The following is a 51,994-nucleotide window of genomic DNA, read 5'->3' as shown; positions in this document are numbered from 1 at the left end:
CCATGGGATCCATGGGATGGGATGGCAAAGCAAGGCAAGCAGTATGCACAGCGAAGAGACAGTTCTAAGCATTTCAAGCACATGCAGTTTGACTGTAGTCCACTAATATGCAACCCATTTCTGACTGCTAATGAGACTGAATATTCTCTTTCAGTATTTTTATAATTATTAGCCCTACAGGAATTTTGTTTGGAAGTCATTGACAAGCTCCTGTCATAAGCAGAGATAACTTGATGTTCAATGGCAGAGTTTGGCTGACAGTTTCACTGCACTCCTGAGCCAAACAATAAACTGCATTTAAAGCCAAATGACTCTCTGGTTGTACATCCATATATGTTTTACAGTACAGCTGTAGACAATAGTGAAAACTTCAACAGGAAATTAGATTTACAGGTTTCAGCTTTTAGAGTTTGGGCAAATTAATTTGATTATTTAGTGCTCATCAGTCACTGATGCATTTTCCATTAAACATTCCCAGGGACTTATCCAAAGCGAGACACACAATGTGAGATTCAATGTCCCACTGTCACCCTAATTTTCATTTTATTCAGCTTGAAACCTATTTCTAGAAAATCACCAGACATTGACTTATGGTTTTCATGAGCTCTAATGCCATGAAAATACACTTATTCATTAGCCTAAGCATACAATGCAATGACAGAAAAGGCACAAACAACAACATGAATTTCATCCCAGCAGAACTACATGCTGTGAGCATTTTTCTTGGTAGTATTCACCCACCAGATGAAGTTGAAAGTCTAAAGAACTGCTTCCATCTCAGCATTTTGGAGTGTATTTCCAATTAATTAATTAATTAATTAATTTCTTATTATTTCAGCCCTAATGAGCTGTGGGGTGCAACCCAGTGGCATCTTCAAGGCACTCTGACTGTCCAGCTTTACTTCCTGCAAAGGCATTTTTTTTCCTCTTCAGGTTATTAGCTTGGATGGGAATGTAAAGGGAAAAATCTGTATAGAAGAGGATTGAAAGTAAAAATCAGACGTACCTAAAATCCAGCCTCATGCAATCCAAAGTGTCAATGACAGCATGCATGTGGCAGCAGTAGATATTCTGTCTTGCACTTTTACTTTGTAATAATCAACACACAAACCTGTACCAGCTCAATGGAGCAGTGAAAACTTAAAAGTGGAATTTGTCCTTTAGCTAGGGTGCCATCTGATTAGGCTCTTTAAAAGCTGGCTAGTCCCAGAAGTCTGCTTCCAAAAATCCTGCAGGCAGCACTTATACAAAATCCACACTGAAATTACATTTCATTTCCAAATCCACACAAACTGGGGCTTCTTTTCCTAAAGTCAGAGCCAGTGCACAGATCAGATTAAGAAACAATAAAGAGAACAAAGTCATTCAACAAAGGCACTAATAATCCACAGCACACAGGAAGGAATGTCATGTAGAGCTTATGCACTCAGAAAATAATTTTCTAGCTTTAAAAGTGAATGACATCTGTTCACCAAGCATATTCAAACAAGAAAACCCCACAAATAATGTAAAACCCCACTGGTGAACTGCTCCCCTAATCAAAGTGACTAAATGTTACCTGATTTCTCATACAACCACTGCCAGAAATCTTTGAGAAGCAGCTCCAGAATTAAGTATTTACATTTAAAAAAAAATACAGTCATTTTGTCTGGAAATGGATTCTCCATGCACCCTGAAAGATTTGTGGCCTTTTGAATGCAGCCTTAGGAGACCATTGACAAAATTCCCCCTTATTCAGGGGGAAAAAAGAAAACAAGGGCCCTGGGAAAAATATGGCAAAGATAGGGGGAAAAAAAGCCAAACCTTGGTAAACTTTGAAACTCTCTACAAGTGTAACTACTCCTTGCTAGAAAAGCTACACAGCAGGACAGATGTTGACTGCACACTTGTTGGACAAAGCAAAGCTTTTCTGTTTTATAGAGGAGCTAAATGCTTGCATCCTTTCTCAGGTAGCAATGTAACAGTGCTGATTTGGTGCTCCTTATGCTGCTAATTCAGTCCTGTAACCTGGTCCTCTACCAACTCTGCCTTCCACAATCACACTGTGTTGTTTTTAATGCAGCAGGCAGAAAGAAGACAGGCATGTAGCCAGAAGAAGAGATCTGATGGTTCAAATTTTTAAATTAAGCAGCACATGCTGTTTTTAAAGCTGAAAGGGAGAACAGGGAAATTTAAGAATGGTGGGAAAGAAGAGAGAAAGAAAATTACTGCCCTTCTGTTGGTGTTCTTGGGAATATTTCAGTTGTTCTACATGTCTAATGTGCAATCCAAGGTGTGGACTAAAGGAAAAGTTATTCTCACTCCATCAGTGAGATTGCATCATTGCCTTGAAAACAGCCCAGAATTCCTTCCCAGGAAACTTGCACTGGGATTCATTAATTCCCTCCGAAATTCAGATTATGATGAAGTTTTTATATGAGTTAAACTAGCAAGTACATAATTTCTCATCTTTGAGAGCACAGGAGAGCTGTAAAGTGGGGATTTGTATGGAAAATTCAGCTGTGGTGAGGTTGTGCATATCAGCTATCCCCTCGGAGACTGAAAACAAATGAAGATTGGCAGGCAGTGAAGACAAAGCAGAGCAAATTCACACCTTGTGAACCTCAGCATCACAGAGCTGCCTATGGAAACCACTGTAGGGGAAGTTTGATTTCAACAGAATAATGCCTGGATGAAAGAAGTGACACCCATATCCTTGGAGCTGTGGCAGGTGCACTCCCACACTCACTCTGCCTTTCCCTGTTGGATTACTTTTACTTGTTGTATTACTACTATTTGTTTTTGCTGAGGGTTTTTGGTTTTTTCAGGGCTGAGCCCCTTAGGGCACTCCCTCACAAGGGGTCTCTCTTATTTCAGTTCTGTTTCAGAAAGGATGCCCTAAAAGGTTCATTAGCTTCTTGTTTCTCATGTTTATTAATAAATATATAATCAAAAGGCTTGGCAGGTTTGCTTCAGACTTTCTGCACAAATTTACCCACCACAGCTTTGGTTTGAGTTGGCTTGAATAGCACAAAATGGACTTGAACTACGCAGTTTCTTTATTTTTATTCTTACCTAATTAACAATAGACATGTAAATTATTTTTCTTAATGTCCCAATGACTCAACACCTGTGTGCTGCACTGCAGCATTCTCTATCCAATCACTTACTATTACTCAAAAACTTCTAGAAGAAGAAAAAAGAAGAGAGACAACACCCTAAATCTTCTATCTTGTCTTCTGTTTTCCAAACCAGTTTAAACTCTAAATTTTTCACTCAGTCACTTAAGAAAACTCTCTAATCTACACACTTACACTTTTAGCTTTTCTATTTAACTTTAAGAGCTGTTTCCATGATGTTATATGAAATTCAGTGCTGGATGTCAGAGGCAGTACCAGAGACAAGGGCACACTTTGTGCCTCAGGCTCCAGCACTCCCCATCCTGGGCCAGCAGTGGTCCCTGTGTCCCTGGCCAGCTGTCCACACACTTTGCAGCCCTTCAGAGGCCATGGGAGCCTCCAGGATCTGCAGAATGAGGTGCAGCACCCTGTTACTGATGGGCTAAAAACTCCTCTGTGTTTTTGTAGCCCTGTGGGTACACAGAGCTTTTCAGACAGCAGCTGAGACATTTGTCCACTGCTCCAGTGTCATATACTGGGGTTTTATTTCCTCCTCTTTACATGACCTGTGCCAGGGTCAGCCAAAGCACAGCAGCTTCTTTCTTTGATTATTGATAAGGGTTAGGATTTATATTTAATGTACATCTCTGTAGGTGTGCAAGACATTTAACACAAACATACAAGGACAGGGCTCTGAAGAGTTTATACAGCCCAAACCAGCACAGCTAGTGAAGACACACATGGTTAAAGGTTTATTGATGTAAGCTCCACGTGTATCTTCCCAGGAGGACAAAATGTAGGGGGCTCTCTGGGGCATTTTTCTGAAGGCAAAGTGTCATTTCTAGGAGTAACACTTCAGTATTTTGTTAGAGCAATCTGCTGTTTCAGAGCCTGGCTCATAGGAGTATCCAAGTGTGGTGGGGTGATTGGCTTCAAAAATAGTTTGTGAAAGGTTTACTTGTGACCACCACTCAGGAAATTAACATTGTTGGGTTAAGGGCAGAAGGTGACCCTTTGCTCTTGCTTCAGAACAATGATTGCTTATCCAGCTTTGCCTACAGGACTTAGTAACCATCTGCAAGCTTGTGGGACTACTTTCCCCAGCTTTCTCATCCCTTTATTCTCCCAGGAGCAGTCCCAAAGGTTGGGCAAAGGAAACAACAGGATTTGCCCCAAAGCCCAGAGAAATAGTGCTCTTGTAGTTAAAGCAGAAAAAAAAATCCCAAACAAGCAAAAAAAGAAAACAAGAAGTTGTATTCTTCTGTTGTTACTTCTCTGCTGCTGGCACCTCATTTAGGGTTACAGCCACATCCCAGAGCCTGCCTGTGGCTCACAGCAGATATCCACAGCCACTCTTTACTATATTCTTTTCCTTTCACCCTCTGTGGTTAAAGGCTAGAACCAGAGGCAGCTTCACACTGTTCATCACCACACTATTCTCATGCACCTTGACATGGAAAAACCTTCTGTGAACTTTAAAACAGGTTTCTGCTGAGCTGGTTTTCTAACATTTACTTGTCAATCTTATTGTCTGTGCTGTGCCATGGCATCTGAACCTAAACCTGCATGAAGGAATCATTCTCTTCATGCTTAACCATGTGAATGAGTTATAAATGGCAATATTTTGTCTAGTTGTTAAGTAAGTCAGTTAGAGTTGTGCTGCCTGCTTTTCCACAGGCACTGTGCTCCCTGCTTTTGCTCATGTTCAGCATCCATAGGAGGAGTGTGACTCCAGCTGGCTGTGAGAGCTGAGTGGTGGACACTGGCACAAACCCATCGAGGAGATCCTCAGGACCCTGGCAGAGGTGTGTAAAACCACAGCTTAACAGTGAGCAGAAGAATCAACACAGGAATACTGAGAACTACCTTGGCATACCTGACACCCACTGCACAAGCAATGCTCAGCATCGAAGACCTCTAAAATTACTGAAGAAAATGACTATGAGCCAGTTAGCCAAGGGATCCCAGATCAGACAATACAGCACAGAAATATTTTAAGCCAACATGAAGCAATAACTAACCAAGAGCACAGTTATATCTGAAGAATATATCTGGCAGGATGGGACTTATGGACTTGCTGCAAAATACACAGTGATGCTTCAGCAAAACCCTTCCTGACTCCTGCAGCCTTTAACTCAGCAATATCTGTTGTAAAGGCTGCAAAAACAGATACCTTGAGTAGAAGCGAATCTGTGAAACAGCCTTGCAGGTAGGGAAAAAGGGCACTGATTAATAAACTGGCATAAACAAGCAAACTTTTTATTCCACTAACTTTACAGGTTGGCTTAAAGCCCCCAACATTTTGCAAATAATGATTGCTCCTGGGGGACTATCTCTGTCTGGTTAGTTTATTTGTTTGCATGTACATTTGGTAACTAAGGTCAAAAGTTTTATAGCAGCAACTGTCTCTGAACTATTACTTGGCTTTGATTTGTCAGCTATGGCACTGAGACTTTTATGCAATATTGTTAATAATAGAAATGCACTTTGTTTTAGTTTTGACTAATTATAGATTTGCTTGATGCAGTATTTCATGTGCATGGGTAAAAGGTGATAAAAGGTTACAGCCTTATAAAATCTCAAAATTAAATTCTGTCTTTAATTACAAAGATATCACTGGTCATGCAGAGGATTCAGTGATGTCAGAATTCATTACAATTATGGTTTAGCTATGAGATTAGGCAAAATACTTAATCATAGTGACACAAACATACTCTACAACTTTAGAAATGACTGCCTGGGCCTAGGTTGAATAAGTACTGCAGTAGCACAGTAGAATTCACACAAATATAGCTGTTTCCAAGCTGCAAAATTCACTAAATTTGATCAGCACAAGCACTGAGCAACCCAACATCCACCCCTGTACTTACAAATTCAACATCACTCTTATTCCACCCAGTTTCAAGGCCCTTGTAGGGCACTTGGTACAACTTGCACAAAAGAATTCTCTTTATGTAAATTTTAAGGGAACATCCAATAATGAAATTTAAGCCTCCTTTGATTTTCTGAAGCAAGAGTTTGTGAGTCAATACAATTCCTTCAAATGATCATTTGCTTCAGTTATAGTTTTGCATATGTCTGTCATATGTCTGCTCCCATTTATATAATGACCCATCTTTTACAAATCCTAAATGGAAGCAGCAAAAGTGACAATTTGGTGTTTGTAGCAAATGTTCACCAGTAACTAAGAAGTAACACCTGCAGAAAGTGGAAGTCTCATGAGGAGAACCACAGCTAAACTCCCTCTTCAAGGGACTTGCAGCTAGTATTGCAGACTTACTGATGAGTAGCTTTATTTAAAATATCCACTTATAAGCTGAAAGAAAAATGTTCTCTAACACTGCAGAAAACTGACATTTTCACCTTTAATATAAACTGCAAAAAGAGGCAATGCCACAAGCATCTACAACAAAGGACCTCTCTGGGCATGATGCCATCATCATCACCATGGCTTTCCATTATCCTTGAACACTTCCAAGAATTATGATGTTCAGGTTCCATCTTGAACTCCCAATCATTAGAATGTAAAAATTTGTCCTTTTCCATTTTTTTTTCAAACTGCATTTTGGCAGAGGAGCACTGGTGGGTGGGGAGCTTTTGGAAAGATGAATTTTTATTTTTTTTTTTAATTTGGTCTTTTCAAGCTGTTCTAAATCCAGCAGTGGGGAATATGCCCTGAGGAGCAATGCTGTTGCACGTCTCTCAGGGGAGGGGTATTGACAATTAGATATTGTCGGTTTCTTATTCAGTGCAAGAGGAAAACAAGCATTTGTGTTTCAGGCTAATTCATGGAAGGGCTTTGGCCCAGCAGCAATGCTGAGTTCAGGGTGATGCTGTGGGGCCAGGAGGCAGGGAAGCTGTCCTTCAAACTCCCCAAGGGTGGTCTGCAGCTCTCTTGCAACACACAGGCCTTTTGTATGTGGCCTGAGCAGATCTGGGCGTTGTGGCTGTCCTCCACAGAACCAGCTGATTTTCAGGCTGGTGACTGTGGGGTCTCCTCCTGCAGCTCTGGGATGGGGGGGATGTCTGGACACTCAGGATCTGTCAGCCTGAACCAGCCTGCCCCTCCACAGCAAGTCTAGCAGCTGTGTATTCAGGCCCCTGGCTATTTCTCCAAGCCTTCCTATAACTCCACATGACAAGAACCCTCTGCAAGAGCTGGCCCAAGAGTGCAGTATTTCCAGACTTGAGATGAACTTCAAGCAGATGCAGTGCACAGCCCACTCATGGTGTTAGGGTTGGACACAGAGGGGGATAACAGGTTCCTGCTCCACCCAGGGGCCAAAGGGATGGACAGACTGACTCGAGGAGATGCACTCCAGCAGCAATACCAGCAGTTAAATCTGAAAGAGGAGAAGAGTGATAGGAGTGATAGTGAAGAGCAGGGTTGAGGCAGCCTAAACACCAATTTACAATGCTACTCCAGGTTAGAATTTTTCTGAAAGCCAGCACATTACCTGCCTTCTTCACCACAGGATCCCAGAAACCCCAAACACAGTCTGCCAGGAGGAGAGTGCTCTAGAAACAATGACCTTCCCTTCACTTTTGGATGTCAACTCACAAATCATGTTTCTTCTTCTTTCTCCATTTATACCTGTCTGCACCAAAAGCTCCCAGAAGAAATCTATAGGTAATGATAAAAGGAGTGAAAGTGTTTTCCAGAGGATGACATAGAACAGGAGCTGCTGCTGTGAGAAACTCAGCACAGTTACACACTGTGAGATCTCAGAGCTGCCTGGACATGAGGGCAGCACAGTGGCTGTTTTTAATTTAAAAATTAAATTAATTAATTTCACCTAATGCAATGCTCAAGGGTAACTGGAAAGAACAGCCTTTGGATCAGGCCTTTATCCCTTAGTTTCCACACCTGATTGCTTGTTAAACCCCAATGCTCAGCCCAAGCCTAAAATATGTCAGAGGTCAAGAGTTAATAACAAAACAGGAGTTTGAAATTCAAGACAGAAATTTTGAAAAACTTTATTTCTAATTATTTTAAAGAATAACTTTAAATTTTAAAGCATAAATGGATATTTCTGTAACTTTGTGCTGATTTGGACTGGATTATGGGGAGCTCCTAATGCATGCTATATTCAGCAAGGTACCTTCACTCATCCATCTAAAAAAAGATTCAAAAGATGCAGAAATTGAAATGTTGGAAGATGATTCTTTCAGCCCTGAGAAAAGCTGACCATCTTCACAGCTGCTACTGTTTTACTGGGTTCAGCAGATTTGCTCACTTCCATTTGTAAGACTGATTTATTTGAGTACCCTTTCATAGCACATTAAATTTATCCTCTATGCAGCAAATATGATACAATTGATGCAACCACCTAACTAGAATATGTAAAAGACTAAGATATGACTTGAAGCTGTATCTGTATTTCCTCTTGTACTTCTTGGAAACTAATGCAGTTACAAAGCTATTTTGATCAGACACTATCAGTAACTCCTTTATATAAAGAGAAGTTACTGTCAGGCTCTTATCACCTCCATCAGAAGAGAGTTCCTGGAAACAGGACAGTTCATAGATAGAGATAACACACCATGGAATCTTCTGCACCTGCTGCCCTCCTGGTCATGTGGAAGTTATGGTGATAGGAGATGGTAATTTCTGTCCCTGTACAGATCAACACTCATCCCACAGAGCAGCAGTGGTAGCTGTGGTGGTTTCCATCTGCTCAAACAGCATGAAACCATTTAAGGACCCTCTTTGCTTTCCATGGAGCATGTTTTTTCACTCAAATAACATAAACCCTGCAAGGAGAAGGTAACCTGCCTCTGGGAGTGTATTTCTAGCATGCAAAACAAGCAGTATCTACAGCTCATAGATCTTGTTCTGAGGACAAAAGTTTTAAGCTGAGATCAGGAGCTAATTAGTGGCAATCACTCCTAATTCAAATTACAGACAACCTTTTACTGTATTATGTTCTTACTGGGAACCAGTGAGATAGACTAGGCATGTTTTATTTACAATATCCAAAGAGGAGCAGTTTTAGTCCTGAGATAAATGTATCTTTTATGCCAATCTCTCCCTCTAGCCCACAGATGGCATAAGTCTTTTTCAGCAGCTACTTCCTCACCAAATTTCACCTGAAGAAATCAGTTCTTTTAGCATATCACTGTCCAGGATGGCAGCTGGCACAGAAAAAGTGCCATAAGGGAGATGAAGATGTGGCTCACCATCAGCTGCCTCTGATTCCCCCACTTTACTTGCGCTGCAATGAACTCAGCACCCCCTGCCTTGAGGAACTTGCAGATCAAGCCCAGGGATATGAGGCCTCCTGTGAGATCAGCTTTCAACCAAAAGTTAGGTGGTGAACAGGAGACATGAACCAAGCAGAGACAGTTTTGTATTTATATTGCTGCTTCTTAGTCACTGTTAGCACCCAACACGGTGCTCAGAACAGGGCTGATTTAAAAATTAATTCTAGGAATGTAGGGAAATTGTGCCATGATTTCCTTAAATCTGGGCAAAGATAAATCAGTCCCTGGATTCTACATCTGCTCAGCTCCAAGGGCTGCCACCCTGCTGTTTTAATGAAGTGGAAAGTTAGGGCGCTCCTTCTGCTCTAGCATTTATTTTCTGCATCCTTGCTTTATTTTTAACAGCTTTAAAACAGAAAAAACATGTTATCTCATGACTGCCTAAAGCAAAAAGTACATTGTGGTTTTGGGCTTGGACATTTGAACATGTAACTTCCCAGCAACAAGTACTGTTCTCTCTGTAGGGCACTTCTGGTAAATCATCTCTGCTGGTGAGGAGTAAGGAAAACTGTCACCTAGTGAGAAAAAGAGCTCTTAGAGCCCTCCCAGCTGAGAAAACACAGAAAAATTCAAATTGCAATTATTAAAGAAGAAATAATGCTGTACAGAAAGCAGCAGGCCTTACTGATTAACACCAACACTGGGCCTTGTGTAATTGGGATACAGCCTGACCTGCTAGAGGCTCCTGTGCCTCCCCAGCCAAACCATCTCAATTTTCTGCACTTTGATTTCCCAGCCCGTGAAAATGAGAGTGCTGGGGTTAATTTTTAAGCATTTCAGCAACTGAGATACTGTACCTCGAATTCCTTAAACTGTAACATCACTTTCACTGCTATGAAAAGTTGACTAAAACAACTTTTCCAAATCCCTCTCTATGTATTGTACTTACTGTTTGCAAATCTGACTGTGGTTTGACTTTTGGCATCTGAAATTTGGGCTGCTGTGGTTGTTTGACTTCAGTCAGGAATTGCTAATGAACACAGATCTTCTGTAGGTTTGAATGGATTACATAATCAATGTAATCCATCAGAGCAGCCTTAAACACTGCTCTATAACTTATTTGTGCAGGTCCTGTTTAGAGTGGCTACTCCCTTGAGAATATTTTTAAGAGCCTGTAAAAGTTAACAAGTGCCTTTTTCTGGTGCAGAATTCATTCAGACCTCTTAAGAGAAAATTCTGAATCTGGATTGATGAAGAATATGCATGTAAAATGTGGAAACAAAAATAAAACACTTTTAAGAAGAGCAGTACTTTCCATCCTTGTGAAACACAACATATAGCCACGCTCAGGCCTTGGTTTGTTCATTATTGCCAGTTTAGTCAGAAGCTGGCAGGTCCAGTTTTGTTACCAAAAACAACCAGGACCTGGCAAATTATTTTGGTGACAAAACCATTTTCTCCAAGATTTTTTCCTGCCAATAGCTCGGGTTCTCTTAACAATATTTGATCTAAATTACATTAAAGATAGAAACTCCTCAGATAAGCCTGGTTTTTCTCTCAGTTTTGCTGTGTTTCCTCAGTCTGCTGCTGCACCCAGCCAGGCAGTGAGCTGCAAAACAGCCACAAAGGGCTCCAGAGCTGAGCCCAGTGCTCACAGGCAGCCAGGAGAGATGGCAAACGGGGGAAAAGGAGATTATTACAGCCACATACAGAGAGGAAAAGTGGCCAGGACTCAATCTAGCTCACTCTAGTGAAGTTAGCCCAGAAATACCAGACATCACAACACTATCTCACCCATACTTTAACAAGAAAAATTTCAATGTGTCCAACAATCACAATACTGAGACAGCCTCTGTAGGAATGTACTCTCACTGTGCATAGGAAGAATGATTCATAAAATTCTGAGAGCTGATAGAGATATTGTAAAACCACTTTACCATGATAATAAAGAATCTTTCTACTGCTGAAGTAAATCACTGATTATTCCTGCAGTCTCCTCAAGAAAGGCTAAAGGGTATTCACATGGTTTGAATCCCAAATTTTTAGCTTAAAAAATCTGGTCCTCTAGTAAATGAAAGAGGATCCATGCTGTTAGCAACACAGAAATGCTACGAGGAGGCAAGCAGGAGAGCAGGCTCATCTTGTGCAAATGAATGATGCTGAGAAGTCCAAAGTCTTGCAAAGTTGTTATGTCTAAAGGACCCATTATGTTAATTCAGCTGAGTTCACTGGAACTCAGTCATTTTTCATCACCACCTATCCTCTTCTCCCACATGGGACCTTGGACCTGTACCCTAAAGGCAGGTTGCTCTTCAATATCAGAAGTTTAGGATAAGCACCTGTAATGTGGATCTCACTGAAACAGGGCACAGCCTGTCCTGTGGTAAAGCATTCCACATATAGGGACTGATTACTTTAGTTCTAAAATCACACAGGTGAGGAGCTTCAATCACTGAAAACATATTTCCTTACCATTATTTCCAACTATTCTATAATTGAGCAGTTTTCTTGCTGCACCAGCTGTGGTGCCAGCTTATCTTTCAGCACAATTTCCTACTCTGCCCTACATCACTGCATCCAGAGTCGTGATTTTTCCCTACTGTAATTGATGTCATCCTACCAATGTCTAAGATGCTGATTTCAAATGTAGTGTCAGAGCTATAGCAACAATTTTGCAGTAAAATGTGAAAATTAAGAAACTGCAAAGAGCTCCTTTAAAGTGTTATATGAAAAAGTGGATCCTGCTTTTAATTATTTCCATTATTTGCATACTTCTGTTACTGAAATCAGAAGAAGGTCCTCCAGTAGAATCTGGTCAACTAAAGGACTCATATGATTTCTGAAGGGATCATGGATTGCCTCTGAGCTACACACACCCCCACAGGAGTTCTCGTGTCCATGGGAGGAGAAGGAAAAAAAGGAGAACTGAAAATGGCTGACTGTAAAGATGGCTGTGCACTACACTTCCTTATTCATACCAAAATAAAATAGAAAACATCATTTTCAAATTTAAATGGCGCAACCCCTGGCACTGGGAGCACCAGCAGAAGTGCACACAAGTGCATGCCCTTCATTCATGCCCATCCTGTGCTCTAGCCAGGCATCACACACATGTTCAAAAGGGTTCATCCAAACCCTCACCCTGCATGCACAGCCTCCCCCAGCAGGCACAGGCAAGTGGGTGCTCTGTGCACAGCCAGTCTGAGGCTTCCCATCATCCTGTTTACATTTAATTACTCTCTCTGCCATATTTCCACTTCCTGGCCTTGTTAGAATGAAGGCTAATAGCAAAATATACCCACATGGGGAAAAATCCAGCATTTTCCAGGGATTTAGAATGGCTCCAGTGTTGATGCTCAGCTTTTAACACCTGACCTAAGCCTGATTTTTGGGCTTGAGTGGCTTGCTCATTGCAAGGAGAGAGCAAACAGAAGAGGAGTCAGTCTTTCTCCACTTCCAAGGACCCAGCAATCTTAGCAATGGCTCACTCAGGCACAACTTACAGGTCTAAAATTCGAAATCCAAAAATAAAATAACATAAGAACAGCACTGATTAAGGAATACATAAACGAAACTGGTTTTAAAGACAGACAAGTGGGTAACAGTGAATTTGGAAATGATAAGGTTTTCACAGAGGAAATCCTGCAGAAACTGCAGTGGAGGGGGAAGGCACTGGTACCCCCTGCCTTCAAGAGGTAGAACAACATTTGTTTTAGGGCAGAAGGAATTTGAAGGGTGATGTGCACTGTTCCCAGCTTTGACAAGGACATCACTGTGGTCCCTAAAGCAAAAACTACAGAGGACTGAATTCTGTGCAAACCCTGAACCTTTGCACATTTTTTCCTGTAAGGTAAAACCTACTGACTTCATTGGAACTGCTACACCATGAATCTAAACACAGAGAAGAAAAATACTGTGTCCAGAATTTTAGTACCTGCATTTTCAATACAGATTTATGCTCTCACTCTTTTGAATGCAAATGAATACAAGGAGGACTTTGAAAGAGCATGAGTTTGCTTTTTTGTTCCACATAGCCAAAGTTTCCTTCTTGCAGAATTTGAGCAATTAATATCACCAGCCAAAGCCTCCATGGGAGGGAAGGGTCAACATGAAAGATCTAATTTCCTGAAAAACAATGTTTTCCCTCTGTAAAATTCTGGAAGAAAAGTTCTGTGGAGAAAATCTAAGCCATGCCACAAATCCTGCAGAGGAAGGATAGCCCAAAGATAAGTTTGCCTTCTTTCCAAGACATACCCCTGAGCAGGATTTCTTACACATGCACCCCAGAGAACTGAGCTACCAACAGAGGTGTAACTTTTACCACATCTCTCAGCCCTGTCCTGCAGCTGAAGGGTTTTTTCATGACATTTTACATTTATAGGAGAGAGCAACAGGCAGTAAAAAATAACACATGCACTGAAGCACAGAATAAAAGAAAATATAAAAGAGTAAAAGATGTTTCAAGCTGTGGGAAAATCAGAATTGAATTCTTTGTGTCTTCCTGAGAAGGAAAAATTTACTTAAAATCCACCTGTTAAGGACACTTAAGACCACATGGGCTTTCTCTTCCTGACCTTACTTAACCTCAACTTCTTCATTATCTTGCTCAACTCTAAAATTGCCTATTGTAATAAGGAGCAAAACAAACTCCTCTTCAGAGCTAAAGTCATGCAGAGGGAAATTATAGCTTCATTCCTTTGGAAAAACACTAGCAGATTGTTATCTTGACACTGATTGTGAACAGCACCATGAACACTGAGGACAGGACTGAACAGTTTCCTCTACAACCTTATGGTAAGCCACACAATCTACACAGCCCTGCATCTAAGGAGTCTTTAAAAAGGGACAAATGAGCTTGGCTAGAGCAAGGTCAGGGCTGAGGCACAGAACCACGTTAGAGCTGGAAAGAAAAAGCAGCAACCACTCACAAAGACACATTGGTCTTATTAAAATGAGTTCAAAGCTGATCCAGTGAATGTATTTAAAGTGACTTAAAATTCACCCAACATAATTTACTGTGGCAACCAACTAGATCCAGGTTCACTGGTATGGGCTGTTTTGTGTGAATGGTATCTAGGCTGGGAAAGAGAGAGGAGAAGGGTGTTAGATCCATGCAAGCAGGACTTTTGAGTTTGACTTGAAGGTTTCATGCACTCAAAGAGGTTTGTTTCCCTTCTCAGCCTGCTTCCTCTGACTCACCTACCAGAACATCTTTGTGCACAGCTCAGGGTGGGCAAAGGGGGTCTCTGATTTGGGAGCACAAGATCTTGTCCCACACAGCCAAGTGCAGATACATTATACTCTTGTGGATGAGGTGGGGAAAGGAAATTTACCCAATACTCTGCATTAGCCTCAGATTATAACCTTTCATTCAGCCTTCTTAAGCTGTCTGGGAAGGGCATTGAGGGCTGCACTGCATTTGGACAGTGCCAAAGGCAGCAGATGGAGAGGAGCAGAGTATGTGGGGGTGATGTGGGCTGCTGGCAGGAGACCTGGAAATGCTGACACAAATTGCAGGACATGGAAAGAGGGGTCCTACCTCCTTTCCTGTGTCCTGGAAGTGCAGGATGGGGAAGATGGGCTCTGTATGGTGGGTGCTGTGTGTCCTGAGCCCTCAGTGAAGGGTATAAGGGCATGAATTACTCAGCTGCTGAGTGGTCTGAGCAGCATCAGACGAGAGGGCAAGAAGACATCACAACTGAGAGATGTGAAATCTTGGACCTGTATCCAGCAGGGTGGTGTACTCTTGGGTGTTGGAAGGAAAGCAAACCAAATTTAGTTTGCCACCAGCCTCTGGCTCTGTGGTTTAATCTGGTGCTTAGAGAGAGCTCAGTGTCTCTCCCTGACAGAGCTGGATAACCTTGGCTGAACAGGGCTGCACAATGCACAGCAGCTGTGTGTTTGAGGCAGCTGTGTGTGTGAGGAAGCAGTGAGATCCCAACTTGTTCTGTTTGTCCTCTCTTTCCCCTTTGCCCCAGAAATTGAGCCACTTTTGGCACACTGGCTTTACCAAGTTAGCAGCTAGCAGTGTTCTCCCCAGTCTTGTCTGCTGCCACAGGGAATTTGCTTCTGAAAGCAGTCCAAAGCCCTTTGGGAGGTGCTCAGAGCATGCAGAGCCTCTGCAGCATCATCAAACCATGTGCTACAGAGCAGGTGGGTCAAGCTCTTGCTGTGCTCCTCTCACACCACTGTCAGACCCAGCTATCCCCATTAACAAAGCAGCAATGCTGTGCAGAACTAAACCTGCTTGTCAAAAGAAATTAAAATTATCCCTCCCCCACAGTACAGAAAGAAAGCAGTGCTAGGCCCTGCTTTGTCTAAAAATGAGCTGAAGTTGATGTAAGCATCATAAAAGCAGCCATAGCTGGCTTGTACCACCCTTCTCCAGGAGCTCTGGCCTCCTCTAAAGGGCATCTGGAAAAGGCAGCTGGCAGAGCTGAGTGAATCACCTCTCTCTGGCTCCCACTGTAAGGCTCTGGGAACCTATCCCTTTTATTCCACACCTCCTTGCAAATCTCCTCTTAAGGATTAAGCTCTTTCCCAACCATTGGAAAATCCAGTTCCAGATGCCTGACCTACATGCACAGGCCCAGTCAATAGGGAGTGGAGGGGGACATCACATTTATTTCTCAATTGATTGAAAGACCAAATGAAATTTGAATCAGACAAATCCCTTTGTTTCCTCACACTCCACTCCCTTTGCTTTGGGGAGCTCCAACATGTTGGGAGGGGAGGTGATGTTTGGCAACAGCAAAGAGGAGTGTGCAGGAGAAGAAATAGGGAAGTCCACCCCCCAAAAATTGCTGTAAAATCTGACACTCAAAGATAGGCTGGTGAAACTGGGAGGAAGTGCCAGGAAGGCTCTATTTGCGAGTGAAGGAGCAGAAAAGCTGGTTAGTGCTGGCAGATGTCTCCTGCTGCGTTATCTCTTCCTGCTGAGCTGCCCAATGGCAGGATGGTTTGGTCAGCCAGGGCCTGACCACTTCCATAGGCTGTCCCCTCAGAAGAACTCACTGGTTTTCTGCCTGGATATTTTACCCTGTCACAGAGCAAGCAGCTCCTGCACCCCCTGCAAGGCCACAGCAAGGGCACAGAGCCTGGGTTTTGACAGGCCACAATGGCCACAACAAGGGCACAGAGCTTGGGTTTTGACAGGCCACAATGGCCACTGCTGCCTGGTCATGGCTAGAGCAGCCCCCAAGACATGATAATCTCCAATATTGCTCTAATCAGTGCCTGAAGCTGTGCTCAGATCAGGGAGCTCTAATGAACTGACTGCAGGATCCAGGAGCTCAGATCCCAGCCTTTGCAGTTCAACTTGAGGCCGACACTCTCCTGGCCTAACATTGTAATGAGCTTTTGGCCAGTGTCAATCAGGACTGTTAGTGGTGCATGTTAAATAGAAAAGATATGAGGACAAAAGTATGTGAATTTCTCTGTTTTGACTACTGTTCAGGCAAATTTTGGCTGCCTGTTTGCTTTTCTATGGTATGAAGGCCCTGCCTCAGTGAGGAACCTGTAGAACCGGGGCCATGCATGAATCAAACCCATGCAATGCAGAAAAATACAGTATGCATTTCTTTCATAAAGGTAACAGTAAATAATCTACTAAGTTAATGGTTCACTGATGCAACTCAGCTTAAGAGGTGATAAAAACCAGGGAGGTTTTATCTATGACCCTTGGCTTAGGTCTGAGATAACAGCTTTAACTGAAGAGCAAAGGTTAACTGTAACAGAAAATGTCTGCATTACTACAGTTTACAAGTCACATTCTGGTGGGGTTTTTTGTCAAAATGATGACAATTTCTTTAATTATGGCAACACAGCAATAAGAAGTTGATTGCAGGGAGCTATTTGTCAGTGTTTCTCCAGAGGATCATGGAAGAAGGCAGGAGTTGGTAGAAAGAAAAGCTTTGGGAAAGGGGGGAACATCACACTTGCTCAAAAGCTATGAAGAGAACCAATAGTCAGGAGAAATCTCATTGATGGGAGTAGCATGCCTTTGGACAGATCTAAACATGGTAAAATTTGTGTTTTAAAAGGTGTGCTAAGGCACAGCTTCCACTGTGGGCTTGGTATCATCCTACCAGGCAGAGCATAAGCAAAGAAGAAAAAAAAATCAGGTAAATACTAGGAGTTCTTCAAACAAATGTGGGCTCTAGGGTAGCACAAAAATGTAAAGGAGAGCAGAACTGGCTCAGCCCAGTGGCCAGCCTTCCAAAATGCTGCCGGGGGAAAATACATACATTTCCCAGTTGGAAATCTAACAAACAGAACATAAGTCTGGAGGGAGCTGGCATGGCTTTGTTTGACTGACAGCTGGTGATACCTTGGTGCATGCTGAGGGGATGGGAACTGCCTCCTGGCAGCTGCAAACAGCGAGTCCCTGATCCTGACTGCCATTAGAATGTACCACTGATGAACCAGTCAGCTTGCACAAAAATAGAGTGAAAATGAATTGACAGTAAGGGCAGCATGAGAGACTGTCAAGCACCAAAAAATAAAAAAATAAATTTAAAGCAGTCAGTCTGCACTGAGAGGAATTTTCATGTGGTTTTTCTGGCATTGTCTTTTGGAAAACACTGGGGGTTTACTACCCTTTCAGCTTCTGGAATTCTCACAAAATGTCTAAACCAGGTCTTTATTTATAATAGGAATTTTGACAGTATTTTTTGCATTCTTTTAAACTCATTCAATTCTTGACCCCAATTATATTGAATAATGTGGTTAAGACTGACATAAATATAATTCTATTATAAATCAGTACATGTTTGCCCTATTTCTTCTCCATGTGCATGTTCTGCAGCTGTCCAAATCCATCCCCACACTCCCTGGAACCTGCAGCATGGTCTCTCTGCCACAGCTGGTGAGGGCAGAGGTAATGGGCTGCAGGCATCTCTCCCTCTGTGCCCAGCCACCAAGTCAATGTGTGCTCCAGCTACACTGTGATGCTCAAAAGGCTGAAAGAAGATCCTGTTCCTGTGAGGGGAATCCAATCCCCCATCAGGGATATGATGGTTGTCTGTGTCAGTTTGATAAAGATTCAGCAGCTGGCTGGCTGAGTCCTTGAGGTACAATTCAGTCTTTGCTTAACTTGAGCAAACATCTTATTGCATCTCTGTGCAGAGAAGAAATGATTCCAGGGATGCAGCTATAGCTGAGTATTCCAGGCTTTCCACAGAGGGAAAATCATTAAAAAGACAGGAATTGTCATCAGATATCAGTGATACCACATTTGATTAGCATAGGACATAGAATCTTTACTGATATTATCTGCTGATGAATGCTGATCTGAACTGTCGTGCTGCTCTGGTACATTAGGTGTCAACACCAGGACAGCTCGGGGAATTAGGAGCTCAACAGAACACTTTCATAATTCCATCCTCCCCACCAAACAAAAGACTTGTCAGAAAGATTTTGCAATGAATTATACAAATAGCAAGGGCAGCAAACTGATGGAGAAAAATGGGACTCAGCCACCTTTACAAAACTGATTTCTCACCGTGTTCCTTGTAATTCTTTTTTCATCTTCACCTCCTACTACCATTTTATCAAAAAAACCCAAACCCTTGAGCTGTCCCAGAACAAGAGGACTAGCTCAACTTCAAACATTTTCAGGCTATACCAGAACCCAAAAGAACAAAACTGCCCCCAAGAAAACCCATTCTTAGGGTGTTCCCACCCCAGTTTCTGGTTTACTGGATGTCACCTAAGATAAGCATTGATAAGCTTAATGGAACACCAGGATCCAGCATCTACCTGCACTTAACATGCCAGTTCAGGATCTGCTCCTTCAGAAGTGTATTCATGTTTAAACTCCTGCTCAAGTCAGAAACACAGCACAATGTCCTGAGAAGAGAATCTTTGACATCTTGTATAAGAGTTTTTAAAATACAAATGAATTTTCAAATGATACTGAAACACCACCAAGAGTCTAAACAGTCATTAGCAAACATCAATCAAGTCAAAAAGAAGAGAGCTTGGCCTTCTGCCTACCATGAGATCTAAAACTCAAATTTCACTGTTTGTACCAATTTCTCAGATGTCCACAGAGTGTTTGCCTCTATGTGAGATATACAGTAAGTTGCTGGTGAATCTATGTGATTAGGAGTCACATCAGGACTGAATTCAATGTTTTTATTGTTTTAATTTTAATACAATCAAGAAATTCTCTGTTTGATCCAACAAAACTTACTCTAACAACATGTTTGACAGATTTCACTGCCTGGAGACAAAGAAGTCCCTAATCATCAAAGTCCCAGCTGCTTTTGGTCTGGATTCCCCATGCTGGGGTGCCTGCTCTGGGCACAGGTAAGCCCTGGATCCATGCAGCAGACTCGTAGGAGCTGCCTTCATCTTCCTCAAACTATTCAAGAAAATAAGGAACCTCAGTGCTTGCTGCAGAGAAGTTTCCTCACAGAGCTTGGTCATCTTCTCATAAGTCCATTGGCTTCAGTCCCCCTTCCAATAACAGCTCAGAGGTAAAAATTCACCCAGAAGGACAGTGTGGAAGGGAAACAAGTCTCATTCCCTTCTGTAATTGAGGGACTTACCTACAACCCCACTGATGCTGGAGGAAGGGCTTTCTCAGCTTTTTTGGGAGCCACTGTTCAACTTTGCATTGAATCATGAAAGAGTGGCTGAGCCAGAAAGAGGGGACAGCAGAGGGAAAGAGACTTTCTCAGACTGGAGCTAAAAATGCTAAAAAAAGGTGAGGTGACCTTCAGAATACATCAACTCCTGTTTCAGCTGCATCCACAACTTTAGGACTTTAGCTAAGGTTCAATAATTATGAAGTGCACTTCTAAAAAGTGTCCACTTACCCTGACCTATGGCTGTGTGGTAATTATGGCTCCTTTCTGCATATTCCCTGTTCATTGATGTTGAATTTAGAGATTTAATCAGCTGCAGATTCTGATTCATTAACACAGAAGAGGAGCTATTCCATGAATAGTAGCACTGAGACCAACTGGACTTTGAGTTATACTGCCAGACTCTATACTTTCTCTCATCAAAAGGTTAACTGGGAGTAAAATACTAGATGATTATTTTTATCCACTTAGGGTTTATTTCAAAATACTTCCATGCTTTCAGAACACTGAGTTTAGAAAGTTCATCCATTAGGGCGCAGTACATTGGCATGAAGTGAAAGTTTGCAGCTACACATGATCCCGGAAATTCTGCAATACATGCTGAAGTGCTGTATCATAGTTTTGCAATGTGATTCACATTCTAAAAAATAACTGACAGAAACTAAGAAGAAGTTCTCCTACAACATGCCAAAGAATTAGGAGAATTTATATTAAGTTTGCAGACAGCTGCTTCCCAGCCTTTGGTTATTATCCTGGGCTTCAGCAGCAGAGGAAAGAGGGTGGAGTGAGAAATCCATCTTTGACACTTTGTAGTAAGCCACGCTGGTGAAGATCTTATCATCAGTGTGAAATCCACCTCCTGGTACCTTGGGAAGCCTGCATGCACTATGGGGAAGGATCTAGTTTCACACATTGTACTGAAGGGTTACCTGCACTAACACTGAGCCAGCACTGACCCTAGATCAGTTCATTAGGGCATGGTGTTAATAATGCCAGGGTTTGTGGGTTTGATCCCTCTATGGTTCATTCGCTTAGGAGTTGGACTCAGTGATCCTTGCAGGTCCAGTTCGACTCAGAAAGTTCTGTGACTCAGTGAAAAAACCCAAACCAACATCATGGAGCTTCAAGGTGCACTAAATGAGTGTTGCTGCTGCAGGGAGTAGGTCTGATCATCATGTAATCTCTTACCCTGTGCAAACCCCAATCCCTGTGTGACCGCACAAGGAGCTAGAGCTGGGAGCCCATCCCCATAAAAATCACCCCAATACAGCAGCTACCCTGTGCTCTCCATCAGCACTGGGGCAGCAGAGCTGGTTAGACACCTTTCTCAGGAGGAACACACACCTGGATTAGCAGGGTGATGCTGCAGGCTAGGAAACTCTGCTGTCACGCTCACCTCATGAGACATGAGCTGCCAGCGGGGATGACGGCACAGGCGCTGAGTGGATCTCCACACAGCACATATCTGATGTGCAAGGGTTCAAATGGAAAATTAGGTTGCTCTTATGTGCCATTGTGAAACTCTCTCCAGTGTTTCATAAACAAACATTTGCATCTTGGACACCTATTCACATTTCTTCAGACACCCATGTTGAGCAAAGTGGATACATATGTTTTCTTTGTAAAGTTTCCAAACACAGTTGCCTCAACTGTTGTTTCAGCGACACTGGGAATCTAAGCTAGGTAAAAGACCTCAAGACAGGGCCCTTTGGGTAAAAGAATATTTCAAATTATTCATCCAAAAGACCTAGTATAATGTAATTTAATGTTTTGCAATGGCAGACATTTCATATGTATCAATACTCCTGTGCTGATGGTACAAGCCCATCACTCATGCACAAACTCATCCAAACAGGAGCCTGCAAAGGGCTCAGCTCCCCCCAGCACCTGCCATGCAAGCATCACTGGAACCACCAGACTTCCTGGCTTCCAGGGGTGGCTCCAGCTCACCTGGAGTGTGTTTCAGACAGAGTTTCTGTGGTGCCCTTCACTAGGAATAGGTGAGACCCTGTACAGTTCTCATGTCAAGGGCCACAGAATTGTCTTGTACACAACACTTTTATTTCATTCCTCAATTTTTACCCATGGACTCTGTGAGGGGGGACCAGAGAAACAGCTGTATAATTCTAGGTCATTGCTATCCATACACAGATTGTGATTTAGGTTACCAGAGGAACATGCAGCTGGGACTTAGCTCAAGCAATGGCAAACTGGTGCATAAATCCATGGTGGATTTATGAGGAGGTTGCTCAGGGCAAACCTCAGTTGCTCAGTTGGAACACAAACCTTGGATCAGGTAGAGGGTGTAAATCTTACTTCAGTGTGCTTAAAGAGACTCACTTGGGAAAATTTACCCCCAAGATTATCTCTTGCAAGATAGACCTTGCAAGAGCAAATTAAACATGCAAGCAGAAACAGTACACTGGGCTTTTTCCCTACTTCCCTGGAATAATTCTATAGATGTGGCACCAGATACTCTTTTCTGGGTGCAGCAGGGTGATTGTGGATCCACTGCTTTGAGGCTGGCAGTTAGCTATGGCCTTGCACCCACCTACCAGCAAGATTTGCTCTGCTGTCTTTTTGTTGAAATGTGACTACCCTTCCTCCATACCCTTCCTTCTCCTGTGCTGATGCTGACCACAAGGAAAACCACAATGATAAAGCTATTTTCTCTTATTAGTCCATTTTTGTAAACAGTGCTGAATGCGTGAGCAGAGCTCCTTGGTGGGGGTAAAGGAATGGAAATCTCCACTCCAACTTGAAGCCTCATTGAATTAATTTATGTTTCTTTAACTTGAAAGGGGAATTTACCTAGGTAAAGCTTCATCCAGAAAAAGCTTTGCAAAATTAAAGGGAATTTAGGAAAAAAATAATGTAAAATTGGCTCCTAATTGTTCCTATACTTACACTGTTCTTATTTATCCTACTTTACTAGAGCATTTTTTGTTTGTTTTGTTCTCCTTTTATTTACTTCATTGAGTTATTAACACTCCAATAAAATATTAAAATATATCAAATGTATCTAAAAAGTAGGCCTGACTCATTAAACTGAGTAAATCTAACATATTTTCCAAATTATACTCATACAGTCTAATTTTAAACCCTTTTAATGCAATTTAAAAATGTTTCATATTTTGACAGAATCAAGAGCAGCTAGCAGTGACAGAAAGGAGAAAACTATTTTGAGAAATACACTGTAAATAGCAAGCAGCTAAATATCTGCTATAATAAAACTAAATGGATTTTAAATAACTCAGCTAAACCATTTATGCATTTTTAAGTAAAAATAATTAGCCATTTTACAAAACAAACACCTTAAATACAAGGTATTTTGAGAGGCTCTTGAGTAGAAAAGCTTTCTACTTCTGTGGCCTGTGGAAGCAGCATGCACAAAAGAAATTTTTCCCTCTAAAACCACATACTAACAAATGTGTTTTCTTCACACATTGCTCTTCAAAAATTATTAGCTGTCCTAAACAGAGATTTAAAAATATACATATATATATAAAAGAAAGAATACAGCAATCCTTTACCTCTTACTGTCAGAGGCAATATTCTGGACTGATTATCAGATGAACTAACTAAATTACTAAATGGAAAAATAGAGATGTTTTTAGAGATGTCTCTAATGGAAGCAATAAGAAGTAATCCTCATAAAATACTGGGGTTTTTGTCCTGAAAAGGGTGTATCAAGAACAAGTATGATCTCCCTATTTGGTCTTTCAAAGAAAAGTATAGTAACTGTGTCAAAATCAAAGAGGCTGAAGGGCAAGGTATGTTCAAGTGAAGATAAGAAAGTTAATCTGGAAATCTGGAAACTGCTTAAACGTGTCTGGGATGTAGACAAATGTCCTGGGTGGGCTCCATCTCCCACCAAGTACCTGTGTTTCTCCCCTCTGCATGATGCAAGTTTGGTCATGGGAAACCCTCCCTGCAGGGTGTCTGATGTGAAATACCCAGCTGGGGACATTGGTGTCCTCTTGCCACAGATGTGGTCACAGCAGCCTCTTCCTCAATTCCTGCTGCTAAAACACTCGGTCTGGTGTTTTAGAAGTCTTCGGGGTTTGGGGCACAAAAACCACTTGCTCTTCAGATGGGTATAGAAGATAGCTGTGAAAAAAGAGAAAGCTTTTGTGAAAGAAGAAAAGGTTTTTCTGGATATTAGTGAGTCAGTGTAGCTACAGCCAGAGGGAATTTCTGTGAAAGACAGCTGACACATACGAGGCAAACAAACCTGAAGCACATAAACACCTTTTGGCCCACAGCAGCAGGGCTTGTGGGGTCTGTGATGTGACACTGGGGACTGAAGTAGGGAGAGGCAGGACCTTACAAGGGTCTGCACAGTGCAGTGGCCATGCTCCTTGCTGTCACCTTGGAGGTGAGGAGCAGCAAGTCACAGATCTGCAGAGCCACATGGGCTGCTGGATCTAGGTCACTGCAGTGGGTGACACAGGTCTGCTGCAGGATGGACACCCACAGCACTGTGTTCACCACACCTCTCTGGTCTGAGTTAAGAATTAATCAGGAACAGATAGTCAATGTGGAAAACTGAGATGAGAGGAGGTATTTCTGTTAAAATCAGCAGCAAAACTGGCAGCAACTAAGAGTGTGATTCCTAGTGATGCTGTGCTAGAGCACCACCTTGCTAAAAAGCCACCGTCAGTAATAACAGTTATTTTGGGTAGCTGCTCATCAGGATCAATGAGAACCCCAGTCCTACAAGGAGATCTGCAATGACTTGGCTGCCACTGAAGCCAGTGAGAGGAACAGTCTCTTTGCAAGAGAGGCTTAGAGAGTTTAAATGTACAGAGCAGTCAGCTCTCCCTGCCTCCTTTCCACAAGAAGGTGTGATCAGAAAATCACCTAGCTGTAAAACCTCGCTGGGGTAGGTTTCAGCAATCAATCTGCTGGACATCTGCAAGAAAGTCACAACCTCATGCTCACCATAAGTCTTGTCTCTTTATTAATATCCCAGCATCTCATCAGGAAGGTGCACTCTGCTTCTGATGGAGGGGCTGAGCAGAACCCCATGTGCTCAGGGGTGCAGTGATCCCCACAGTGCTGAGGAGGAGGTGTGGAACCTCAGCACGAGGTGTCCCACCACAAACCCCTCAGGCTGGCTGCTGCTGGCTGGCTGTCCCTCTTCAGGTGGCTTCAGGTGACACCTCCCATAGCAGAAATGATCAACAGATAAAAGATGCACAAGCACAGTCTCAATTTTAGCAGCATAAAACCAAACTCGTAGCAGGAGATGGTTTTAGTTGCTCAAATTTGCGGTAATTCCAACATGTAACTCCAAAATTACCGTGGTGTGCGCAATAAAAGTTTAGGAAACAACAAATCAAAGGGTTAAAGAGATACAGCATTACAATTGACAAGATACCAGTATTGTGTGGTGTGGGTTTTTTTCTTCATGATTCTGCCAAAACCAACCTATAACCACAGCACTCAATTTTTCAAGTGCATGTGCCCGAGGCAAGGCAAATTTTTGCACCTACCCACATGGGCTTTTTCCAGGCATGTATGTGGCTGTTGTGAGTGTTATTATCCTTCATTAAAAGTGATAGATCTTCAAGATAAATTACAATTCCCCAGCTGAGTCTGATCTATTACGTAAGTAGTCACTCTGCTTCTATAGTTCAGCTTTATAAACATAAAGTTATATGTTCTTTCTCAATGTCTCTCATCACATTATAATTTCTCTTTACCTGGAATCCCTTATAGTTTTCCAGAAACCAAAACAGTTTGTCTTGCTAAATACTAGCCAAGCAACAAAAATACATGCATTAAACTGTGGAGTGTTAGTTCAACAAAATCTAACTTAGTTCCAGACCAGATAGTTTTTCCTTAGAAAATAATAGGCATAATTACACACTCATGCAAGTTTGTTTTTCAGTAAAGGCAAAGTAGAATTTTCCTTCATTGAGAAAAAGTCTTGTTGTGACAAAGTTGTCTGAAGTGATGATAGGTATTCAGCTGAATATACCAAAACATCAGAATGAACCACAATTGTTTTTTTTTAGAGAATAAACCATATTGTCAGACATTAAACAATCAGATTTTCACAGAAGTGGTAGTATTTGTTCAATGAGCTCAATTTTGCTTTCCTTCCTAGCTAACCTCTCAGTCAGCTCCCTCCTTTATTTGTTGGCTGGACTGAAAGCTTCAAGCAAAGCTACTTAAATGGCCCTTTAAGTGTGTCCCAACATGCTGCAGATATTCTAAATGCCTATGAATGAAACCAGTGCAGTGAAAGATGACAAGCAGGAAGACACAAGAAATGATATCTTAAGATTATTAATAGAAAATCTGCCCTGGTTCTTTCTATATTTATCCACACGTGGAATGCTCTGGTGGCAAGCTCTGGTCCATGAAGGTTTGGCATTTGGTTGATGCCCACATGCAGCAGACACACAGGCAACTGCTGCACACCCATCCACAGAGCCCAAAGGACACTCAGTGGTGTCTCTGCCTCCAAATGTTCATGTCCAAAGCCATGGCAAAGTCTTCTCCTCTGAGTTTGCCACGTAGGGAATTGGGGCTGGCCTGAAAAGAGATATTCCAGTTCAGGCAAAATAATTCCAGTGCTTGAAATTTGTCCCCAACACAATACAAAATAAAACTAAAACCTCTCAAATATGCTGGGAGACCAAGCCCTGAATCCTCAACTCAATAGTCAGCAGGTTCAAGTCCCTGCTTTGAACCAGGAAAACACTGCTTTGAATCTGGATCTCCCACATCTCAGATGAGTGTCCTAATCACTAAGCTTGGGTGGAGCTCTTCCTCTTGCTTTACCCCACCCTGGACCTGATGACACTTTTACAGGAACAGATATATTTGTATGACGAGGGAAAAAAAAATGCCCAAAATTCAGGAGCAACCATCACATGGAAAAGTCACTTCTAGATATTTAGAATCTGCCAGAATCTGGGTTTATTCTCTCACTGAAGAACCCCACTAGCAAATACAAGACAGGCCTATTCTGTATTAGGGGAGAAGTATTTGTCAAGTGAAAGAGGGAAAAATACCCACGGCAAATTTCACAGTGCTCTGCAGGACTTAGCAGCCAGTGCAGCAGGACAAAGAGATGATGCCAAAGGCTCCAACAGAATCTAGATCCTCTCAGCACTGTTCCTGTCATGGAAAAGACACTGTAGGACCGAGAAGATATGTCTGGAGGCTGCCTTGATCATCCCTGAGTCGCTGAGAGCAGGACAAAGGGTAAACTGTGTCTCATCCTTTCAGGCCAGCCCTCTGGTAGAACCAGCTGGGCACTGGAGGGTGGGCTGAGAGCTTTTCAGATGAGGATGCCAAGCATTTCAGCTGGTGAGTTAACCCAGAACCCTCATGCCCCAGGCAACAGCTAAATCCTATTATTTTCAGGGCAGAGGTTGAGCCTGCTGAGTATGGTCCCACTCCTATTTTGTTGTACCGTGGAAGCTCAATGAGAATATTGCTGTGAAAACAGCATCAGTTCCAACAAAGCTGCTTGCTTTTCTCTTCATCAAGTGTGAAACATGACTAAGTTGTACCAGTACTGGGAGGTGGGGGGAGGAATTACTAAACTGTCTGAAAAAGTCTGAAAAGCTGCCACAGATTTCACTGGGAACTATCCTCAGTGAAGTTCCCACTGAACACAGGGCTCAGTGACACAGACTGCTCTGTGGCCCTACTCTGCTCATCATTTTCCTCATGGGTCTCTTAGCTCTTCCACAGATTTGGTTTTTTTTCTGTATTTCTCTCTGTTAAATTTGAGTATTAAAGTTTTTTAAGTGCTCCTGAACTCTGAAGCCAAAACCATTATTAACTAATTGTGAGTTAGTTAATATCACCTCCAAATCTCTTCCTGAGTGCTAGTAACTAGCTCAGAACCAATGAAGCTGATGTTTCCTGTGTATATCACTACACACTGAGGTCACAAAGGCTCTGCTTGTGTACTGGAGTGCAGAATGTATCACATGAAGATATTTCATGTATTTCAAGGTCTCTGTGTTGGGTTTGTTAATCTCAAACATCCACTCAAGTCTTCTCTCAGCTTCTAGGGTTCCTCCCAGAGGGCTGTTCAATCCTTACATTAGATTGTCCTATGTACTTTATATAAAAGTCTGGGGAGTCTAGATTAATATTCAAGCTGTGGGAACAAGCAATAGGTCTCTTCTTAGGTGTTTAAGTGAAGCATCCATCCGTTTCCCAAAAGATGTTTAAGTGTTAGTCCATCTGCATTTCACAGTCTTGAGAGAACTCTCAGCCCAATCCATATTTGACACACATTTGTATATCTAATATTGAGGTAAGACCATTTCCAAATAGCTGGTTTTTCTTACTGTAGTACTAAATCTTTCCTATTCAATTACTTCACTGAAGACAAGTGTGTTTAATTTTTAAAAAAATTGTTGCAAATTGTAACACTGGGAATAAACATGACAGGGATTTTACAGTGTGCAACCTTCAATTTTACCTACCTCTAACCAAAATATTTAAATGTGAGGGTACAGTTAGATTCACTGTACCAAAACCTCTCTCAGCTGCATTCCCAATACAGAGCATTGTCCTTTACCCTACATTTAACACAGGTGATGGAAAAGGATTCTAGTCAGTTCTATTCCCCAGAACAGAAGGTGTCCTGACACAATAATCTCTTTATCATACTACCAGATTATTTTCTTGCTTAATATGATAGACACAATAAAATGCTGGGGGCTTTGAGTTTCTTTCCAAAGTTCACAAGGTATGTTGGCTTGTACACACATGTTTTAATGAGAAGAGCTAAAACACTGAAAAAATATGCAGCAGCATTGAAAGTGATCCAGGATGAGCAATACAATATTCAGTTTTACTAATTAGTGCAGAACATACTTACTAAATTACCAATATCATTAACACATTGCATGCAACTTTGCATAATAGACTGTAAACTAACCACATTGTAATTCCTGAGAACAGATAAGCACAGTTGGCAGATAAGGCTCCCAAAGAAAATTCCCTTAGTCAGAACAGGATTCAACTCTTCTATTTTCCCTCCATGTAATTTTTTTTAAGCAGATGAACTACAGGACATAAATATTTAATGTGTTGAGTTCTTTCTTTTTTCCCAAAAAAATCGGAGAATCTCATATGAATCTGTGCAAAGCTGAGTGAATTTATTGGATAAAACATGAAAATTCATGTCACTTGGTCACTAATCATCATTGTATATGCAAAACTCCACATCACACAGATAACAGAGGATAAAAGCCTGACAAACTTCCAGTTACTTACCTTCTCTATCACATTATTTATTTCAACTACATTTGACAAGAAAGGGCATATAACCAAAACAAAGAGAATAAGAGAAAGCATTATATATTTTTAAAATTCAGCAATGTAAGAACTCTTTGGCTAACACCAAAACAAAGCCTCCACGTGGGTTAGCCTCCTCTGTGGTGGCTGCATTGTCAAATTTTACAGAATCCCAGAATGGTCATGGTTGGAAGGGACCTCTGGAGATCACCTTGTCCAACCCCCAAATTTGACCCAGTAACTCTTAATCTGTAAGTGGCCAATGATCTCCCATGAGCTTCCACCCTCCATCACATCTTCAGCATCCATGGGGGCCCCTCCCCTCCCAAACCATACAGATGGACTTTGGATTTCACAGTTACCTGTGTCCTGTCTTACAGAATGTTGGGCTGGGAGGTTCTGGGGCTCCTTTCCAGACAGCTGGTCCAGCTGCAGGGAGCTGTCACCCTGGCAAAAGCACTGCAGGACTAATGTCCCTGAATGATTTAGTCTCACTGTAAGGTACACAAGTTCCAGTGCACATTACAGGCAAATCTGGGCAAACACAGGCACACACTTCAGCAAAATTTGGTTTAAACCACTCTGATACCTAAATCAAGTCTTAGAGGGACACCAAAATTACAAACCCCACTGAGATCCATGTTGGCAGTGCAGCTTTGATTACTCTGACTAGAAAGTGCCTTGTGGGAAGTACCCCTCCTCCCTGAATTTGGCAAACATGCTCTATCTAGAAGATCTTTCAAACCAGTGTATACAACCTGAGGCAAAGCTGGGAGTCACACACTATCCCAGCTGCCAGAAATCAATTGTCCAAAAACATTTTTGGTTTCTTTCTACCTCCTTTCTCTCTCTCTCATCTCACACCCTTTGCTCAGGACAGCACTTTGTGATTTGCCTGCAGCAAGGTATATTCCTGACCTGTCTAAGTCATGGAGACTCTTGGTGCCCTTTTCCAAATCCTCTGGCCCATAATTAGCTGGTGTTTAAATACAGTCAGTTGGAGCAGAGGATGTTGTCTGTAAACAATGTGGAGTGAGACACTCAAGCCAAACAATTTGACACCCTGCCAGCCTAGCAGGCATCTGAAAAGAGTTTTCAATTCCACATCAGCTTTTTTTTTCCAAGAAAAAAAGAGAACTTGCACTCTATTTAAAAGCTGTTACAATTCTATAAGGTTACAATTTCTGTTCTGAAAAGGAGCATGCTTCACCTAAACTTTTTATACTTTATAAAATATGTGCTGAAATAAATTAGGAGCTTCCATTTCTACCCATCAACTTTTTCTTTTGAAGGGCTTGATACATTTTAGCCTACAGAAATAGACTCAAACCTCCCCTTTAACCCAGTGAAATATGCTTCTAAGTCAGTGTGTAACTTTTAGTATTTAATATCATGCCACACTCTCCTTGCTTTTCATCCTGGACCACGTGCTTTCCTCTCTGTAAATGATGCCTGTAAAAGTTTGATTCATTTGCCAAATTTAAGAACTACCCAAGGGTGTTTTTTATTTGTACTAATAATTTGCAAATATACATGTTGTTAAAAAGCAAACGTATCTCAATTTTATTTCCACCTCTGCAAGGTCTCAAGGCTGTGCCAAGCTAAGTAAAACTACCGGGTTCCTGAGGATGTTTCTGTCAGGCAATTACACATGTACTTTCAAATTTTTTCAGAATTCACAAACATTTGGCAAAACTTCTCTAATTATGTCTTCCCTTTTCATCAATTCTTGCAGTCAAGTTGATTAAACACCCTAAAACACATCCTCCTATTTTAAATAAAATAATTACATTTAAACAAAAAACCTCCAGATATCATCTCTGTAACACTACTCCGATCTCCTCATGTGTTGTATCCACAGGAGATTTCTTTATAGACCAACATGCATGAGAATTTTCTGCTGGTTGTCCTTGCTAGACAGACATTACCTGAATTTCAGAAGGCACTTCACCATAAATCTGAGATGCTAAATCTTGCTAAGGAGGCAGGTGTGTAAATGTGGGCTTAGCACTGCAATGCTGTGTTTGTTTACTCACATCCAGACAGTTCAGTGCACAAGCAGAGAACCATGTGAGCTTTTTTCCCTCTGCTAGACATATCCATTGCATTCTATAAAAACAGCACCTGTAACCTGCAGGCAACTATGCAATGAGATAGAAGCAATACCTGTCAAAACAGACAGAACATTCAGCATCCTCAAATACTCCTATTGAAATAAGAAGGGCTGTGAGAAGGTGAGATTGGCTTGTCTTCAAGAGTACAGTTAATCCAGGTAACACACAACCACGTGTATTTCACAGCCACTGCAGAGTTCACTTGCAGCATTTTCTTACATGGGTTTTATGAACTTTGAAAGAGATCCAGGTACTCCATTCAACTTAGCAGCTCAGAAATTTTATGATCTCAGTGAAGCCCACACCAAATAAAAAGTAGCTGGGATTCTCAACAGGTTCTCTTAATCTTTCATATTCTACCATTTTTAGCTTTTTCCCTGAACCTCCCAAATACTTTTTCACAACTGATTCTGTCTGTGTCAGGCAACCCCATCTCCCACCTTTAAAATAAACACACTTCACATACTCTATAGATTATTGTCTTTGCATAGACAATCCCAAGTCTTCTTCTACACCAAAAATTCAATTTTTCAGGAACAATGAAGTAAGGTAAATTGCTTGGTGTTCACATGTCTAACACATGAAATGGTAATGCCAGAGAATCTAGAATCTGTACACTTCATCCTTTGAGCTTTTGGCTGCAGAGTAAGTCACCAAAGCAGACCTACCACAGACAAATATGGTCTACAAGTATTTGATGACCTCCAGAATGAGTCTAGAAATGCCATCCAAGGACAGGTCAGAAATTTTCCCTAAAAATTGGAAGGAAATTGGGAAAAACACATGTGCTTTAAACAGCGTGCTCACATGAGGAAAACTGCTAGTAATGCTATCATTGGTTAGTGCCAGCATGAAGAATGCCATCATTCTGGCCACCAGGTCACAGAAATTAGATGAACTGTGGCTGTTGGTGTGGAAAAAAAGTGTGTACTAAGTCGCTGTCAGAAGACAGGGTAGGCTCAGATATTCTTCATAAAATGTAACAGGCTGCCCAGTGAGGTTGTGGAATCTCCATCCTTGGAGATATTCAAAAGATGTCTGGACATACACCTGGGAAAGCTGTTCTAGATGACCCTGCTTGAGCAGAGTGTTTGTACAAGATGCCCTTCACAGCTCCCTTCCTTCTGCAACAATTCTGTGATTCTGGAATGACACAGTTCCTTTCCAGAGACGTGAATATCCACTGCTGCACACTGACACTACTTCAAAGCAAAAGCCAGCAAATTAGAGGGACAGAGAGGGAATCTGCAGTGCAGACTTTTTCACATTTTAGAAGCAGCACTTTGGAAGTCACCCTGCCTCTCCCTCCTCAGTTCCCTTTAGCCATCAGTCAGTGCTATCCTTGTTGAGTGGAGTTGCCTGTCTGGCATTTTCTTGAGTTGCCACCAACGTAGGCACCCTCTGCCAAACCAGACTCAGTGGGGAAGAGAGCTTCTTATGACACAGCAGCTCATCTTCCTGCTTCCCTGGCAGGACAGCGTGGGCAGCAGAGCAGATACACAGATTAATCTCTGAAACCAAAGACCTACCTTGCACCTTCCTTGTGAGGGAACTTTAAGCTGGTAGATTCCAGCCAGATTATTCTAAACTGTAATATTAGAATCTTACAAGGAAGCCGTAGGTAAAGTAAGTCTAAGATCTGTGGGGGGGTTGTTTGCTTGCTTGTTTCTGTTTTGGTTTATTTTTTAAATACAGATAAAACTGACAGGTTTGATGAAATGCTTTGGGAGAAACAGAATGGAGAGCTTGACCTTCCTAGACATAGCTCAGGTGTAACTCTCTGGGCAAGGTTTTATGCTGTTTTTTCCCTCTATTCTTCTCCTTGTCATAGATATAAAGACCTGAAGAACATCCTGTGCATCATTCCCCAAATCATGGATACAACAGCATCAGTACAGCAACTCATCCTCAGCCCTGCTTCATCCACCTCAGAGCTCCCACGTTTTTCAGGACATCAGTCATGCTGATGACACATTCATGCAAATATGAAACCTTGTCCTTTCAATGACTCAAGTTCTTTACTAAAAGTAAAAAATCATTGGCCTGAGACTACACAGAGTTATTTCTATGGATGGGGTCAACACTGCTTTAAGATTGTGTTTCTGTGACTGGAGCTTGTCTCCACAGAAATGCTCTCCTAGCTCCAAGGTACAATTGCTGTAGTTAAAACTCTGTAGTTATATTAGAATTACTTCTTCCTCCCTGTAATCACTCTTATTCCAAAATAAGCATGGGCTTTTATGTTTTATTTTAACTACTTCCAACTACTGCATGAGATAAATAAACAGACAAGCAAACAAACAAAAAATCAGATTACAGAGTAACAGTGCCCAGACACAAGGCAAAATCCACAATGCTCCCTTGGTTTCTTCTCACAATTAATTCAAGCTGAACGTGGCTCTTTCAGACAAGCCCCTTGCTGCTCTTGAATCACACAGCTTTTCCATCCCCAGCTGCTGGAGACAAATCCATGTGGAAGTCAAGGCCCTGCCATGCACATACCATGGGGCGTTGTTCTTGCTTCGAAGGTCCCCTTGGCAGCCCTCCTCACATCAAAAAAATGTACTCCAAAGCTGCCCTGTCAGAGAGGAAGCATTTTCTGTGAAGAACAAACATATGCCAGCTCTCCAGACAGAGCTGCTGTGGCTCTGGGGCTGATGAGCACGGCCTGCTCAGTGACCAACACCTTGTGAAGCAACAGCACAGCAGTGCTCAACTTCCACCAGGTGCTGTCTTCAGGCCACAACACTGAGGTGCCTTAGCCTCTCATGGTGACAGGTTTGCAGTGCTGAGGCAATTGCAGGGATACAAGAGCTCGTGGATGAAATCTCCAAGTGTGTTTCCACGTTATTGTGGCTGTCCACAGCGAGGGAAGCTGCAGCTCTCTCTCAGTCAAGCTCTCATGGACAGCTCTGAGTCAGCTTCACCCAGCTGGCCCCAAAGCCATTTTAGAAACCCTTTCCCAAAAACACTCTTCCTGCCACCCCTGGGGAGGGTGAAGGGTCACAGCCACTGTAGGAAAGCAGGAGCAGCTGCAAACAAACCCAAGTGGAGTGTCTGAGCCACAGGTTCCCCTCAAACACCACACCAGAATGTCCAAAAGGTGCCTCAGAATGCTGTACCCCAACCTGGGAGGGGTTGGGAAGCGCAGAAGTGTGTGCTCAGCTCCCTGGAGGGAAGGTAAGCCTGCTATCACTCATCAAGAGGTTCCAAACCAATTAAGAAGAGACACTCACAGGCTACACTGTATTTTCCTTCTTAAAAAGAAAAAATTCTTAAAGGAAATTGCTGGGTCCCGGTATTAATGAACTCCTACCTCTTTTCTGGAATCCCATGCAGAAGGTTATACTGAAAACTAACTAAATAAAAAAATCCCCCCACAGATCTTTTGTGAACTTTTTCCACTGGCAAGAGCCCATTCCACAGTCCATGGTGACAAAAAAACTCCAAAATTATCAGATCTGAGTAAAACTTCTCAAGCAAAAACATTTTCCCAGCACAAACCATTGTTCTACTGAAACCAAACCATTTCTCTAGCAGTATACTTTATTTGTTAACATTTAGCTATGGCAATTCTCACAGCAAATTTTTCCTTGCATTAATTTTAAAATTTCACTCCAAATAAATTTCTCTTATATAAAAATTTTTCAGGTTTTTTTTTCCTTTTTTCAACAGGAAGAACACCAAGGAACCCTCAACTTTCTAATAATTGTTAAAAGTATCAGTTTCTCGTTAGAACTTGTTATAGGAAAAACACAAGGAAAAAGACAACACTGTGACTGTTTTGGGTTTATGTTACAGGTTTATATGCTATTAAAATGTTTAGGTCTTATTATGCACTTTAAAAATGCTAGTGCTTAATGTGCTCCGATTAGGGCTTAACAAGCCCTTTAAAAATGTTACAATGTTAAACCACCAAATCACATTGTCTCTACGGAATAAGAGGCTTAAAAAATCTTCTGTTCTTCACAACCTAGCCCTTACATTAATAAAAACAAAATCCAGTCATAATAAGTTTACATCATATATCAGAATGTTTTGACATCCTTAATGACTGGGAGTTAAGAAGTTGGCTTAACTCTGTGTGCTAGTGTGTGCTTGTTTGAGTGTAGGAGTGAAGGTTAGTGGTTTTCTGAAAGCCTTAAATAACAGAGATAATGGAGATGAACATTGTGCATTTTTGCCATAACTGGTGTCTGGAATCCTGTTGCCTAATTTAAAGGGCCAGTTATGTGACTGCAAAGAGTGGAGAAAATATCCATTGAGCCTCATAGCTGTGCTGTAGTGGGCAGTGATAGCCACAAACCTGGGCCAGGCTTTGCTACCTCGCTCAAACCAGTCACTGGGACATGCAATGGCACTGGTGGTTCTGCATTTCCAGTGTCCCACAGTTCTGACAGTGAGGCTCCAACCATCAATAAACAGGTTTTGTTACTCTTCATCACTTGGAGAAAAAGCTCCACAGCAAAGGGTGTCTGTAGCAAACTGCAGCGTAACGTGACAATTAACTGTGTAATAATGCTGTCTCCATGGAACAGATGTAAGTGATAAAATGCTTACAAATTGTGACATTCTAACTGGAGGAGGAATTGTTCTGGTTTGTACCACAAAGGACACCTAAGCTGGCAATCAGCAAACATCCCCTACCTATAGCTGTACACGAAAAGTTACAGCAGTAAACACGAGAGGCTGCTTTCTTTATTCTGCTCTTCTAATTTAAATATGTGTTACTCTGGGATTTGCATGATCACTCAGGCAAAATTCACTTCAATATATGTCCAGCTTTCTTGAAAACCATAAATATGGGAGACATCCAATTGCAGCTAAACAAACCCACATGACTTATTTAACTAATTACAGAGTGTAAAGAGTGAATTCTAAAGTAAAAACTGTGCCAGATAGTTCTCAAGGTTGAAATACACTTGCACACCCTATTCATTAATTCCAAATAAATAAGTCAAAAAAAATGCTCAAGCTTCATGGATAATAGAAAAAAGTGGTCTGCTTAGCTCAATAAACTGTTTACTGCAATTACATCCACTAAGTTTTAAAGGGCCAATTTTCATGGCTACACTTTTCAAGAGGACTATTACAGCATTACTGAGTATTTTCCAGTGACATGGGATGTGTTTTCGAACTGACTACTGTCACAAGTTGGATCATTTCAAGATGTGGACAGCGCTGATGGCTCTCCTTTTTATTTTCCCACCATAGATAGCTCAAGTTTATATAATTAATGGAATTTATGCACATATCTGTGCCAATATACTAATGTACACTGCTATATTCAAGTCCCCAGTTGAGAAACTTGCTTACTTTTACCAACTTTCTTGAGTGTTTACTTATTCCTCATTTACTGGATCAAAATTTTTTGCTAGATAACATGAGATGGAGAATTTATCTTGTCTTTGGTTTTACTTGTTTACTAACATCAGCCTATTGTGAAACAAACATGACAAATGTTCAAAGGCTTAAAAAATTCTTTCCCCTTCCCTGGGACTGTCATGTTCTGTTCAATTTAAATATGTGGTAAATTGATTTTTTTTTTCCATATTAATTTTCCCATGTTCCTTTGTATTAAAAATAACACAGAAAAATGTTTCCATCTGCTCTGCACTCAGTTGCTTATGCCTTCAGAGATGTTGGGCTCTGTGCAGAGAGCAGAGTGTTTTAGGGATACTCTTCTCAGTCCAACTTTTCTCTAACCTCAAGCACCCAAAATCACAAAGTTATAAAACTCATCAAGGAATCCAGACACACACACACACAAAAAAAAACCAACCAAAAAACCCAATGCTTTTATTTTTCTTTTCATTTTCTTTCTAGTGTCTGGACTTTTCTATTAAATGAATTGTAGATTTTCAAAGATGTCTGTTTAACAATTACAGCTTAAAACTCGTGTGTGAGAGACAGGAAACAGGAGAAGGAGAAGGAGAGCAATAAGAGAAAGAGAAGAGAGAGGAAGCGTGGGATTGCTGAGTGGGCAGGTATTCCCTGGGGTACCAGGGCCAGGAGAAGACACCCAGCAGTGTCCCCAGGCACCTGAGCACCAAGGTCAGCCTCCTGCCCTGCCATGGTTTGGGGACATGTGGGACATGGGGACATTTGGGCTGTGGGAGCTGCAGGAGCTCAGGCACAATGATTCCCCAGGACAGCCCACAGGCAGATGTTCTGCACAATTGCCTGCACATTCCCCCTCTCTGACCCATAAAACACCCAGGCTTGTCTCCTTTCTTTTGTGCTCCTCTCTAACTCATTAATTTGTTTGGACAGATAGGAATTGTTCTTGTCCTGTGTCAGCCCAGCCTGTGTGCTGCAGCAGACAGAGGTGGCAGCTCTGCAAGCAGGAGTTTGTGAAGGGTCCCAGTGGCGGGGACTGCTCCTTTAGCTCCATCAGCTGCTCCCCAGATCCTGCCCTGGAAGGGACTGCTGTGACTGCTCCTCTCTCCATCACAATTCACCCCCTGCCTGGGACACCAACCCAGGCAGCAGCAGCCTGCCAGCACAGGAGCTCACAAACACACCTGCCTGCAGTGCTGAGGAGTGGCTGCTGCTTTCCCACCCTGCACAGACAGCAACATTTGCTGCACTGGGGAAACTGAAATTAGATCCTCTTAATATTCCTTAATAGGCGAAAGGCAGAAGAGTGGGCGAAGAGAGCAAACAATGTTCAACAGTGCTTAAATTATAGTAAAATACATTAACAATAAATACTCCCCTGTCAAGAATATGTCATGCAATTATATTTACTGCTCTGAGCAGAGCTAACCAATGTTTTGAGAGGGTGGTTTTGCACTCCCAAGATGACTCTCCTTCAGGGACAGCATATGTGAATAATCATTTAGACATGGGATATCAGCTGTGAAAAAAAACTGCTGCAGCACAGTGTGCCAGATGTGATGGCTAGAAAGTTAGCTCCCTCTCCTGGATTAGAACAGAAAATTAAAGTGCATTGCACAGATCTAAACCAGTACTCAGGCACTTCTCAGCATTGTATTTTTATTTCCCTAGTCCTAGAAGCTCAGTCAAGGGAAATCTACACTTCCTGAAGTAGTGGGGTTTGCTGAGAGAGCCAGCATATCACCTGAGCAACAATGACATCAATCTCACTGCCAAACTTACTGCAACCCAGTTAAATTGCCATATAACTACATGCAACAATGCAGAATGCACATCTGCACACATCTGCAGAGCCCAAGCAATGTGACTTATTGTCATAAAGTGCCACAGTCCATAAAAATGTTATTGCAAACCAGACCTTTCCTATGGCTGTGACACTGTCCCTCAGCCCTTCTGCAAGCAGAAGGACCATTGCTGTGAGCAGCAATTTGGACAGAGTGAACTAAGGACAGAGGGACTTACTGCCTGAGCTGAGAATTTGAGAACTGAGGCTGAGGTGAAGACAGAGAGCACATCATAAAAAGAAATTTTACTGAAGTCATGAATATTTTTCTAAGTGTCTTGCAAATAGGCTGAAATATTGCAGTTTCCACAGTTTCCAGACCACATGGGAAGTCAAAGTCCTTTTGCTGGGAAAATTACATCTTCAGTTTTCAGAGCACAGAAGTTTGGACAGCTAAGATGCAGCTAGGAAAAGAATGAAAATGTAGGTGTTCATAGTTCCCTCACCATTTGGGATCTGATCAAATTGAGATAAAGTCCATGATGAAGAAGATCCCCTTAAAGGTAGGGTTTACAATAGCTCTATGAAACTGCACAAACTAAAGTTTAAATAAAGTATTTTTCCTGCCTAATTGTAGACTAAATCTTTCAGCCAAGAAACTGAAATTTCTTCACACTTTGAACACTACCCTTACAGGATCATCATGCACTACTTACAAATAAGACAACAGGGCAAAAAACCAAAAAGTAACATGAAATGCACACATGACAACTGATTTGTCCAAACAGAAAACCATTATGATTAAAGCCCAGACTGTTCAGTTGTTCTGTTCTTGCTTTTACTACAAAAGGAGTAATTCTAAAAGGGAGACTTCTACAAAAACAGTGACAAGAGAGATATATCCATGGGCAATTCAACCTCCTTGAAGCTGGAATCACCTCCTGGAGGAGGATTACTTAGTGCCTTCCAGCTCAGACTCTCCAGCTGGGTAGTTGGAGGCTTTTAAGAGCAATTTTGTCAAGGAGTTGAGAGCAAGCACAAGAAGCTATGCCATAACTGGAGAGGTTATTCACTGCTGTATCTCACTAGCTGGGTAAGAAAAACAATCTTGTTATCCAAACTCAAAAGGTTTGGACTTGTTATTGCTGTTATAAGTGCATGTTCACAGATCACACAGAGCTGTCTCCAGGAGTGCTGGTCCTGTGTTAACACTGAGTGAGCTTAGGTTACCCTGCTTCTATTTCTTCCATAGGATGAACTCCCTAAAAAATTGCAAACCTCTCTGTCACTGAGTTGGAGCCTCCTGAGCATCTCTCCCACAAAGCTACTATTCAGCTGGAAACTTTGGTGCCAGTTTGGATAATTACTCTTAGTTTTCAATGATTGTGAGAGTCCTTTACTGACTGCCAGCCTTTCCCAGCACGGGTGAGGTACAAATAGGATGGGCAGAGCCATGGACAATGCCTGCATTGCCCTGCTCTACAGACCTGTCTGCTTGGATGACCTTCATAAGAGCCAAAATGTATGCAAGCACTTTTAATAATGGTAATTAAAAATCCTATTTTAAACCAGGGCATCTACCCAAAGAATTTCGCTGGCAAAATAAAAAAAAATAAAATAAAATCTTCCTGTACAATAAGCACACTACACACAAAACCATAAAATTATATGAATTATACATTTCAGCAATTATTTTCAGGATACCCTATTGAAAGGTCCTCATAAAACGTTCTGCCTTAATACCACATAAATTAACAGCTTGATTAGGGCTAGTTGGCCAATACTAGAATTAGATGAGATTATAAAAACATACCCTCTTTGAAATAGCACAACATCACATACAGAACAGATCCATTTTACCCAGGAGAAAGTGCAGAATTTTCTGTCTCCTGAGAAATTCAATAACTTGTTTTTCACTCCTGGAGTCTAAAGGAAGTTTGTCTGTGGCCAGAGACTGAGTGACTGACAAGAACACTTCCCAACTTTCCACTCAAATTGTATAAAGGACTTCTTAGCTTGAATAAACACTGGGGAGGAAAAGGGACAGTAAGGCCAGTGACAGCTCTGTTCATTCTGAATTAATTCAGTCAAGAAAGAAATAAGATTGCCCACATGATGAAACACAGAGATACAGAAAAACACACATACTGGGAAACAGAAAAATGTTTGAATGCAAAAAACCTTTAGCATTTAAAATCTTGATTACCATCAGTGACATGTATGTATTTTCCCAGAGTGATATGTATTTCCAGGCAAAAGAAGGACTCAAGTTGTCCTAGAGTGTTTTCCCAGCTCTCTGCACAGCTGGGATCTGTAAAGGAATCTCAAGAATAGTGGAGCTTAAAGTACTGAACATCTCTGAGGACTCAAGCCAATGACATCATTTCTATGTCAGGATGAATCTCAGTTGCCAGAAGATATTCTGGCTCCTCCAAATTCTACAGAAGTCCTGGAAAAATTGAAATATTCCCAAATCTTCATTTTGCTAAAGCTGTATCTGAAATTTGGCCCTATTTATGCCACAAGATTGTACAATCTGGCAGCATTTCAACACAAATAGTGTGTGCTGAGTGAACAGTAGTAACTAATAATACAACTGCCCTTTTATTCTGAGTATTAGGTATAAGAACATACAAGCTTGTATAATATTACACATCTTGTAGATTTACTGTAATTCCTATTGATATGAAGAAAAAAAAGCTTTTATGAATGAAATATTGTAAATTACTGAAGACTTTTATTCTGTGCTGTATAATCTGATTCATGTTTACCCTCAAACACCTACCAAAAAAAGTAGCAGCTTTACAAACTCTCAATTTCCTGCAGTGACTGTTAAACTCTTTTTAGGTTGCTTAAAATAAATGCAAAACATTTCTTTTATTTACACACTCATGAAATGTGTATTTTGTAGTTTGGCTTTTGAAATTACACTAAAATACATATTTTTTTTTAAAACTTTACAGAAAATGTTTGCCATAAACTCCCCCAATAGGTTCACTGCCAGTATTTTTGTTGCTAGTCCCCATGGAAACCAATACAATGGCTTTCAAATTTGTTTCTTAGAAAAGACTATTTCAGTCCCATCTTCCAGGCTCTGTAGATTTTCATTAATTGCTGAGATGTTCTGATGTTCAGTGATACAATTCAAATAAGTGTCAAAACATTCTTCTTTTAAAATAATCATTTTAAATACTACATGCACACTATTGAGAACTTGTCAAAAAGTGTCAAGAAATTTTTATTTCATTTAAAATTTAAATTGTATATTTTACATAAAGTTACAATAGAATTATTTGCAATTTAAATACTTAAAATCAATGAATCATTTTGGTATTATTGAATTTTATTACTTAATTTCTCAGCTCTCCTACTCCCTTTTGCTCCCACATCTCTGCACTCGTGGTATAATGCAAAAATAAAATAAGAGATGAAAAAACTCATATTGTTAAAGCCTGATTTTCACATGAAGAAATTCTAATTTTTAACCAATTTAAAAAAACTAACATCTAGTTTTAAAAAAAATCTGAGGTTTTTTACACACATGCAAACAAAGATCAGAATTGATAGGTCACAGTCTCTATGTCTTTTAATTAGCATTTAATGGGCAGATTGCTAGCCCATGCAATGAGGTGAAAGCCAAGCACACACCATGCAAGGTCATTTTAAAACTCACAGCTGAATAAATAGTAGAGCAGTAAGAGATAAAACCTGATTTTTTCAGAAAGAGATGAGCAAATACTTCAGATTTTTTCTCATTTTCCTGATAATTTGAATGAAACCAGAACACACACACCCCACCAGCCCACAGTTAAGTCATTTAAGAATTTGAGTTCCAGTAAGGAATGAGAAGTCTAAGAGCTGGGGTTTTTTTAGAAACTATTATTGCCATGATCCATCTGTGAAAATAGTCCTGACTTTGAGTCAGTTAGAATAAGTCAGAATATTAATGACAGCCAGTAATCACTTTGAAGTTTTACACATTGGGCCTGTTTGGATGTGAACCTATTTTTTCTGGTGTTTTTTACTGGAAGCAGAGTCCTTTAATGCTGCCCTGCACACTGCAGGGTGTTCTGCCACTCCTCTTCCCACATTCCCAAGGTGCTGGGAGAAAGCCAAATGCACCTGTCCTGCTGTGAAAGCACACAACAGACAGAGAGGACTCATTTAGGGACAGGATTAAGGTCTGTGCCCATTCTTACACTCCAAAATTGTTGTTAACCCTATGCAATAAAGAGCTGTGCAAAGCAACAACCATTACTATGAGTTTTAAGTTCTGTCACCTAGGAAAGAGGGTGAAAGGAGTGTGCAAAACATGGGAGCTTGTGGACAGGATATTCTGAACCTGAGAGAATTTCAAGCTCTCAGGGGCTGATTGTTCCCAAGGGAAAGTCTTTGGGAACTTTTTTTTCTCTCAAAGATTGTTGTGTGGATAAGGTTTTACTTTCCCAAAACAAGGCACAGATGTTCTGAGAGTGTTTTTGTCTTGTCCCACCAAGGGGATGAAGGAGGTGTTGTTCCTTCTACCAGTCAGGGTAACCTGAATTGGAACTGCTTCTAAAAGGGTTGAAGAACTCCAAAATAAAGGTTTTTCTGCCTCATGAAAAACTTCTGGTTGTTGTGATTCCCGAAACCTTTGCTCTATACTTTATGTCCTCTAGCTACAGGAGCTGACCAAGAGAGTGTCTTTACAAAAAGAGATTCTTTGACTTACTCAGAGGGATTCAAGAGGTACCTTGTCCTGCATGGAGACAATCAGCACTGCTGAAATAACTCAGCTGCTCCTCAGGACCCCTCTCAGAACTGCCATTTCTGGCAAACAGGACACACTTTGCATTCTTGTTCTTTATTTTATCTCATTACTGCACCAGCAATACCAGGAAATGAGCAAGTGCTTCAATCAAACTAAATAGAAGTGCCCTGTAGAGTGAACAGGAGTTTCACTTTTTATTTCAACAAAGGCAAATCACAGTGTAGGTGACAACTTTTCCTTCCTTCCTTTGAATCCTAAGCAGTAAATTAATGCTTCTTAAAAATTTATACATTTTCTCAGTTATTTTATGTAAGTCAGATGTATTTGAAGATTTGAAAATGTTTTTCCTCTTATTCAGTATTAAGAAATTGGATGGGAAAAACGCCTGAAGTTCCTCTTTCATGGAGGGTGTATCTCATACAGAAAGTGCTACTTTTATTATATCTTGAACTCTCTTTTTGTGACATATCTCCTTAGGTTAAAAGGGCAAGGATTGGCCAGGAGTTGCTTTTCCAAAGGACTCTACAAAGAGCTAAGTTACGAAGGCCAGAACATTCCCTTCTTTGTTGACAAGTTGCAGTTTTCAATTGACCTAGCTAACAGGTGATTTCAGTAAAACATTCCCATCCTGCACAGGGTGAATTTCTGAACTGTGAATGGTATCTATGCTATTGCTGATACACCCTTTCAGAATTTGTGGTGTGCCAGTAAATGTGGTATTTCTGCCCGAGCATCTTTGAATAACACCAGCATATTTGTATAATGGCAGGAAGGGAAGCTAAAAACTGAAACCTAAGATGAAATTTGAAGAGATAATTATAGTTAAAGGATTTGTGTTTTATTACTGGGTTTACATCTGGGAGTGTCCTATTGCACTCTCATATTAATACAATCTTGGCAATCTGAGAACAACTGGGCAAAAGAAAAAACCCTATCATTCCGTACAGATGTGAATCAGCACAATTGTGTTTTCTCAACTGGGAAGTGGTTTAAACTTCCTCTTTCATCTCCCATTGTTTTTAGAAAATTGTCTTGTGATTGTTCTTCAGCTACACAAAATAAGCCACTCCCTGGCTAGGTCCAGCATATGCTTTGATTTCATTAGCAATTTGAAACCCCAAACGAGGGACCCAGCATAGGGTTAGGTAAGTACCAGGAGACACAACACCATCTTCCTGGCACAAAGGGGCTTTTTCCATTTTAAGCAATGCTCAGCTTTGATTAGATGCAGTTAGCCAGGACATAATCTCTTGGCTTAAAGAGCTATGCTTGTCCTCCATTCCTCCCTTGGCACTACATGCTTAGTACAAGATGAGACTAAGCCACCCTTTGCTACTTGCCTTGCAAATTCCATTGCAGTGAACTGGAGATCGTATCTGCAAGTTAAAAGTCTCTGTGCAGATTCTGGGCCTCAGGTGTGCCTCAGGTTTATACACACTGACATTCAGACACAGGGCAGCAGCTCTAAGTCTGAATGGAACAAAGATTGTCCTACAAGGAGCTCTGCTTTCCCTGACACAGCTTTGGCCAGAGCACAGCTCCCACTCTGAAGGATCACACGTATTGGTTACTGCAGCAAGACCTGTGGTGCATCTATTGAAATGCCCACCACCTCATTTTCTTTCACTGATAAGTGGAAATAACATAGAGAAAGAGGTAAAAATTATAGAGGAAGAAGTCTCTCCTGTGCTCTGCTACCAGCACCAGCTTACAGTAACACTCTGCTTGAAGTTTTCTGCCGCATTCATCTTCATCTGATGACAGGGAATTGGTGCTTTTTCAATTTTCTTCAGTAATAGAATTGAGTTGGCTAAATACTTTAAACAAAAGAGAGATGAGCATTCAGAGCACCTGGCTAGGATTTGTGTCTCTACCATGCCTGGCAAGTCAGTCCCAGCAACAAGTGCTTCTCCTAAGGGTGATCACATTATACCAGGATACCAGAAACATCCCAGGAGTAAACTCAGGAGAGTTAACCAGATCAAGCTCATAAAATCACAGTTGTCTCATTTGGGGGTCACTAAAATTGTCCAGTTCTAGAAGAGAATTCATAGTGACTGCATTTGGAAGGAGAGGGACAGAGATTTCAGAGCTGATTCTGCAGGGGAGATCCCAAAGGGGAGGATGGTGGAAACAGGAAAAAGTGGAGGCAGGAGGGGATCTGTGGGGTAACACCTGAGCTTGTCTGCATTTTCTCTATTCCCTCAGCATCTGCTTCTGGCCTTTGACAGAGACAGGGCACAGGAAAGAGGGAGAGGAGGAAAGAGGCTGAGGCAGAATCTTCAGACACAGCAGCAATCACTAAATAGCGTGCAAATAACTTCTGTTGGTTTTGTTCCTGTTGAATTAAAAATTGTTAACTGGCTATAATTTTATCTAATATATATATTACTTTTAAACTTGGGGGAGAAGCTGAAATTATAAACCAGAAAAAATTTCCTTTAACAGATTTATCAAATATACATATATATATATATTTAACTCTTAAACTGGGGGAAAAAATCTGAAGTTATAAGCCAGAAAAATATCCCTTGAATAAACTAAGGGAGAAGTGATTTCATGGTTATTAACATCAGAGTGGTCAACTGCATAGAATTCACATTTCATTGTGAAAAAAAGCAGATAAACAATCTCCTTCCATTGTTTGCAGTAATCACAGACTGCTAAATAATTTCATGTCATTATTTTAGTTGTGCAACAAATAGGGGGATAACAAATGAATTCTAAAGCTCCTTCTGAGTATTTTGTTCTTGTATTTAAAAATCTGTCCTTTTTAAAAACCCATTTAAGGCAAATCCACAATTTATACATGAGGCAAACTTTTGGACAGACATACTTTTGCCAGAAAAAACAGTTTATTCCAAATCTGCTTCCCATAGAAATGGGAATTTATAATCATTTAAATCGTTTATAAATTTAAGACTCCAGTCCTCTCAGTCCAGTATAGAAATGAGGCTGTGTAAAACCTGTTAAATCAAATTGTATGGCCAATAAAACTAAAACTTTCAAATATGTAAGACTAAGACTAAGGAGCCCTGGACACTTAACACCAAGGGAATAAAGGAAGTCTGTATTGTTTGGTAAAATTCTCACCTCAACCCTGGTAATCTTCTTTAAAATAGATCAGTGGTTAGGGTGCTAGAAAGCAAAGAAAGTGAAACAAAGTTCTAATTTGATTTTTTCATTCTTATAGCACATATTATAAACATACCCTATAGTTTTGGTTCTGTTCAGACACAAAAGAAAAACAATGTCAGCCTACAGGAGCTAATTAATGAAATGAATAGAGAAAGTCTAGCAGACTTGAGCTCTGCTTTCTCACCTTTAACATCCTCAATATATGCTGTAGATGGGAGGATACCACTTAAAAATCAGTTTATGCATCTATAGCAAGATAATGGTTCTTGCTTTGTACAACTTGGTATTGATCCCTTACTGCTGACAGATTAAAAGAATATTTTCAAATAGATCCTTTGTTTTGTTTTCCAAAACCACACGGTAACTGTGAGCTCAAAATAGATGTTTCACCCTTGATCTCCTAAGCCCAAATTTAGAACCAATTTTAAAGCAACATTTTAAAGACAATTCAGAAAGTTATTGGAAAGTCTCATATCATTTTGATACCAAGTTTGTATTGCTGGTGGTAAGTATCTCATGGCTGGTGAGTGCAGCAGCTGGACACAGAGAAATGCAGAGTGAGAAGTGCAGAGCTCAGGGTGTGCAGGGAGTGAGCAGGCAGAAGAGACATTGTATATTTTCAAGCTCCTTAGGTCCAGTACACACCTCCTGCACTCACTGCAATGTCACCAGCTGCCCTGCATGTGCTGTGTGAGTTCAGTGCTATGAAACACCAGGGATGGGTCTGGGCAATCTGAACACCTAGAGCTGAATGCGATAAGCTGTGGTACCTTTGACTTCTTCTTGCTACTACACTGAAATTGTGTGACTGCATTCCCCAAGAACCTCTGGAGAAGACAAGGGTAGGAATTACATGTTGAGCTGTGTCTTCCCCACAGTTTCCATGATCCACACTAAAGATTTAGGTGTGAACCCACAGATTAACACTAAAGAGGCACTGAGTTCACAATTACTACACAATCATCACAGAGCCAGGCACACACGATGTTAGCTAAATAAAAAACAGTGCAGTCCTAACAGGAAAATGCTCTTCCCAGCTGAATTTAAATAAGTGGCCTGCACAGCATTTTTCCTATCACTAAATTAATTCATTTGGTGACCTCTCAGGTATAATGACACAACCACCAAGAGCTGTGTGTCTTAGTGACTTGGGCCATGGAAATGGGAACCTCAAAGAAAAGAGTTGCATTAAAAATATGGGGTGTACAGGCAACTCGAAAGAGCACATAAATGGGGAAGAATGTAGCCAGGAAAAGGGAATATGCAGAGGAGGAAGAAAGAATTGAGAGACATGATAAAGAAACACTATGCACAGGGGAGTGAGCTCAGCAGTGGAGTGGAGGAGGGTGACTGAGAAACGCAGCTTTAGTCATTCCGAAACTGTTAAGTGGTCAACTGGTTCCATCCGGAGAGAATTAGCAGGGGCACAGGAGGAGAGATTCACAAAACTGCCTGAGGAAGTGGTGGTGTCAATCCCCCATCACCAAAAACTTGGCTGTCAGCACACTGACTCTGGTTGCCTTTTCTGGCTGATGACATCTAACCAACATTTCTGGAAGCGCCGTGCCCCAGAGCGCTCGGGGGGTGCAGCAGCCTCTCACGTAGGGCTGTTTCACTCTGGAACAAACACATTCATTCAGCATGGCTGAAAGATGAGGGAGTTGGGAGAAAATTACACCATTACCTGGTTGCTGACAAGATGGATGTTGAAGTTGCTGAATAGCAGGTATTAAAGAATTTCTGCAAAGTGACAGAGCAACAAAAGGAAAGGCTGAGGACAATCAAAGGAACCCAGACTCCATCCCAGTGAGGGCAGCTGCATGATCTCTTAGAAGATGCTGTTTCCCATTAGGTAGAATGGGAAAGAAACTTGTGTAAGCCAGAGCAACTCCGAGTCACTGGATAAAAAACTCTTACAGAAAAATGGTTTGAAATGTTTGAAACAAAAGGAGAGTATCACCTGACAAATGGCAACAATTCATGTTGGTAAAGAAAATTGTAATTTAACAGTTTCCAGGAATCTTTGTTATTATTACCATCATTATAATTTTTATTGTCTAGTTTGGTGAACAAACAAAAAATTGATTTCTTGTACATATCCAAAAAAGAGACAGGAACAGAAACAGTGGTCTTTCAGCTGTGAGATACTGGAAGTTCCTGGAGAATTTGGGCATCAGCAAAGAGCAGCCAAAATCAAAGTGAAGAAAGCTGAATAAAAGGAAAAATTAGATACAAAGAGGAAGAGCTAACCCCACTTTCCTCTCTTCTTTCTAGCACCACAGGCATACAGAGTCCATGACATGTGATTTCTTCCACTCTGTTATGGGAGTAGGAGGATTCATTTGATTTCTACCACACCTGCTTCTTATCTACCATCTTCCACCTACATTTAAGATTCAGAATTGCCAGAATTCAGATTTTCTCTTTTGTCAACATTCTCTTGTGCCTCCCTCATTTCACTGTGGATGTGATGGGGTTACCAGAGTTTGCTTTGATCCCTAACCAGATCTGAAGATATCTGCACAAGGACTGCTCCAGATGTGAGCGTGCTCTTAGGTTAAGCAGGTTCTTCAGCACTGCTCAGCCATTCCCTCACTTTCTCTTACAAAATAAAACCAAACCAGGCAGGTGCAATCATTATTTCATTCATTCATCTCAGTCTTCACCCATATATAAGCTCAAAATCATTCAGTCTAAGTGTAATAGTAAAACCATTCAGAGACTTTGCAGTGAAATATCACTCAGAAAAAATACTTTAGTTGTTAACTTTAGGATCCTTACATTTTTCATTTTCTAATGTGGTTAGGACAACATCAGTATTTCTAAACACAGTTCAGTCTTGAGCTGCACTGACTTACAGGAGTTCTATTGAGTAACTTTTTTCTACACTTTGTTTTACCTGAAATGTTCTCAAATGTTCTGTTGAGCCAGTCACGACTCTCAGTGTGAAAGTCAGGTTCTCTATCCAAAAATGAAGAACACTTCAACTGAGGGACAGATGGACAAGCTGAGGACCCAACCCCATTCAGCCTCGTGCCCTGAGCAGCCCAGGTAGTTCCAGAGGGCCAGCTGTGTGAGAGGGTGATCTTTACATCTCTGACACTGTGAAGCTTCTGTGTGCAATGTAAAGTGTCTTCAGGACATAAAAACAGCTCTGTTTCTGAATATAGCAAATACAGACTATATGATGTATTGCTTTAAATAATCTCTTGCTTCTTTTACACCCCCAGCAGAAAATGGGTATTTTTCTGGTTATTTATCCTTAATTTGTTTTAATGTCCTCTCTTGAAACATATCCCAGAGTGGCTTGACAGCACTTTGGTGTGATCACTACCAACCACACAGCTGAGGATTACTTTGAGCCCTTTGCAGTAACATGACATTTGTGTTGAGTTTTCAGGATAGCTTAAATAAGCCAAAAGTTACTGTGATTCCTTAAATTTAAATTCAAATAAAATTAAGTGAATCATGCATGTTAATAGGATTGTCTATGCTGCTATAATTGCACAGTAATGCTTATGGATTGCATAACTAACCTGTAACTTGAAAATGTAGATAGATAGATAGATAGATAGATAGATAGATAGATAGATAGATAGATAGATAGACAGATAGATAGATGATGGATAGATAGAGAGATAGATAGATAGATAGATAGATAAATAGATAGATAGATAGACAGATAGATGATGGATAGATAGATAGATAGATAGAGAGATAGACAGATAGATAGATAGATAGAGAGATAGACAGATAGATAGATGATGGATAGATAGATGAGTCAGCTGAAAAGAGGGATTCCTGTGGTACACAGCATTATACACAATCACTACACACTAACACAATCTAAATAATTAATATTTTGCACTTGCATAGTACTTTTCATGCGTAAGCACTTTGAAAGCTCTACACAAAGAAATTCAATGAAAGCTCTAGAGTCCTGAGGCAAGAGCTCCCTGTCACAGGAATCATTCCACAGATGAGGATAAAAGCCCTTGGCCATTTGCATCAAGCCAAGCCCTGCCACAGAGGGAAATTACCACAGGCCAATTGAAATTCTTAGAGAAGCAGACAGGAGCTCTACTTTAACACTGAGAAAGCTGAAACCTTTGCATTTGTCTTACTTGGAAGAATGCAATATTGAGATATCCTACAAATATTTTTCATACAGAATGACAGACATCTCATTTCATGCCTCAATTCTATTTAAGAACACAAAAACTTCTTAACTAAATTAGTTGCACATCTTTCCTGGTCTTTGCCATGTCACTGCCATACTGCCCCCTTTATGCTAACAATACTTGCATTTTCCCATTCTCTTTTATCTGTGCTGTTCTGTCATCTTTTGCTCATTCAAATCCATCCTCACAGAGGTTTGAGCAACACTAAAAACAATAGGTAAAATATACGTGGCTCACTATCTACTTATTCATGTAAGTTCTCTCTCACTTCCCCAGATGACAAATTGTAAAACAAGTTTTGTTCCTTTTTTTTTTTACTGCAATGTGCCGAGTAGATTGTCATCTTCTAATAAATGTATTTTTAGGCTTGTGTAACAGCTAAAATATACATATCTATTTGGTATTCAGAAAACATCAGCTATTAGTCAATTAAATCAGGATAACTTTAAAGTGCTCAACTTGAATGGAACTCACCCAGTCATTTACAAAACATATTCTTCAGCCTCTCCATTGTAAAAACTTGTTTAAAATACCACAGTAGATGTCACAAGAGGAGAATGGTTCTAATTTTAATACATAATACATAATCAGAATCATAATATCATAATACATAATCAGAAGACAGGTCCTGCTGAAGCACATCTGTGTGCTGATGTCTCAGGGAATCAGAGATGTTACACTCTGCTGGCATTCACCTCCTTTCAGGCAGTCAGCAGAAAACTGCCCAGAACAGCTCCCACTTTCATGACATTGTAGCATAACCAGACAATAGCAAAAAATACATCTACATAAATATATAAATTATTATTGTCATTGCTGTCTCCCCACTCTTGTTTACATTTTAATGAACTCTTCTAGTAAGAAGTTTCCTCCATTTCCAGAAAGCCAGCACTACATAAATATTGAGTTGTACTCAATCTGCTGATGTCCCAGTTTTCTATAAACAGAGAAAATCCAAACTTATCACTAGGCCTAGCTGTTGAAAAAGGTTAGTGTAACTAAATAACAAAACAGGAGTGTTGTTTACTTGTTAATGCTCTACTAATGAAACAAAGCTGTTATAGCTTTGATTAATACAGCTCATGCTGGACAACTCTGGCATAACTTTCCTTGAAGAGTGACTATTGATTTCCTTTTCATTCTACACTTAGATACCACATATCTGGAATCCAGCCCAGGTTTCATAACTGCTACTATCTCCACATTAACAGCCTGTGCAAGATTAGAAATAGCTTTTGAAGATATATGCAAGGGTGAGGCAATCCAAGAATTTTCTCCATTTACACAGGTTGAGCTTTTCCATCTGTCTGTGTAACAACTTTTAAGGAATTAAAGGTGTTTGTAGGCATGATCAAATTCATCAATTACAATTAATAAATTATACCATTGTTTAATTTTTTTGCACTGCATTGTTTTTTCTCCTCTTCTCTTCTCTTCTCTTCTCTTCTCTTCTCTTCTCTTCTCTTCTCTTCTCTTCTCTTCTCTTCTCTTCTCTTCTCTTCTCTTCTCTTCTCT

The 51,994-nt window shown here is 41.0% G+C and overlaps 2 long non-coding RNA genes across 2 annotated transcripts in view; one reads left to right on the top strand and one right to left on the bottom strand.

Annotated features, from left to right (window-relative positions):
* The window catches only part of LOC107209730, a 42,298-nt gene extending 41,224 nt beyond the window's left edge, over positions 1-1,074 (bottom strand). The window contains exon 1 of the long non-coding RNA XR_001523673.1: positions 1,007-1,074. This is a non-coding gene — a long non-coding RNA (uncharacterized LOC107209730). The remainder of the gene's footprint in view (positions 1-1,006) is intronic.
* A 12,910-nt stretch (positions 1,075-13,984) lies between these two features.
* Positions 13,985-34,897, top strand: LOC107209726. Its single transcript, XR_001523669.2, has 3 exons — positions 13,985-14,096; positions 19,518-19,613; positions 33,119-34,897. It is a non-coding gene; the product is annotated as an uncharacterized LOC107209726 (long non-coding RNA).
* The last annotated feature ends 17,097 nt before the right edge of the window (positions 34,898-51,994 follow it).

The sequence above is a fragment of the Parus major genome, chromosome 11 (genome assembly GCF_001522545.3).
Source record: "Parus major isolate Abel chromosome 11, Parus_major1.1, whole genome shotgun sequence".
In the NCBI taxonomy this organism is placed as follows: Eukaryota; Metazoa; Chordata; class Aves; order Passeriformes; family Paridae; genus Parus; species Parus major.
This window is presented reverse-complemented; position numbering and strand designations above follow the sequence as displayed.